This window comes from Ascidia mentula, chromosome 3, assembly GCF_947561715.1.
Source record: "Ascidia mentula chromosome 3, kaAscMent1.1, whole genome shotgun sequence".
Lineage (NCBI taxonomy): Eukaryota > Metazoa > Chordata > Ascidiacea > Phlebobranchia > Ascidiidae > Ascidia > Ascidia mentula.
Window position 1 is genome coordinate 20,451,040 of NC_138568.1, and position 60,948 is coordinate 20,511,987.

General features: G+C 39.8%; 2 protein-coding genes and 1 pseudogene across 2 annotated transcripts; all 3 read right to left on the minus strand.

The window, feature by feature from the left end:
- Positions 1–8,320: 8,320 nt before the first annotated feature.
- LOC145895919 (uncharacterized) lies at positions 8,321–60,430 on the minus strand. The gene is made up of 11 exons (XM_082984696.1): positions 60,398–60,430; positions 60,118–60,350; positions 54,493–54,504; positions 40,424–40,538; positions 11,089–11,220; positions 10,129–10,293; positions 9,761–10,057; positions 9,213–9,393; positions 8,969–9,146; positions 8,698–8,909; positions 8,321–8,640 (listed from the first exon to the last, which is right to left on the minus strand). The coding sequence occupies exons 1-11, from the start codon at positions 60,428–60,430 to the stop codon at positions 8,321–8,323; spliced, it is 1,878 nt and encodes a 625-aa protein (XP_082840822.1).
- Positions 14,894–35,970, minus strand: LOC145894585 (uncharacterized). The gene is made up of 10 exons (XM_082983204.1): positions 35,864–35,970; positions 35,743–35,816; positions 30,903–31,005; positions 29,796–30,314; positions 25,025–25,098; positions 24,772–24,916; positions 16,060–16,404; positions 15,577–15,750; positions 15,143–15,517; positions 14,894–15,065 (listed from the first exon to the last, which is right to left on the minus strand). The coding sequence occupies exons 1-10, from the start codon at positions 35,968–35,970 to the stop codon at positions 14,894–14,896; spliced, it is 2,088 nt and encodes a 695-aa protein (XP_082839330.1).
- On the minus strand, positions 37,535–39,682 carry LOC145894587 (G-protein coupled receptor GRL101-like; annotated as a pseudogene).
- Positions 60,431–60,948: the final 518 nt, after the last annotated feature.

Here is a 60,948-nt window from a genome sequence, read left to right on the forward strand (position 1 = left end):
AATTATGAATCCATGTTGAGGGCAGCCCTCCGCGATATACACATCGATCTTGTGATAGAGATAGCAACTACCTGCACGAACATGTCAGTGCTCCATGCTCGAAAACAATCCACACGCAATCAGGTCAATGTTGGGTATTCAGGTCACCGAAGAATAATTCACCAGATAGTTTCACAAACGCCACACGACCACACAGTGAACTGCGTGTGACCTCGAATTCCTTGGCGCGGACATCTCAAACAAAGTTCACACGCTCAAGATAAAAATAGAATCACGATTGCGACACCGGAAAGAGACAAACAATAGGAGAATCTTATTTTACTCCCAATCAAGACCGGAAGGCTCATGAGTAACTGTGAGTATCTCCCTGACACATGTCCCCCTTTGAAATGCATACGAAAGAGAACGGAAAGAGTACTCTTTCCTGTCTCCCTAACCGGAAAGAGTAGCAGAGAGACAGGAAGGAAGTCTCCCCGTTCTCTACTCTGTCACCCTTTACTACTCAGCATGCTTGGCCAACGCTGTCTTCCTTGCGATTTTTGATGCAACGTCGCGGCGGTGCTCCTTAATTCTGGTTTTCAGGGCTCTTCCGGTATCCCTGTAGTAGACCCCCTCGCACTCTCCACATGGAATTGAGTAAACCACTCATTTTGGTTACGGTGCTTCCGTAGTAATGAGGTGCGACAATAATCTACGGAATGTTGTGTGTGGCCTAATGTAGACCCTAATGCCATAATCGGTCAGCACTCGCTGTAAAATCTCGGTGAGTGTGGAGACATAGGAAAGAACCACCGAACCGAATGTTGGCGTCGGGTCATTTAATGTGACGCCCGACCTTCTACGAGATATCCACGAGGGGTACGAGTTTTCCCGCAGCTCGTGTCGAATGATATTGATCTCTTAGTCATGATCTTCTTCGCTTGAGATCAAAATATCAGCTCTTACTATAAGGGACTTCACAACCGCCTTTTTGTGTTGTAATGGATGCGCCGACTAGAAGGAAAGGTAGCGGTTTGCGTGAGTCGGCTTATGGTAGACGCGAGTGCCGATTTTGCCGTCCACGTTTCGGTACACTTCCACATCGAAGAATACACGATGTCAGAATTACTTCAACAATGCAACAATTTCACGCTGATACTATTGCGTCAAAAATACACAATAAAGAAAACCGACATCATGTATTTGCAGCGGCTTTGGCTTCTGCAAAGTGCGGCAAATTGTATAGAGTAGACTAAATCGCGTACCACTTGAAAAGCTCTCGCGTACCACTAGTGGTACGCGTACCACAGTTTGAGAACCACTGCTCTAGAGTAAACTTTATAGAATCGCCAATGCCGTTCTGGTGGGCAAGGAAGGAATGGAGGACCGATACATCGATAATGCAAAACGTATCATCAACTCAAGGCCTCCAAAAACGAGGAAGATGTGCAAATGTTGCAAGCGCCCTATTTTCAATCGTCTCCATTACCGCGTTGGCAATCACCCATCGCCGTTCAAAATACCTGTTGGTTAGAAATCCCTCAAAAAGAGAAGTAGGTCGCGTTGAAGCATAAATTAAGCCCTTCTGCAATGTCCTCCCGAGACAGTAGCGTTCGCTCTTCAAGATTTTCGTCTTTTTGTAAACGGTCCATGAGTTTTTTTTTAATTTCCAGTGATTTAAAGTTAGAGGCTCTTCAACATATGCAGATATGTTCCCAGCAAACATGGTGGCCTAATGGTTTTAATGTTCTCGTTTGTGGCACACGCTTTTATTGCAACTACCGATTATCTGCTTTTACAGATGATTGCAACAGAAGCAAATCAACTTTTCTCAAAACCAAACTTGTCCACATTCTGCTGCCCACAATAATATTTGAAGTCGGGCCTACATTGATAGCACATGTGATAATAAATAACGGTGACAAGTGTTTGTCAAAATGTTGCAGAACAGACGTGTTTGCGCGCTTTTAGGAATATACTGCAATATTCCACAAAACGTTTTCTGCTTGTATTTTATTAACCCAAGTACTTATTATGAGTCTCCATTTAAATACCTGATAAATATATCATATTTTTGCAAAGTTGTAGAAATGATGTAGTTTATAGCAACCACTTTGCATAAACAGAATTAGTCCATACACACAGGGTTTTTTTACTTCCCAATGCTTTGCAAGTTTTATCATATAGATGACGTAATGAAAAAACGCTGGAATAATGTTCACTCAAAATACAAACACCAGCAAGGTCTTCTTCCAAATGGAAATTGTGAGGTTATACACAAATGGAATCCAAGCTGCGCCATAGGCATCCTATTTCTGTGAATACAGTATTATGTTCTTATTGATTACTTCCCGTACGTCCCTGGTGGTATGTTAACACTCCCTGGTGGTATGTTAACACTCTCTGGTGGTTTGTTAACACTCTCTGGTGGTATGTTAACACTTCCTGGTGGTATGTTAACACTCCCTGGTGGTATGTTAACACTCTCTGGTGGTTTGTTAACACTCCCTGGTGGTATGTTAACACTCTCTGGTGGTTTGTTAACACTCCCTGGTGGTATGTTAACACTCCCTGGTGGTATGTTAACACTCCCTGGTGGTATGTTAACACTCCCTGGTGGTATGTTGACACTCTCTGGTGGTATGTTAACACTCTCTGGTGGTATGTTAACACTCCCTGGTGGTATGTTAACACTCTCTGGTGGTATTGTTAACACTCTCTGGTGGTTTGTTAACCGGATGTTCATTTTTCTGCCAATCTTTCTACGTTGAGTTCTGCGGATAAAAGCAGGAATTGCTTATAAAGAATGCATGTGTTTTGCGTTATCAGCTTATTAACATAGAACTGCTATGAAGCTTTAAATGCAACCTTCTTTGATCTCATCTTCTGTAACATGACCAATGTGTCGACTTTGTCTTCTGAGTCCGGTAGTTAACTGCAGACAAAATCGACTTCTACGGATTTCTGAATATCATGATAAATAATTCTCTCTATATGTAAGCAAGTTTGTATCTAGAAGGTTGCATACGTTGACCACATAATGTTTTGTTAGGTATGAGCACTTTCCAACACATTGGTAGCAAATTGGATGATTTCGTGTGAATTAAGATTGTATTCGAAGATTAAACAACAGTGGACATTGGGAATGGAGTAAATGACTCTGAATAGCCAAAGCTAAAATGCCTATCATCACAAACACCAGTTTTGTTGGTGTTGATGTTGTTAAATTTTCCTTTCTGAAATTGCAGATCATGAATGTTGGGTTGGTGGTCTTTTCGTGCAGAAACCTATGCCGTTCTCACCAGACAAAATTTGTTGTGGAGCTGGCTGGTTTGTGTTTTGGTTTAAGTTAAGAGAGATACTTTGAACTACTAGGTTGAGAACCTTTATTCAAACAGGCAACGTGTACAATGGCATCTGTTCATCTATCCAAACCATTTGTGAGTTTTAATGGTTTATACAGAGAGAACAGAATTGCTGTGATACATTATCAACTTTTTTTGCTAATAGTTGTTCATTTGCTATTAGTTGATTTGTTTATGGTCATTTGTTTGTTTGAATGTCTGCATGCTTGTCTCATTTTATTGCTGTTGATTTTCAGGTTGTAGTTCTGTGTGTTTGTTTGTATTTGTGGCTTTTTATTCCCAGTAGTGACTGTTTTTTTTTTTGTTTTAGTAGACTGGTTATAGGGCTAAATAAAAAAAAACCTTTTCAAATTTTTTTAACACTGTGTTGATTCAAGCATTTTTTGCATTAATTAATAGAGATCAGTAGTTGCTATACATAGCCATCAGAAAATGTGAAACTGACTGGCCATGGCATGGGTGTAATTTAGAACTCTTCGCCATTTGTTTATTACATACATGTTGTTGGAAGTCACAGTTAAGATTGGTGAATCCCAACCTTTTGTGGTCATGTACCCCTGTGTTAAATTTGACGGAAGCTTTTCTAACAAACTAAATTGTATATTTGTTAAAATACCAGAATCACAAATATATTTGTAATTCAACAAAAAAGTAAACAGAAACAAACATAATTGCCGCATTTTTTGTGTGCTTTTGTTCGATTACAGACCGCCCAAAATCCATCCCACATCCTCCTTTGGGGATCATGAGCAACATACAAATTTTAAAGTGTTCCCATTTTTGCAAAAAATATTTAGGTCATCGATAAATTTTCTTCTTCTTAGGTCATTCGTTATTTTCTTGTTCTTTAATGAGTCATGGTGGCATGCTTTAAACTTCCCTGTCATGCAGATATTTCCTAAAGCAACTCATTTGGCACACGAAACTAATAAATTTAAATATGTCCATTGTACTTGAGACCGAAGACAAAAAAGGTTGGAGACAATATTTTTGTTTTGTTTCAGGTGACCAATTGTAGGCAAGAAGTAAATTTTTGTTATACTTTCGCAGCTTAAATAGTAGCAAATATGTTTGCTGGCACGCTAATTTTTTTCCAAATCAACAACACCTAAAAATACAAATGCGTTTTACCTGTGGGAAAGTTCCCATTAGTGGGAAATTGTATGGTGTTTGTGGGTAATTAGTGGGCACCAAGTGTACGAAGGTAGTTGTTATGTTCTGTATCCACCTAAAAATGTCTAAAGTGTATTACAGATATAGCGCAAATGCAATAATTAAATTCTGCGGTAAAATTTAAACACAAGTGGGAAAAAAGGATTCCCTTCACAAAAAAATGGGGAAATGAGAGAAAAAAGGTTAAGAACAACCACATTATAATGCTGATCGCCCAGATGAACCAAATCTTTATTTTATTTGAGAGTGGGCCAATTAGTGTACCTGGTGGAACCATTTTAGTGCCAAAAAACATTGCGAAATGGACAGGACTAATTTGTTCTTTGAAAGTGGCTTCCGACCATAATAAATAAACAAAGAAACACATATTACCAAATATTCCAAAACGTGATTCATATGCGATTGCCAAAGTTACCAGCAAAACGCTAATTTACAATCAACGATTTTCCTTTGTCATTCTGTTTTGTAATGTGACTAAAAATGTGACTTAAACGAGTGAACAACACCGCTGTATTGTTTGCCAAACTTCGGAGAACTAATAACATAACTTTTTTGAACATAGGAGGCGATTGAACAATACCGCCTGTGAGTCATATAGGCGTATTTTATGACGTGTTGATATTTTTTGACTCACTGTGCAATGGACAAACATGATGGCGTATGACACAAATGTACCGCCTACATGTAAAGCCAGACAAGATCAAAGTATGGGTGACAAGGTTCTTAAATCAAAACGTTACTTATTTAACCATGTTAGTCAGCACAAGAGTCAATAATGTTCACATTGCTTATTTTAGGACAAAGTGCGCTATTTCATCAACGTATTCCTTAAACAAGCAACAAGAGTTGCTAACAGGCAGCCACGCTTGGCCGAAACAGACGGAAGTCCAACAAATATCGATACATCAACAATTCTGTCTCAGAAATTAGTCCACTGTGGATTGATGTTTCGCATCTTGAATGGCGTTTGGACAGAAACCGTAGCAAAACTGCAAAAAGAATGAACAAAAAGTTATGAACAAAATGATGATTTCATTATTTATAAAGGAAGGTGATATGGTGTGTGTAGTTCATGTTCTATGTGTCATCGGGTAAATCCTCGCGTCGGTCTTGAGGTTTTGCAGCATTAACAAGATGTCAGAAGGTGGTCCATTGAGGGTTTTTGGTGTCTTTTTTATGAGATTACTACACAACTTTCGATATCGCCAACAACCGTGTTGGATTCGCAACATTGGCGCCGGTTTCAAAGTGATCAAGCCTAACATGAGCAGCAGTAACCACTTGAAAGCTTTGTCGTTGATACACAAATGAAAAGAAATATATAATCAAGTGTAAATAATAGATTTTCATTCCAAGTAATTTTTCTGCATCAAATAACTCCAACCATTACTATATTGTTAGAACGCTATTCTTTATCATGATACATTTTATGTGAGGTTATAAAATACGAATATCTTGATCTGAAGCCCATCTCGTTCGTAATATTTGCATGTTGGGATGCCCGCATTAATTACTGACTCAAATTTAGACATTTAAAGTCAGATGAAGAAAATATCCACGGGAGTTGGTGATAGAATCGCGCGGATTAAACAGTCTGTGAGTATTGTGATGACTTCTTCCCTCCTAAAGGATGTTTGAGAATTTGTGCAAAATTAAATTTTTACGTTGCCAGAGTTCCCGCTTCGTTTTCCCGCAGATTTTTATTTCAACACTCGGCATCCCTCTTCAACGGCTTGACGACTGATTTCCTGCTCAGCGTTCAAATATTTCCATAATTATGGCGATGAAACAATGGTTGCAAGTTGATTGACAGCTTCGTGCGCGGCGCTCCTCGCCTGCCAGTCTGGCAAATTTAATGTTGGCTTCTTGACAGGATAACCCTTATGGTTTTGTCGGTGCCCATGACATTTATATTGATTGTTTATGTTCAAGTACTTTTGTGCAAAATTAACAAGATTCGGTCAACATTCGGGTTTGGATGAATATTAAAACATTCGGCGAATCGCGGACTTCCAGAATACCCGAAAAAATATGTGAGATAGACATGATTACGGACAATTTTGCTGAACGTGGGCAAGTTTTAAAACTGTCAAAAAGTTTTGCTGTGCAGATAAAAGAGCTGTGTGTGCAAGAAAAGGTAATGGTTTCGTTCGATGTGTTTTCCTGTTCACCAACGTACCGGTAATGTTGGCTGCGAACGTTGCAGCAGAAAGATTACGAAACGACTTAACATTGGAACAACGTTGCTCGTTGCTGTCACACATTGTAGATGTCTTCGTTTGGTCCTCGATGCCACCTACCTTTGTCTCAGAGGTGATCCTTCACGGGAATTACGGGAATAGGTAATCCTTATAAAAAGATTTTTGTTTGCGGGAATATGGTCTCCTCTCTCCGTTGCTGTTGCCAACTTCATGATGGTCGGTTGAACATTGGACAACGTTAGCCAGCCCTCCTCAGTTTTGGGGACGTTATGTTGATGACTCATTCGTTGCCATGCAACGGGATGACGTGCAGTCGCTACTCTCGCATCTCTGTTGAACCAAGTCCACAATGGAGTGCTAGCAATGTAGTAGGTTGTCTTGTTTCGATGTTTTTGTTCGAAGAGAAGAGCGGGCAACCTTTCCACAAGAGTATGCAACAAATTAACTCATTCCGACAGATATTTGTCGTTCGGCTCGGCGCACTCGATCGCCCACAGGCGTTTTATTCACTGTACACTGAAGCTGAATCATTCTTAACAAATGGCGTAAAGCGACAACAAGAGATGGATTACATTGATGTAACGCAAACAATTATCTCCGCTTTTTTTCTCGGACGTAACCATGGCTTGTCGAGGAGGTGTGTTGAGGGCGAAACACAGGTGTAGTTGCTTAGCGATCAAAACTCAAACAGGTGAGGAATTCCTCAACAAACTTATGAAGTGTGTGTGAAACTTAAACCTCATCAGAATCCACAAGTTTAAGAATACACACACTTTTACCCTCTCAACACTGTGTTTATTGGTAACAACAACAAGTAGCACAAAATATGCGCAATCAGCAAACATTCAACAAAACGATTGAATTTTCGTGGAAGTTTAAATTAGCCGCGAACGAACCAGTTGATATTGAATGCCAAACAGTAATTGATCGTTAGAAAAATAACTTTAAACAAAAATATTGCTGCTGAACATTTGATGCAATGTTAACGATGGAATGAGAATTATGATGCGATTTACACGGAGAGTTTGTCCTGCCAAGAATTTTACGACATATTTTTTGCATTAAAATATACTTATCAATGATATACAAAAAACACCGGGCGAAGTTTATGTACAAGGCGCGTGAGAGGGGGTTTTGAGGGGGTGTTTTCAAATTTTTTTGGTGATAATTAAATGTGGCAGAATATATTTTCATCTTCCGATAGTTTATATTCCATGAGTTGGTTGCATGGAATGTTTCCAACATCATAACATCATATTTACAAGTAAACGTTGATCCAGAGACAAAATGTAGTAGGGAAGTCACTTGTATCAAGGGGAATCACCCGCATCATTGTAATGTCCAATACACCAACCAAAATTCACGTATTTTTGTTCATTTGTTTGGGTGTGACGTCATAGTTGTTACTTTGTCCTACTTGTGAGATTTTTAAATGGAAAGTTGTAACTTGATATATCAATTTTATGTTGTAATTACTTTTCCATCACAAACTAAATAGGATTCTACACAAAGAAGGTACGCGTGACGTCAAAAAAAGATTCGGTTCTATCTATTCGATGCCAGGAAAATACACATTTTGCACAAACTACATGCAAGGTTTATTTACAGATCGGTTTCTGCTTCAACCACATGTAAGTTTTCTCGGTTAGCAACCACAACCACATTTTCCTGTTGCTCTTCCTGTGGTTGAGGTCTGAAAACGGCACGTAGGCCATCCCGGACTCTATCATAAAGCAGTTTCGGGGCGTTGGAGTAGATGAGGGGATTTAGAAAGCTGTTGATGGGGAGCAGGATAATTGCTGACACAGCGTATATCACTGGTGGCATAGGGACTCCACCGAAGTTTACAAATGCCATAATGGAAATTGGAACCCAGCAGAGAAAATCAGTAATTATCAGTCGAAGGATTTTCTTTTGCGTTTCTGCCGAAACAAACAGCATTAATGGTATAATATGTCAGCAAATACGAATGTGCTTACCTTTGTTTTGTGTTGCCGCCCATTCATCCCTTGGTCTCTCGTTCACTTGCCTGGTACTGGCAGCTGTCTTCTTATAAATCCAAAGGTACATAATTGCCACGAACATGAAGGCCAGGAAGTTGAGAATAATAATAGCGATTGAATATCCCCATGCCTTGTCGTTGGTCGTTACATACAGTTTACTGATGCAAACACTGCTGCTGCTGTAATATCTACACATAAACAATTTTGTGGCGAAAAAATTGAAGATTTTGCGCGAATAAAAACAAACCCCAAATATCCAGAAATATCAAATAACTCAGTGTAATTGTAATCCTCAAGAATATCCATAAAATCCATCCAGGAATTAGCATCATTTACTCGCATGAGGGCAGTGTTGAGTACTTGGGAATCGTTGGTTGTGAAGTTGTATTGGAAAGTTACAAATCGATCCATGAAGTTATTCATGCCTGTATACGCAAAGCTAGTTTAATTCAAAATTGGTTTCAACACCTAAATCTATGACAATATCTTACTAGAGAAGTCGACTGCAACATTGTCAAAAAACGGATTCTCATTCATCCAAGCTTTGGTTTCGAACAAATGTTGAAGTTGAGTTGTGAGTGGAATAAAAGCAATTGTGAACGAGAATGCCCAGGATAGGACAATGGAAAGGATGACAGTTTTCAATTCCGGTTTCAAGGATGCATCGAACGGCTGAAACAAAAGGGGAACATTAACGTGTTTTCATTAAAAACAATAAGTTTGCAAGCTCGGTGGTTATTTCAAATCGAAAGATGGGAAATGTAGTTGTCAGCTAGAATCCCATCGGACTGGAAATTGTTTTCTCTTTCTCTAACTGTAGTTCCCAAATTGGGCAAAACTGCGTCATTTTAATAATATTGGTTTCACTTTCGTTTCGCATGTCAGGCTTTAATTCCAGCGATAGCTGTGAGAGTGATAATAAATAGGTTATAATAGAAAAAAAGTAATAGAAAGTTGTCATGAACTTTTGGAAAGGGACGTCACCTGTTCAACAAAGTTGGCAATAGCTGGCTCAACCAAATAAAATTGTTTAACTTACGGTTTTCACAGTATACAGTCGGAATATGGTCAACAGAACCATTGTAAACACCGATGTTTCGCTTGAAAGCAAAACCAATACCCCCATTGTGGTGCAACTTCCGCTTGATCTCCAAATAAGGTCATTGGCACAATAAGATCCGGTGTATCTGACACCAGCGGCTCCCAGCATGATCAGATAAACTCCCATGAGTAGATCGGAAACGGATAGATTCAAAACGAGCAGATGGTTTGTGCGAAATGCAGCAGATTGTGATTGTGTCGTCGCCAACGTTTTGCCTTCCATCACCATGACAACCTCAAAACAAATTGGAGCAATATGTAAACACGTGTTCTTATTGCGCCTAGACAAAACTTAGTTTAATTTACCAAATTTCCGGCAATGGCGAGCATCCCCATTATCCACACAATGGCTCGTAGAAATGGGTTCGCAATCAACTCGTATCGTGATGAAAATATGTTTTCGTTGATCACTTTTGTATTTGTTGGGCACTCGTCTGACCAATCAGAGCAGTCGCCGACTCCATTGAATTTCTATATGGAGTAAATTAAAGAAAACTTTGTAGTTAAGTTGCTCATATTGGCGTCCGTAAACAACACATTGCGAAATTACTGTCTTGCATATAATTTGCAAACATCGGAACTATGGAAATTTGACAAAAAATATGTACTGCAAGATGCATGTGTAGTTTTGAGTACGTGGAAGGCGTGTGACGCGCTAATTGGCCAGAAAACTGGCGACAAAAAAAAAGAATTGATTTGTAAACTGGCAGTTCTCATCTGGTGGCAAACGTTAAGGTGTGCTTGTGTGGTTAGGTGTAAAGAACATGATTTGTGAAGTGGGTCGTGATTAATGTTGTTTGGTGTTGGTCCTTTTGACATTGGGTGTTTCTATATAATTTTTTACTTTGACGTCAGTTTTTTTAATTATAAAAGTAGCCACCTGTGTAGTTTGGGTCCCAACATTTGTTTTGACGGTGAGCCGTTAGTGCAGGGTGAACTGAGCGTTTACTATGGTTGGGGTTAGAGGCCCGTGTTTTTTGGTGCTAAATTAGAAACCTTAAGTTCGTAAGGCTTTATTTAGACCTATTTTGTGACCGAATCGCACATTTTCATCCCGCGAAGATCAACTTTAAAAGTTTGGCGCCAAAAAAAACGGAGAAAAGATCTTCCTAAATCGGTTCTAAAACTTCCATACCCGCCCTCCCAATAACTTTTGTCCTAATTCGGGATCGCTGAATTAATTTCGGTCACAACAGTAACATGCACGGAATCAAAACATCTTTGCCACAGGACACAAAACTTTAAATATTGTTAACATGTGTTTACCTTCTCCTTCTTAACGAACAATGGATCTTTGTTTTCGCAATAAAACCTTCCGTCATTTGTGCAGTTTATTTCGTCACTTTGATCATCGCAGTTAATTGTGAGGTCACAAATATCCGATTCGTTGACAGAAATCTGTCGCAAAAGTCTGTGAAATACTTAAACCGTCTTTGTGGTTAACTGTGTGCGAAAGATTCAACAAAGGGCATTATGACAAACAATACTGAACAACAGACACCGATACCTATTTGCTTTTTATTGTTAAAATAACGCTTCGAAGAGATTTTTTTCCAAACTCTTGTAATTAAGGTCTTAATTTCTTTGTGGTTTTGTTGACAACAAATAACTTTACTTTGACTCCATTTAACGCTGGACAGTAGAATCTTCCTTCTTTTGAGCACAATTCTTCTGGATATTCGTCACTTTCATCCTTGCAATCGATGAAACCGTTGCATACTTTGGACATAGGAATATTGAGAAGTCCGTGTTTTGTGTCGCAGTGTTTCCGATGTTTGCAAAGTTGAGGATCTTCATCGTGGTCGAATAATCGACGTGTGTCAGAATTAAAGATCCGAAAATCGCAATCCCGCCTCCCATCGCACAGTAGTTTGTTGGTGACATTCCACATCATCGTTTCCTATGTAAAACACATCACGTGGTTCCTGGTATGTTTTTGTGCGAACGATTTGTTGCTCATGCTGGAAGGAATATTTTTGTTATTATTTTAAACGAATCTTTTTTTTAGTTATTGTAAGGCTTGTCGGGATTTCGTGGCTGTTACATTAGGTTTTATCATAAGTATTGAAGCAGGTATCGCCACAAAATCTGTGAATATGGTGGTGACAGACCAGCAGGGACTGTAAACTTTTGTTACAAACTCAATTTGTCAGGTAACACTGCCCATGTGGGACACCTAGAAACGTCCAACGACACATCAACAGCAACAGACGTCATGTCAGCAAACTTGTTTGAGACTTTTATACCTGGGAATGTGATCACCATTCGATTGTCATGCATTAAGATGTTTGTTTTTTAAGTTTTGTTAAAGTTTTTACATCAACCAGGTAAAAAACAAAGAAAATATAAAAATAAGCTTGACGAACAAAAACAATTTGTGACCAAACTCTTAAACGTGTGGAATTAAACGACGAAATTGACTTTTCACGCGACTCCTCTTCTAAACTCTCGTTGGAAAGGTTTCGCAGTTTTCTCAGCATTTTACAATATTCTTTCCGCCGTGGTCGCAGTACTTTGAGTACCCACAAAAGGGATATGTCTGCTGTTATTTTTGTGTCAATTGTTAAAATGTTGGTATTTTACATATTAGTGTACTGTACTATAGTACATGCCGTGTTGGGTGGTTTAGTGCAACCCAAATACCACATAAATTCCTGCCATTTCAACGTTGCACAGAAAACGTCTGGGGAACTCGGTACAAACACGTATTTGTTTAGTAATGTTATAGGATTTAGTAAATAATTATTATCACGTATAATTGAAGTCTTGCACGGCGAAAGCCATATCCACTGCAGAGAAGCCGAATGCCACGCGCTTTGCAGGAATTAGTTGAACCCTGTGTTTTGTAGCAACGAAGTAGGTGTAGTGTGGTTATTGTGCATGATGTCACTGAACGTTCCCCACCAGTATATAACAACTTCTGTACAACGTAATCTTTGCACAAGCACTTAAAGTGCATATGACACGGTCATGGCAACTTTGCGTAAAACTACTACAACCAACTTATATCCAAAGTTTTTCGGTTCTACGTCAACTAAACAATGTTGAAAACTGCACGAAAACTGGCGGCGACCAAAAATCGTAAAACCTTTTGCACTGTGGCGAAATTGACATCATACAAGGCACTCGCTTTGAAAAAATCCATTTTTTAGATAGGAGTAGGCGCCTTGTATTGCAGATATCAAATAGTTTCAAACATAGAACAATCCACAGATTACGTTACGTCAAAGGTCAGGACAGGGTTTTTCATCACACAAAAATATGTCACTGTGACGTTATAAACCAAAGGATTATTTGTCCCTAATTATCTGAAGACCAACGGGTATAGCAGCAACGACATTACTCTGCACTTCGATGAGATGGGGTTGGTGCGTTTCATTGCTCAGTGACATTACATGACGCCATTGTTTGGTAACTTTAACTTTCCTCTTTGCATTGACTTTAATTTGAAAATAATTCCAGCATCATTTCTAGTTTTAGTGGTTTATTGTGGCAAATTAAATGAATCATTTATGACTCGAACTCGTAGGCAACGCTACTGCAACGCAAAAAGTGGTACTATGACAGAATAACTGTGTTGCATAATCAGCTAATTTGGTCGGCCTTTCCTGGCGGTTTTTGCCAGCCTCAAAATTCAATTAACCTACTTCTATATTTTGCTGTGATTGGACAAAACGACAATGCTAAACTGACGGTTTGTCTCTGTCGTGTTTTTTAAAAGTTCATGCATCACGTTAGCGATCATAAATGCCTATAACAACAAGAACACCCAGTCCCAGTAACTGTTTTATTATTACACAACTAAATAAGACATAATAGGTCTAAATAGCGGCCATCTGTCTGCAGCCCAAATTAACATTAAAATCCGTTTGTTGCACTTTAAAGTTATGAACATCTCTTAGTTTAATTATTTACATGTTTGATTTTTCCGTGTCACGTGCACTTTAAACTTCTGCGCAGTGTGACGTTCTGTGATCATATAAGAATGAAGAATTTTATTAAAAAATCTTTCCATTGTGCTTCGTGGATTAGTTCGCTTTGAAACGAACAAGTGAAATTGCAAAACCACAACATTGGTTGTAACTCGCTTCATGTCTCTGATTGTTGGTTTGTTCCACAGTAGTTTAGAAAACTACAGAAACTAAACCATTGAGGTAACAAATATTCACGTTTGGCGAAGTAAGCCAAAATCTTTGTGACTTCGTGTAATAATTACGTTCGACTGCGTAAACATTGTCGCAAACGTTTGTTTAAACTGGAGTTTGTCCAGCAAGTGAGTAAGTAGCCTACATTGTGTTGGTAAGAACCTACAAATGTACGTAAACATCTAAACCGCTTATTTCCGACAAAACTATAGGTTATGTATTCTCACTTACGTAACACTTCCACTCCCCCTGTATGTAGTTGGTTGTTGTGGTTGTTGAGCTGTCGTTCTTCACTTCCTCATCCACACTGAAAATATTTGAATGTTTCGCGTTTATTTTATCATAATTAAAAACTCCAATTGAATGCAGATGAGATTTACTTGCGACTCCTGTAGTAATTAAACAAACGTTTTTAAAACCCATACATAGGAATTCAGCTCAGAACTGACCCAAAATTACGAAAAGACGCTTAACCTCCAAACACGTACTGCAGGGTAGCTGGGGAACAGACAAACATATTGAAACCCCTTCAACCCAACAACTAAAACTGTCAACTTAGTTTTGTGTAAATTCCCTTTGGTTGCCCATTATTGAAACACTGTTGCGTCACAAATGTTGCTCGCTTGTATCGTGCCCAGATATGCGATGACTTGCATTTAAAGTCTTTTTCGACTACAATACTTTGTATTGAAGGTCTATAACGACTTTATGATGTCATGACAGTAAAGGAATGGGTATTTTCCTACAGCAGCGAAATACATCATTTTAAACTGCATTATTCATGAGTCATGCCAATGAAAACAAGTCATGTAGTATTTACAGACACTTAACACACCTTACACTATTGCAAGTCATTGATTTCTGGTGACGCATTGGATGTCAGTGGTTTCAATCCAAAAAAGAATAAACTAATGCTTTATCACTTACTAATGAAACTTGCCACAATCTTTGGTTTTCCCAGGTTGACAAAAACATTCGTCACTTTTATCGGGACAGTCGATGACGTCATCACATACACTTGACCTTGCGATGATCATAGGGTCATTTGTACATTGGAAGCATAAACGGTGATTGAAGGTCCCCAAACTTCGCATGTCTCTGCAAATGACACAAGTCAATTCTGTCTGATCTTAACCTGTAGGAATTTTTAACCAACCACAACAGTTCACAAATACCTGACATCTCCATTCCCTGAGATGTAACACAAATCAGATTTATCATCACAATCAGAAATGCCGTCCCATAGAAACATTTGCGGAAGATTGCAATTCCTGCCATTCCGAACACATTTGAATCCATGTCCATTATTCCAGTGTTGGAAAGCTGGACAGTCATTGCAAGGATCGCCATCACAAACAGTCGAACGTTTCCAACAAGCTGAATTTGGACACTGGAAGTGGGAGGGGCAGAGGTACTCACATGGGGAATTCCCCAGACAATGAGCAAGCTTGTCGCAGATTTCATTTTTTGAGTTACAGGAAAAGTTGGCTGGATAAATTTTGTTGTAACAGATTCCATTATTGTCGAAACAATCACAACGTGGCTTTGAACTAAATAAAATAAATTTGCATCAACGAAATAAAAGGTATTTTCATAACCACAAAAATACCATATATTGTTGTTGCTACACTGCTGAGGGAATTTCCCATTACAACTGGTTTCATCACTCATATCAGGGCAATCTATGACCTCATCACAAACACTTGACCTTGAGATGATCATAGGGTCATTTGTACATTGGAAACACAGTCGTTCGTTCAGAGATGAAGAAGTACGAATATTTCTACAATAACAAATTTGTTTATAGATGCCATACTTTGTCCATAAGCAGGCAATTAAATCAGTTCATTTTATTATCATAACCATTAATATAAACAACAAAGTTCACATGACTAAAATTATATTTAACTCAAAAACGTTTCTTTTATTTCGTTTTCACTGCAATAGGAAGGATGACGTCAGTAGAAACACCGATCCAATGGCGTTAAAAGAAAATATGATATATAGTAAGATAAGGAACACATTGAGAGAGGGAAGTCTGGGGCAGTGCTGGCAAGTATGCATATGCAAAACACAATCAAAAACGAAATACCTAACATCTCCATTCTCCGAGGTGTAACACAAATCAGATTTATCGTCACAGTCAGAAATACCGTCCCGTAAAAACATTTGCGGAAGATTGCAATTCCTGCCATGCCGAACACATTTGAATCCATGTCCATTATTCCAGTGTTGGAAAGCTGGACAGTCATTGCAAGGATCGCCATCACAAACAGTCGAACGTTTCCAACAAGCTGAATTCGGACACTGAAAGTGGGAAGGGCATCCACCGTCACACAGCGTTTTTCCAACACATTGGATATTTCCTTTGCAAAACTCCTTCACTCTTAGGGCGCATACTTTGTTTGAATCGAAGTAGCCAAACTTGTTGTTGCAACTGTAACAAAAGTAAAGTATTACGTCATAAAACAAAAGTTTCGGAAGATTTGTGTTAGTTATTGTTTAAAAATGAAGAGTCGTCATGGCTGATAATCAGTAAATGTTAGGTTTGGTTTTAAATAAACCACATTAATGCCAATTAGTCATGCACGACTGGGTATGCAGATATGTGAATAACAAAACACAACCTACGACTTTACAATAATTTCGCGTAACATCTGCTAAAAAAAACTAATAGAAAGCAAATTGGAGTCAATATTATAATTTATGTGAGCTGTAAACAGTTGATCATTGTTTCGTTCTATAAGGTGTCATCAGTGCAGCTTGGTGCGATTGATGCTGACGATCATGCCGACCATCCGGTCAGGCAAATACTTCTAGTTTGTGGTGACAATACAGCCACCGTCATCCGTTGGGCACCAAAATAGGTGCAACCATACGGAGAACAGGGTGGAGTAAACTATTGGAAACAGGTAATTATTCGTGTAACTCTGTGAAGCAATGCTAAATTTATCAAATCTTTCGCGAAGATTTATATTCCTTCGAAAGGATTTCGACAAATGTCAATGAACGAAAAGCAGCTGCAAACGAGACAGCAGACGCAAAACCACCGCAAACCGTAGATAAGAGCAAGACAGACGCCTGACCCGTATCTTAACCTGGGTTCAAATCCCGGTGACGATACCGCCACAACTCCCGTGGTTCCTACAGAACCACCCACGCAACCAGTTGCCACAAGTCAACCATGCGGGACGACGGCATTACCGAAATGCGGTCCCACAAACGGAAGAAAACATCGTACTGCCACACTACATACGCAACATCAGGCAAGCATCTTGAATGTCTGTGTGACAAAGTACATTCAAAATAACGCTGTGACGATTCTATTTGAATAAGTAAGCATCATACGTCAGTTACCTACTATTTCGACAAGCTATTTTCTCTATTTGATCATTTACAAGTTGTTCAAGGCAGTTATCGGAAGGATTTACCAGTTTTATTTTGGAACTTCTTTTGAAACGTAATTGTCAGCTGTGAATGTGTTTGGAGGAGATTCTTGAGGTCGCTTGTTTATCCAGCCCGGCCCTTTTCAGGGCCACTATTTCGTATTGTTTAGTAGAGGTTAGGCGACAAGCGGCCAGGGTGTGTTCTGTTGTCTTTGACGCACCATATTCTGTTTTACAATATGCAAATGAATTTTGCAAAAGCTGTAGCCGGGCCCAGTGTGGCGGCCCGATCTGTGCCAGTAAGAGATCCGTTTGATACGGACGAAAACTTGGAGGTAGACGCCCGTTTCAACCCAGGGCTGAAGCGTCCAGAGATTTTGGCTTTGTTGCGCCAACATAACATTCGCTGGCGGACTTTCCTTGAAGGTATATTGCAATTCTCGAATGGCAGAGTTAAATTGTACTGCCCATCAAAAGATAAGGCCCATGAATTCGCCATGGCGCTGAGAGCGACAGGAAAGCCTGTGTACGCAACCGCACGTTGCGAGGACGAAGAGTGTGTGACCCTCACAAAGGTTCCCCCGCGCATCCCGATGCAAGCGCTACTCGCCTATTTTGCAAAATACGCCCCTACAATTAGAGGGTGGAAAACAAACGATGACTATGGCCTCTACGGAGGCAAACGCATTATCATTATGAAGGGTTCTGTGTTGAAAGAAAACCCAATTCCAGAGCGGGTGCGCCTCGGCAAAAATATGGTTGAAATAAAATATAACGGCCAGCCCAAGAAGTGCGATTTTTGTATGGAGATGGGCCATGTTAAAAGTGACTATCCAAGCTTTGCCAGGCAAGCCGAAGAGCGAAGGCAGTCAGCCGTGAAAGGAAGTGCCGGCGATAAAGCGCCGAATGTGCAAGAACAAGAAAATCGTCCAGATAAGAAGGCTCCAGAGGCAAACATAAACGTCAAATGCGGCAGCTGATAATGCGCCGGACCATAACAAGCAAGCGACCTTAGACGTCGCAACATCTCGCCAGGTGGAAATCCAAAAACGACACCTGTTGTCGCTGGCGCTGCGCCATCGACTGTGACGGCTGACGTCACACCTGGCGAACCAGCTGTTGACCGTGCGCCCCCGACCGTGACAGCTGACGTCACAAGAAGCGGCGTGAAGTCTCCAGAGGCGCCACTCTCTAGCGCCCCAACGCCCGTTAAAGGAATAACAGACAAGACACCAGAGGCGGTACATCGACGCATCCCGCAGCCCGAGTTGGCTAATACCGCTACTACACGTCACAACAACAACAAGTCTGCAGAGGCGCTACCACCCTCTAGCGCCGCAACGGTCACCGGTGTTCGAGAGAGCAAGACACCAGAGGCGTACATCACCGTATCCCGCGGCCCGAGTTGGCCGATACCGCTACAACCCCAACACACCAATCATTACCTGTGGCCACATCCACACCGAAACCACTAATGCGGGACGACGAGCAATTCACCGAAGTACGTTCGCGCAAACGGAAGCAGAGCGAATCACCACCGATTCCGAAGAAAACGGCATGTTGCCATACCGCGTACACAGGCAAGAATATTGTATGCTTATGCGGAACTCTACATTTAAAATGCCGCTGCGGCAATTGGGCTCCGGATGAGGCTTATACAAGCCCATCCCGCTGCACGAACAAAAAATGCCAACGGCTTTTAATTAGTTGCAACTGCGGCGCCACTTATAATCTATTGCCCGGGGAACAAACTGTGTGTAGTTGTGAAACGGTCATACCGAATGACTTCAACACCACCTGTCTTTAGAATGACCCAAATTAATACCACGTGACTTTGTTTATGTTTTGTTTTCGTTTAAAGTCACAATGGCGCCTACATCTTATTTGCGTATATGTACGTTGAATTTTAACGGCTTAGGCCAGGCAACCAAGAGAAGGGCCCTATTTCGGTACCTTTCCTCTTTGAACTTTGACCTTTTTTGCTTACAATAAACTCACTCTACCCCCCATACCGAATCTCTGTGGAAGTCCGAATGGTCTTCCGGTCCCATCCTCTTAAACTCGGCACCTCTAAAAGGCTCTGCCTGGGGGGGTGTCGCAGTTTTTCTGAATTCCTCCAATCTCCAAATCCTTAATTCCGTTTCTGACTCTGAAGGTCGCATCATTGCGGCCGACATATCAACCCTGACCCACACCTTTCACTTGGTTAATATATACGCACCCTCCGGCACAAAAAATTACATATTCAACAACAAATTCTTCGACTCCCTCTTCCCGTATATCTCCTCTTCCCACCCCATAGTATTCGCCGGTGATTTCAACTGTGTAGTAGACCCCGCCCTGGACAGACACCCCCCAACAGCCAACCGCCAACCAAGTCATTCACTCATTAAATTAATTTCCACTTTTGACCTACAAGACACCTTTCGAATTCTCCACCCAACCCTCCGTCAATACTCACGTCGCGCCCCAGGGACCCAGTCACGCATCGATAGATTATACACATCAAAACAATTAATTCTTAAACACCATTCCTTTTCGCCTTGCCCCTTTTCCGATCACGATGCAGTGCTAACAACTCTAAACCTTATTTCCGCACCCCCAAGAGGCCGTGGATCCTGGAAAAATAATGTGAATACCCTTCACGACCCTCAGTTTTCCCAAAGTCTTAGACAAACCTACCCTCTATGGCAAACCTTGGCTTCCCTTCATTCCAACCCCCTGGACCATTGGCTAACCCTAAAATTTAAATTTAAACAGCTCACACAAACCCATTCAAAACTCCTGGCCCAACAATCACGAAAAGAAACCCAAACCCTACAGCAACAATTTGAAATCTACCGCCAAATCCTCAACGACGACCCATCACCTAAAAATTTCGATAAATTCCAATCCGCCAAAAAATCCCTTAAAGAACTCTACATCTCAAAATCCCGAACCTCTATTTTCCGATCCCTCTCTTCTGACCCTCAATTTAAAAATATAGCTGATAAAACCCTTTATTCTAAGTTAATTCCCACCCGCCGCCACGCCCCTATACTCGAACTCCAGGATAACCACGGTCTCCCTCGATCCACCCCTAAGGAACTCCTCTCACATACCCGACATTTTTTCGAAACCCTCTACGCAGACCAACAGCTACCAGCACCCGGCCCTGATAACGATTTTCTTAGAATTTCTCCCAAACCTATCCCGGAACAGCACCTCGAAGCACTTTCGCGCCCCATCACACAACAGGAAATTAAACAAACCCTTTCCCTCTTTCCCACTGGCAAAACCTCCGGCCCCGACGGTCTCAGCATCGAGTTTTACGCGCACTACTGGGACCTGATCGGGGCCGACCTCACCGACGCGCTTAATTTTTCATACTTTAATTCATATACTCCATCAGAATTCAACCTCGGACATTTGACCCTTATTCATAAAAAAAACGATCCCACCCTGTTAAATAATTACCGCCCTATTTCTTTGTTAAACACAGACCTAAAAATCCTACACAAACTCTTGAACCTCCGCTTGAAACACTTCATACCCGACATTCTCTCAAGTAATCAATTCGCTATCCCCGGCTCCTCAACCTCCAACGCAACTCTACTCTTACGCGATCTCCACCACCACGCATCCTCCATCAATTCGGACACCTTCTTCGTTTCCCTAGATTTTCAGAAAGCTTTTGACTCAGTTTCATTTTCATGGCTACTTCTCCAGTTACATCTCAAACGCTTTCCCACTTGCTTTACTAATTACCTTTCTGCACTTCACTCTAGCGCCAACTCCCGGGCCTTCGTAAACGGCTTTGCCACAAGGGACTTTCCCATCAGGAGAGGAGTCAGACAAGGAGACCCCCTTAGTCTGAACCTCTTCCTGATTGCCCTAGATCCGCTCCTCGTTGCCCTACAAAACAACGCTTCTATTGATTCAACCCCCGTGCCGTGCCGCAACACACCCAAGGCATTCGCTTACGCCGATGACGTCACCCTAGTGGTGGCTCATCGGCATTCCCTCACCAAAGCCCTCGGCCTCATTCACAATTTTGGTAAATTTTCCGGATTAAAACTTAACCCCACCAAAACCAATGCGATTGCCATTCTTCGACCCCCCCATGACGACCCAACCTTATCTCAGATAAAATGGAACCCTAAATCTATAACACCGTTAAATACCCCAATAGGCGCACCATCGGACATTACCGCGGCATGGCACAAGGCAGTCACCTCTTTGCAATCCCGTTTCTCACTTTTGATTCTAAATGCATCCTCACTAAGACTATACTTTTACCCCAAATTTCATACCTCGCTAAAACTTACCCCTTACCAACCCTGCAACGATAACGCATCGACGGCATTGTGGTGAAGTTCGCCGTCGGCCCAAACAATCCAACCTTGCCAATTAACATCCTGGCAGCCCGTCGTGACCATGGCGGTTACGGCGCGGCAAACATTCCCCTCTACGCTGACCTATCACTTCTCTATCCTATCAAACAATATTATAACCACCGCCTTCTAGAAACCCCGACAACCGCACAGCTTTCATTCATCGAATACAACCTTGGCCTCTCCCTTAGCAAACTTTTCCACCTAAGAACCAGAAACTTTCTCCCGCACGCAATCACACCCTCTCCCCACTACAAATTCCTGTTGGACCTTTTGGAAACCTTGAACCTCACAGAAGCCGAGCTGATGTCACGCAAAACAAAACCCCTATACCTCCGTATTATTGACAACGCTACGACACCTCACCAATTCAACGACTGGGTCCAAATCCACCACCCGATATTCCCGAATTACTTAAAATCCTTTAATTACCGGCTTACCCACAAAATTTTACCGCTAAACTGTCAAAAATCCTACCTCCCCCTGGACCAGCAACCTCACTGTTATTTATGCAATTACCCCTTTGAAACTTTTACTCATCTATTCCACGATTGTCCTTCCATTCAGCCTCTTCTCTCCTTGATTCGCAACGCCTTTCAAACTTTATCTGATCTAAACACCTGTCCTTTTGACACACCTTTACACATCGCCTTCCCAACACTTCATAATACAACACCTTACACGAAAACATTAGGAGCACTTTTAAACACCTCACTAACACACACTATCTGGAAAACACGAAACAGAATCAAACATGACACACGACCCATCAATGACATACCCCGGCACTTGATAACATCCTGCAAAACCTCTTTACGCTTAAAACTATCTATACAGCGAAATAGGGACAACCCCCTTCTCGAGGAGGTCCTGGCCGACGTTGTCAACACCCTTTACCAGACAAATACCGACACCCAATAATAGCGCCCACTCGCGGATGACTAAAACATAATGTACGAGACCATCTACGGCAATAGCCAAAATAACTGCAAAACGCCCCACTTTAGCGTCCACTCGTGGACTATGTAGTCTCCACCAAATAACCACTGGATGACACTGCCTTTCTCCGTACGGGTTTGTGATTGCGTTGTTATTCGCATTTGTTGTTTACCGCTCGCCATTAAATTACGCCCACCTGTGGGTAAAAATTACATGATAGACCAACCACTGGGGGTCGGTATATTTCCCCCGAACGTTTTTATTTTTGTGTTATTGTGTTGACTGTTCATTCTTGTTACTTTCGCTCGCCATTTAGATTAGTTGTACATGTGGCACATGTCATAATCTAATGCCCGGAGAGAAGGTTATGTATAACTATAAGGCAATAGTACCAAATGACTTCAACACAAACTGTTTTTAGCAAGCCAATATCTTGTACTTTTGTTATTGTTTTTGACAATGGCGCCCACTTCGTACATACGTGTGTGCATTTCGGACTTCCGGTCCCATCCTCTTAAACTCGGTGCCTCTGCAGGGATTGGTTGTTACGAGATGGTCAACATCCCCCTCTTTGCTGACCTCTCACCTCTCTCTTCTTTTAAAACAATATTACAAACCCCGCATACTGGAAACCCCCACAACACCCCAACTATCCCTCATTGAATACAACCTTGAAATTCCCTAAATTACACGACCTACGAATTAGAAACACGCACTTTTTAATATGAACACCACCTACTTTGACACCGCTGCACACCTAAACTTTCCCAAACTCCCACAACCTAATACACCCTACGCCACAACCCTTACAGCCCTTCTGAACACCTCTACGTTGCCATACCATTTCGAAAAACCGTAACTGAATCCGCAGTGACCCTCGCCCTTTGAACAAGACCCCCCAACACCTCATCCAATCCCTTAAACAGTCCATAAACTTTAAGTTCGTAATCCAGCGGAACAGGGACAACACCTTTCCTGAAGGCGTCCTGGCCGATGTCAAACATTCTATAAATTAATTAACCTTCTCTCCACCCCATTCTTACATCAACAAAACTTAATCCTGTACCATTACTTAATTTGTTTTTTTTTTGTTATTCACGTTTAACATAGCTTACTTTTTTCTGACGTGTTTTTCTCTTATCCTCTTTACTCTTCTCCCACATTTTTCTTTTAATACGTTCTTTTCTTTTTTGCCATCGTTTATAATATTTCTGTTTCTATTGCTTTGTGTAAATTTTTGTGTGATATTCGTTGTGGCGGATTGGTTTTCCAGAATACAAAAATACACAGTGGCCATCTGTCTGCAGCTCACAGCATTCATATTATTGGCTCCACTTTGCTTGTGTATCAGATAAGCAACGCCTGCTAAAAATCTTTAACATGAAACTTGCTAGTGGGAATACACTTTTCGTGCGCTATAATAGTCAATTCCTCAATACGACGTTTCAAAAGTAAATGCATTATGATGGTAACGAATTTATACCACCTACAATATCAAAAATATTTTAACTTTCGTTCTGCGCCAAAAATATTTTACTGAGGAAACCTGATACTGGTAATAAAGGCACAGAGTGTTGCTTCTTTGTATTACCGAACAATTCCACATGTTTGGTAATAATGCCACGTTTTACGTAACATTGCCACGTGTTTGGTAACAATGCTCAATTTAAAAACAATGTGTTAAACAGGCGAACATTATTGAAACTTTTACTTATCACGACTTTTTGACGACAATTTATGCAAAAAGATTGACGATTACGTTTATTTAAAATTTTGTCAAACGCAAACTGTGATGCGATCGACGTGTTGGCCACCCCTGATATAAACCTTTACTTATCTTAGATTCACTCTTTGCGTCACCCACTGGCCACTTCTTACCTCAACAACATTATTGTTACATGTGAGTGTTTCGCAATCAATAATTCCCTTGAAATATTGAAAACACTTCTAAACGCGTGGGGTTTTGAAACTCTCTTATTTGACCCGACTTTATTATGAACCGTTCAAAATTCGTTATTTTAATAAAAGTCAAACCCTGATAACATCGTCTATTGATTGGTCAACACTAATACAACGAATGTAGGGAACATATTTAAGTGCTTTCACCTCATGTAAGGACTGGTGAGGTTTTCAGGATAAGTGGAAAAGTTGGCCAGTTTCTCGTCACTTCCGTCCCTGCAATCGGAACCACGGGGATCATCATCACAAAACCACCTAGTCCACACCTTCCTCCCATTATCACAAGTGAACTCTGCACAAAACACATGAACGTAAATCGATTTGAAATCCATCAAAATTTGTAAAACGAACCAATATATTAAATTAATTTAGAGTTGATGATTTGCAACAAAATACTTACTTGCGCCATATTTATACCCCGCTGCAGCAATTGTGATGAAGGAGAGCAGGATTCCAACCACCTTCAACCAATACCTGATAAAAACACAAAGAGTTTATATCTTGTAATGATATATTTCTCTTATTCAGGGGGATGACGTCATCGTGGATTTTAGTTTTACAAACTTTATGTCTAAGGAACACTGCAACGTTATTTAAGTTAACTGGTAACCGCCAAAATTTCAATGGCTTTTTAGATAAACTGTCGTCACTTTTTTCCTTTTTTCGTTTTATTCTCATCCGCTTGTTGCTCAAACGCTTAGAATAAATATTCAGTAGTTTTCGCCAAATCTCGACAGCTCACGGAACCCTTCATATTTTCTGATGAAACTTATATTCAAAGAGTTTTATTGTCATTTTTGGAAAACGAAGGTTTATTCACCACACTGGTTCAACCATATAACTGATTTAAATACTAAACCACGCTTAGTTTACTCCAGCCGATCCGTCGGGATACCATTGCTTACAAAAAGCGGGCAAATATTGTAAGCGACCGTTTATAACCAGCTGTCAGATTATGACCAGACATAATTTTTGTGCGATATGAACCAAAATTTCGTCCTGCACTCACAATGCGCCTGGAGAAGCGTAAGACACCGTGCAAGTTAATAACACCTGTTAACTTGATCACAGGCCAGACCGAGTTTAACCTCACTCTATAAACCGTAGCCCCAACCATGCTAAGACTTGCATAGAAATAACAAATTAAAATTTGAACGTCCACGCTTAGACATGGTAAATATTTACGTTCATTTTTATCCCGCGCAAAAATTATGCATATTTATTGTTTTTACGAGAAAAATGTGGCTATATTTTACCATGTATAGAATTTAAATAGCTCACAAACCTTGTTCCCATTTTTAGTCTGTCGGACTCTTCTCTGATCCGTCTCAAATCCTCTCTCCGATCAACCTACGACTTCTGCAACACAAAATGTTTTGAGTTGTGTAAGTTACAGTTTAACAAATCCTCGCAAAGTAACCAGTATTCAATAACTTTTTCTGACATAATGTTTGTTGATGTGGATTCGTTTCAACAACCAATCTACACATACCTGTAAATGGTTGAAAAAGTTGTTGGCATATAAGCTAGCCTAGATCACCGTAAAATATTGAACTCCCCTAGGGAAATACCAATATATCAATGTACATTGTCAAGTAGATGCCCAGTCTATATTTATGCAACCTTACTACTGTCATTAGATTTGCTTTCGCACTAAACACAGCCAGCGATTAAATATAGACAGGCATTGTTACGCAAATAATATGGATATTCTGCATTGTTCCTTTTACCTCCATATTCATTATGACGATATTTGTTTTTTCTTTGCACTTCCTATTGTCCCAACACGAGACTGAGGCTAGGGCACAAGGGCCACACGGTCGGGCATTGCGCGGCTTCCATACGATTGTCCTTCTACAAACTAATATCACGTGTCGCAATATTTATTCACGGCGTAATTGTGTTTAGCTTACTTACGAACGCAACTCTGCCTCACAAATAAGAAACTTCTTACTTGACTTCGTCTGGGACAATTTGGATTTATTCCATCAATGGTTTCATCGACTCATGATATTTTGTGTTCATATTTGTTGTTCAACAGCGTAGTTAGCGCGAAAAATAAAAATGATGGGATTTGTGAATATTTAGTGATGCTGCAACTTAGCAACTTATATGATTTAGTTAAAAATGTAATCGTGCAAGATATTGTGTATATTTGATTAAACAAGTGGTTCCCAAAGTGGGCGCAATCGTACGGGGGGCGCAGGAGACCGAATGAGCGATTGGGGGGCGCTAGGAAATAAATGAGCGCTTTGTGACAGGGTAAATTTTCTCTTATAGCGTAAGTCAGTGTTTCCCAACCGGTGGTACGTGTACAACTAGTAGTACGCGACCGCATTCCAGGTGGTACATGAGCATCTATCCGTAATTTGCGGGTATAGTTCAAATTTAATAAGCCGTAACTGATTTCAAAATTTCGGATAGTTCATCCCCTAGGTTACTTTGTAAGATTCAATTAGGTGGTACACGACGAAATTGTTTTACCTCCAAGTGGTACGCAACCACAAAAAGGTTGGGAATCACTGGCCCAAATGATTCAGTCCAATCTTTGTATAATTTATGCTACTGCAAAAAGGGCTTTTCTCGCATGCTGAACTAGAAGTCAGAATGAGGATTTTCGGTGGTATGGTTTACTTGTTGTTAACTAGAGTTTGGTATTCAAATGTCAGAAATCAGACGAAATTGGTGTCATTCCACCAACCTCACCCATCGCATTAATTGACAAGCAACAAATAAATTCGATATGTTTTTTGTCTGTTCTGTTGGGCGTTGTTAAATGACTAAGGTGTTTGAAAGGCGGTACTTTAAAAAAGTTTGAGAAACACTGGATTAAACAAATCGCTTGCAATGTCAATGAACATATGTTTAACTCAGTGCACGCTGGTAAAAACCAATCAAATTATTTGACGATCCAATATTTTGTTTAGCCTAGATCACAGCAAAATATCCAACTCCAACGAAAAAATGTGCCCTAGGGAAATACCAATATATCAATGTATATTGTTAAGTATGATGCCCAGTCTATATTCATGCAACCTTACTATTGTCCTTAGATTTGCCTTCGCACTAAACACAGCCAGCGATTAAATATAGACAGGGATTGTTACGCAAATAATATGGATATTCTGCATTGTTCCTTTTACCTCCATATTCATTATGACGATATTTGTTTTTTCTTTGCACTTCCTATTGTCCCAACACGAGACTGAGGCTAGGGCACAAGGGCCACACGGTCGGGCATTGCGCGGCTTCCATACGATTGTCCTTCTACAAACTAATATCACGTGACGCAATATTTATTCACGGCGTAATTGTGTTTTGCTTACTTACGAACGCAACTCTGACTCACAAATAAGAAACTTCTTACTTCAAGTAAATGGGACTGTACTTGGGGTCACAAGTCATGTTTGTTTCTCTTCGGGCAAAACTTGGACTTCGTCTGAGACAATTTGGATTTATTCCATCAATGGTTTCATCGACCCATGATATTTTGTGTTCATATTTGTTGTTCAACAGCGTAGTTAGCGCGAAAAAAAAATGATGGGATTTGTGAATATTTAATGATGCTGCAACTTTCATGATTCAGTTAAAAATGTAATCGTGCAAGATATTGTGTATATTTGATTAAACAAGTGGTTCCCAAAATGGGCGCAATCGTACGGGGGGCGCTGGAGACCAAATGGGCGATTGGGGGGCGCTAGGAAATAAATGAGCACTTTGTCACAGGGCAAATTTTCTCTTATAGCGTAAGTCAGTGTTTCCCAACCGGTGGTACGTGTACAACTAGTAGTACGCGACCGCATTCCAGGTGGTACGTGAGCACCTTTACGCAATTTGCGGGTATAGTTCGAATTCAATAAATCGTAACTGATTTCAAAATTTCGGATAATTCATCCCCTATGTTACTTTGTAACACTCAACTAGGTGGTATACGACGAAATTGTTTTACCTCCAAGTGGTACGCAACCACAAAAAGGTTGGGAATCACTGGCCCAAATGATTCAGTCCAATCTTTGTATAATTTATGCTACTGCAAAAAGGGCTTTTCTCGCATGCTGAACTAGAAGTAAAAATGAGGATTTTCGGTGGTATGGTTTACTTGTTGTTAACTAGAGTTTGGTATTCAAATATTAGAAATCAGACGAAATTGGTGTCATTTTACTAACCTCACCCATCGCATTAATTGACAAGCAACAATAAATTCGTTATGTTTTTTGTCTGTTCCGTTGGGCGTTGTTAAATGACTAATGTGTTTGGGGGGCGGTACTGAAAAAAAGTTTGAGAAACACTGGATTAAACAAATCGCTTGCAATGTCAATGAACATATGTTTAACTCAATGCACGCTGGTAAAAACCAATCAAATTGTTTGAAGGCCATCGAATCCAATATTCTTTTTTAATGACCACGTGCGGTCAACAACCTGATGGCGTATAACGTCGTTGTGTCAAACGACTGCATATATGTAGGCTGCAAAATAAATAAACACGAACATCTTTATGTGAGGCCCACCTCGCTCGCATACTAGAGCGCTGCAATATTTGCATATTGAGACGCACGGATCAACTACTGACTCAAATTAGACAATTAAACAGATGTTTCAAGTTAATTTGCAATAGAGGCACAGCCAGGAAGTGGTCGAACGGGCCAAATTATTGAAATAACTTGCCATTATTCCTTTGATGATCTAAAACATAAGATTGTTGGATTCAAAACAATGTTTAATTACGGACGACGCTTGGAATATAGTTTCCAAATTTTCGGTCAAAATTAACCTGCGCGCCATTGGCAATAGCGCGCCCTGTGGTGTGAACACCTGTATAAAGTACAAAGATAATGTTGCTGTTCCTGTCAGGCATATTATATTTAAATAGTTCGTTTTTCACATAAAACTGTAACTTATATTCACCGAGGCTTCGCTTGCTATCCAGCTAAGCTTTCATAGGCTAATGGTTCAGCACACAACCAACACCAAGAAAACGTACAAACACGAAAAAATAACGCTAACACCGCTTATGATATCACGCGATGTTATAAAAAGGGCTGGAAACAACAGTTACAGCAAGTTGTTGTAAAGCACCAGGAAATATACGCACTGTTTCCTGTCATTAACACAGCGATTGTTCTTGTGGATATGGATCGCTTCTAGAAAAAGGCGCTTTGTATGATCCACCTCCCTGTCAAAAACCTCCTCCTTGTCGAAGCAATCCGATGACATTTTAAGGCAGCATGCTTGCCCAACGCTGTCTTCCTTGCGACTTTTGATGCAACGTCGCGGCGGTGCTCCTTAATTCTGGTTTTCAGGGCTCTTCCGGTATCTCTGAAGTAGACCCCCTCGCACTCTCCGCATGGAATTAAGTAAACCACTCCTTTTGGTTCCGTTGCTTCCGTAGTAATGAGGTGCGACAATAATCTACGGAATGTTGTGTGGGGCCTAATGTAGACCCTAATGCCATAATCGGTCAGCATCCGCTGTAAAATCTCGGTGAGTGTGGGGACATAGGAAAGAACCACCGAACCGAAGGTTGGCGTCGGGTCATTTGATGTGACGCCCGACCTTCTACGTGATATCCACGAGGGATACGAGTTTTCCCGCAGCTCGTGTCGAATGATATTGATCTCTTCGTCATGATCTTCTTTGCTTGAGACCAAAACACCAGCTCTTACTATAAGGGACTGCACAACCGCCTTTCTGTGTTGTAATGGAGAAGGAAAGGTAGCGGTTTGCATGAGTCGGCTTACGGTAGACGCAAGTGCCGATTTTGCCGTCCACGTTTCGGTACACTTCCACATCCAAGAATAGTAGTTTCTTATCAATTTCTTTCTCTAGAGTAAACTTCATAGAATCGCCAATGCCGTTCAGATGGGCAAGGAAGGAATGGAGGACCGATACATCGATAATACAAAACGTATCATCAACTCAAGGCCTCCAAAAACGAGGAAGATGTGCAAATGTTGCAAGCGCCCTATTTTCAATCGTCTCCATTACCGCATTGGCAATCACCCATCGCCGTTCCAAATACCTGTTGGTTAGAAATCCCTCAAAAAGGGAAGTAGGTCGCGTTTAAGCATAAATTAAGCCCTTCTGCAATGTCCTCGCGAGACAGTAGCGTTCGCTCTTTAAGATTTTCGTCTTTTTGTAAACGATGCATGATGTTTTTTAATTTACAATGATTTAAAGTTAGAGGCTCTTCAACATATGGACATATGTTCCCAGCAAACATGGTGGCCTAATGGTTTTAATTTTCTCGTTTGTGGCACAGGTTTTTGTTGCAAATACCGATTATCTGCTTTTACAGATAATTGCACCAGAAGCAAATCAACTTTTCTCAAAAGCAAACTTGTCCAAATTCTGCTGCCCACAATAATATTTGAAGTCGGGCCTACATTGATAGCACATGTGATAATAAACAACGGTGACAAGTGTTTGTTAAAATGTTGCAGAACAGACGTGTTTGCGCGCTTTTAGGAATATCCTGCAATATTCCACAAAACGTTTTCTGCTTGTATTTTATTAACCCAAGTACTTATTATGGGTCTCCATTTAAGTACCTGATGATAAATATATGATATTTTTGCAAAGTTGTAGAAATGACGTAGTTTATAGCAACCACTTTCCATAAACAGAATTAGTCCATACACACAGGGTTTTTTACTTCCAAATGCTTTGCAAGTTTTATAAAATAGATGACGTAATGAAAAAACGCTGGGATAATGTTCACTCAAAATACAAACACCAAGGTCTTCTTCCAAACGGAAATTGTGGGGTTATACATAAATGGTATCCAAGCTGCGCCATAGGCATCCTATTTCTGTGAATACAGTATTATGTTCTTATTGACTACTTTCCGTACGTCTGGTGAATAAATTACAAATGATTACAGGCATGGCTTTCGTTTGGCAAAATCTGCGAGTTCCAAGCGGAGACAGGCGAGTCGATCTCTCAGGTTTTCAACCATCTTTCTCACGTTGAAAACTGGATTGGCCGCGATGTCCTCGTAGTAAAGAACGAGTTTTGTTTTTTTGCTTAACAACACTCTCTGGTGGTTTGTTAACACTCTTTGGTGGTTTGTTAACCGGATGTTCATTTTTCTGCCAATCTTTCTGCGTTGAGTTCTGCGGATAAAAGCAGGAATTGCTTGTAAAGAATGCATGTGTTTTGCGTCATCAGCTTATTAACATAGAACTGCCATGAAGCTTTGAATGCAACCTTCTTTGATCTCATCTTCTGTAACATGCGTGTCGACTTTGTCTTCTGAGTCCGGTAATTAACTGCAGACAAATTCGACTTGTACGGGTTTCTGAATATCATGATAAATAATTCTTCCTATATGTAAGCGAGTTTGTATCTAGAAGGTTGCGTTCGTTGACCACAAATGTTTTGTTAGGTATGAGCACTTTCCAACACATTGGTAGCAAATTGGATGATTTCATGTGAATTAAGATTGTATTCAAAGATTAACCAACAACGGACATTGGGGATGGAGTAAATGACTCTGAATAACCAAAGCTAATATGCCTTTCATCACAAACACCAGTTTTGTTGGCGTTGATGTTGTTAAATTTCCCTTTCTGAAATTGCAGATCATGAATGTTGGATTGGTTGTCTTTTCGTTCAGAAACCTATGCCGTTCTCACCAGACAATATTTGTTGTGGAGTTGGCTGGTTTGTGTTTTGAACTACTAGGTTTAGAACCTTTATTCAAACAGGCAACGTGTACAATGGCATCTGTTCATCTGTCCAAACCATTTGTGAGTTTTAATGGTTTATATAGAGAGAACAGAACTGCTGTGATATATTATCAACTTTTTTTGCTAATAGTTGTTCATTTGCTATTAGTTGGTTTGTTTAAGGTCATTTGTTTGTTTGAATGTCTGCATACTTGTCTCATTTTATTGTTATTGATTTTCAGGTTGTAGTTCTGTGTGTTTGTTTGTATTTGTGGCTTTTTAATCCTAGTAGTGACTGTTTTTTTTTATTTTAGTAGACTGGTTAGGGCTAAATAAAAAAAAACTTGCTTTGAAACTTCCCTGTTATGCAGATATTTAATAGCAAGGCAGTGACGCATTTAAGTTAAATTTACAGTTGAATGAGCGCACATGTGCGTGCTGTTGTCATGGCGAATTTTTGGGTGTTTGGGGCAGTTTTAGTGGGGTTTTGGGGGTATTTCAATTAGGTAGTTACTTTTTGGTGGGTGGTGCTAAAAATTATGTTGAAAATGGAGCAATAAAAACAGGCTGTATTTGTTGAAAAATGAATCGTTTAAGTGTCCAATCATTTGTGATTTTATGAAAGATCCAACTCATATCTACAAATTTTGATCAAAATTAGTCTCCGAAAAAATGGTTTAGCCACTCCCCTAGGGCCATTTTCCCCCCTGGTTACTCAGTATTTTGGTTAAAAGAGCAACAAAAAATGGAACTGGACTTTGCAGAAAAATGAATCGTTAAACTTCCCACTCATTTGCATTTTTTGTAAGTTCCAACTCTTCTCTATGCAATGGCATCAAATTTAGTTGCTGAAAAAGTGTCAAAGCCCTCCCCCAAGGGCTGTTTATACCCCCCGGTTGCTCATATGATCTTCCAGGAGGCCCAGCAAGTCCTTGCTCTGTACAGTCTCATCCAGGAGCAAAATTTTTTTTTCAACTTTGTAGAATTTTAGGTCCCTATGTAAGTCACAAGACCTATCAATGGTCATTGGGAAACAATCGGAACAGTCGCTATATGCATTACAGCTGAGGGCCTTGAAAACAGGATTTCCCCAATTTAATACCCATATAGGTCCTTAATTCTTTTCATCTACACAACAACTAAAAATACAAATGCGTTTTACCTGTGGAAAAGTTCCCACTAGTGGGAAATTATATGGTTGTGGGTAGGTAATTAGTGGGCACCAAATGTACGAAAGTAGTTGTTATGTTCCGTATCAATTGTGTGTCATGCACCTAAAAATGTCCCAAGCGTACAACAGATATAACCAGATGGATGTTAGTTGGCAAAAATATGGCCAGTTAACAAAACTTTGAACGCGGGTTACTTGGCCGCCCTACGAGGTAGCAGCATGATTCTTTTACACGCGAAAGTTCATAGGCTACAGTGCAAATATAATAATGGATTTCTGCGGTAAAAATTTGAACGCAAGTGGAAAGAAGGATTCCGTTCACACTGAAAGTGGAAAATAAGAGAGAAAAAGGTAAAGAACAACCACTCTATTATGATGTTGATCGCACAGATGAACCAAATCTTTCTTTATTTGAGATTAGGCTAAGTAGTGTAATCATTGTAGTGGCAAAAACCTTTGCGAAATGGACTGGACCAATTTGTTCTTTAGAAGTGGCTTGCGAGCATAATAAATAAACAAACAAACATATATCATCAAATATTGCAAAACGTGATTTCTATGCAAGGGTAAAAGTTACTGGCAAAACGCTAATTTACAATCAACGGTTTTCCTTTGTCATTCTGTTTTTGAATGTGACATAAATGCACGCCTAAAATTTAGACGAGTGAACAACACCGCTGCATTTTGTTTGCTTAACTTCTTCGAGAACTAATATCATAACTTTTTTAAACATAGGAGGCGATTGAACAATACCGCCTGTGAGTCATATAGGCGTATTTTATGACGTGTTGATATTTTTTAACTCACTGTGCAATGGACAAACATGATGGCGTATGACACAAATGTACCGCCTACATGTAAAGCCAGACAAGATCAACGTATGGGTGACAAGGTTCTTAAATCAAAACGTTACTTATTTAACCATGTTCGTTTGCAGAAGATTCAGTAATGTTCACATTGCTTATTTCAGGACAAAGTGCGCTATTTAATCCACGTATTCCTTAAACAAGCAACAAGAGTTGCTAACAGGCAGCCATGCTTGGCCAAAACAGACTGAAGTCCAACAAATATCGATACATCAACAATTCTGTCTCAGAAATTAGTCCACTGTGGATTGATGTTTCGCATCTTGAATGGCGTTGGACAGAAACCGTAGCAAAACTGCAAAAAGAAAAGTTATGAACAAAATGATGATTTCATTATTTATAAAGGAAGGTGCTGATATGGTGTGTAGTTCATGTTCTATGTGTCATAGGGTAAATCCTCGCGTCGGTCTTGAGGTTTTGCAGCATTAACATGATGTCAGAAGGTGGTCCATTGAGGGTTTTTGGTGTCTTTTTTATGAGATTACTACACAACTTTCGATATCGCCAACAACCGTGTTGGATTCGCAACATTGGCACCAGTTTCAAAGTGATGGTTATCAAGCCCAACCTGAGCAGCAATAATTAAAAAGCTCTGTCGTTGAAATACAAATGAAAAGAAATATATAAATATATAAAATCAAGTGTAAATAATACATTTCCATTGCAAGTGATTTTTCTTAAATAACTCCAACCATTACTATATTGTTAGAACACTATTCTTTATCGCACGCATTCATCACTGACTCAAATTTAGACATTTAAAGTCAGATGAAGAAAATATCCACAGGAGTTGGTGGTAGAATCGCGTGGATTAAACAGTCGGTAAGTGTGGTATTGACTTCCCTTAAAAGGATGTAGCGTAATGTTGAAGAATTTGTGCAAAATTAAATTTTAACCTTTGGCGGAGTTCCCGCTCCGCTTTCCCGCAGATTTTTGTTTCAACACTCGGTCTCCCTCTTCAACAGCGTGACGACTGATTTCCTGCTCAGCGTTCAAATATTTCCATAATCATGACGATGAAACAATGGTTGCAAGTTGATTGACAGCTTCGTGCGCGGCGCTCCTCGCCTGCCAGTCTGGCAAATTTAATGTTGGCTTCTTGACTGGATAACCCTCAAGGTTTTATCGGTGCCCATGACATTTATATTGATTGTTTATGTTCAAGTACTTTTGTGCAAAATTAAAATGATTCGGTCAACATTTCGGTTTGGATGAATATTAAAACATTCGGCGAATCCCGGACTTACAGATTACCCGAAAAACTATGTGAGATAAACATGATTACGGACAATCTTGCTGAACGTGGCCAAGTTTTGAAACTGTCAAAAAGTTTTGCTGCGCAGATAAAAGAGCTGTGTGTGCAAGAAGAGGTAATGGTTTCATTCAATGTGATTTCCTGTTCACCAACGTACCGGTAATGTTGGCCGCGAACGTTGCAGCCGAAAGATTACGAAACGACTTAACATTGGAACAACGTTGCTCGTTGCTGTCACACATTGTAGATGTCTTCGTTTGGTACTGGATGCCACCTACCTTTGTTTCAGAGGTAATCCTTGAGAAAAGATTTTTGTTACAGCCATTTGGTCTCCAATTTCCGTTGCTGTCGGGAACTTCATGATGGTCGGTTGAACATTGGACATCGTTAGTCAGTCCTCCTCAGTTATGGAGAGGTTTTGTTAATGACTCATTCGTTGCCATGCAACGGGATGACGTGTAGTCGCTGCTCTTACATCTCTGTTGAACCAACTTCACAACGGAAAGCGAGCAAGGCAGTAGGTTGTATTGTTTCGATGTTTTTGTTCGAAGAAAAGAGCGGGCAACCTTTCCACAAGAGTATGCCACAAATTAACTCATTCCGACAGATATTTGTCGTTCGGCTCGGCGCACTCGATCGCCCACAGGCGTGTTTTTCACAGTACACTGAAGCTGAATCATTCATAACAAATGACGTAAAGCGATAACAAGAGATGGGTTACGTGGATATAACGCAAACAATTATCCCCGCCCTTTTTCTCGAACGTAACCGTGGCTTATCGAGGAGGTGTGTTGAGGGCGTGTAGTTGCTTAGCGATCAAGCACAGGAAAGAACCTGTTTTGTTTTCGTCATGATAACAATTGAAACAAGAACCAACTCAAACAGGTGAGGAATTCCTCAACAAACTTATGAAGTGTGGTTGGAACTCGTTCCCCATCAGAATTCACAAGTTCCAAGAATACACACACTTTTACCCTCTCAACACTGTGTTTATTGATAACAACAACAAGTATCAGTAAATATGCGCAATCAGCAAACATTCAACAAAACGATTGAATTTTCGTGGAAGTTTAAATTAGCCGCGAACGAACCAGTTGATATTGAATGCCAAATAGTAGTTGATCGTTAGAAAAATAACTTTAAACAAAAATCTTGCTGCTGAACATTTGATGCAATGCTAACGATAGAATGTGAATTGTGATGCGATTTACACAGAGAGTTTGTCCTGCCAAGAATTTTACGACATTTTTTTTGCATTAAAATATAATTATCAATGATATACAAAATACACAGGGCGAGGTTTATGTACAAGGCGTGCGAGATGGGGTTTTGAGGGGGTGTTTTAAACATTTTTTTGGTGATATTTGAAGGTAGCAGACTATATTTTCATGAGCCAATGGTTTGTTTCCAACATCATATTTACAAGTAAACGTTGATCCAGAAACAAAACGTAGTAGGGAAGTCAGTGGAAGCAAGGGGAATCACCGCATCATAGTTTTGTCCAAAATGATTCTACCCAAGTTGATGTCAAGCTTTCCAACACTCACTCATGATAAGGGTGTCCATGTGTTGGATGACGTGTGAACGTGGACGACGATTCCGATCAACTCAACACGTGACTCAAACCATGGTACATAAAAGGAAGAACCACCACATACGACCAATAAACAAAACTAAGCAAACGGAGTGCGTACATCAACCAAAATTCACGTAGTTTCGTTCTTTTGTTTGGGTCCGTCGTCAAAGATGTTACTTTGTCCTACTTGTGAGATTTTTAAATGCAAATTTGTAACTTGGAATATCAATTTTGTGTTGTAGTAACTTTGCCATCACAAACTAAATATTATTCTACACATGGAAGGTACGCGTGACGTCAAAAAAATATTCGGTTCTATCCATTCGATGCCAGGAAAAATACACATTTTGCACAAACTGAATGCAAGGTTTATTTACAGATCAGTTTCTGCTTCAACCACATGTAAGTTTTCTCGGTTAGCAACCACAACCACATTTTCCTGTTACTCTTCCTGTGGTTGACGTCTGAAAACGCTACGTAGGCCATCCCGGACTCTATCATAAAGCAGTTTCGGTGCGTTGGAATAGATGAGGGGATTTAGAGAGCTGTTTATGGGAAGCAGGATGATTGCTGACACAGCGTACATCACTGGAGGCATAGGGACTCCACCGATGTTTACAAATGCCATGATGGAAATTGGAACCCAGCAGAGAAAATCGGTAACTATCAGTCGGATGATTTTCTTTTGTATTTCTGCCGAAACAGCATTAATGGTATAATATGTCTGCAACACGAATGTGCTTACCTTTGTTTTGTCTTGCCGCCCTTCCACTTCTTAGTCTCTTGTTCACTTGCCTGGTACTGTCAGTTGGCTTCTTGTAAATCCAAATATACGTCATTGCAACGAACATGAAGGCCAGGAAGTTAAGAGTAATAATAGCGATTGAATATCCCCATGCCTTGTCGTTGGTTGTTACATACAGTTTGCTGATGCAAACACTGCTGCTGCTGTAATATCTACACATAAACAATTTTGTGGATACAAAATTAAAATTTTGCACAATTAAAACACAAACCCTAAATATCCAGAAATATCAAATAGCTCAGTGTAATTGTAATCTTCAAGAATATCCATAAAATCCATCCAGGAATTAGCATCATTTACTCGCATAAGGGCAGTATTGAGTTCTTGGGAATCATTGCTTGTGAAGTTGTGTTGGAAAGTTACAAATCGATCCATGAAGTTATTCATACCTGTATACCCAACGTTATAGTGTGATTCGAAACTGGTATCACCACCAACAATTTCTCACTAGAAAAGTCGACTGCAACATTGTCATAAAACGGATTCTCATTCATCCAAGCTTTGGTTTCAAACAAATGTTGAAGTTGAGTTGTGAGTGGAATAAAAGCAATTGTAAACGAGAATGCCCAGGAGAGGATAATGGAAAGGATGACAGTTTTCAATTCCGGTTTCAAGGATGCATCGTGTGGCTGAAACAAAAGAGAACATTAACGTGTTTTCATTAAAAGCAATAAGTTTGCAAGCTGGGCGTTCCTTTCAATTCGAAGGACGGGGAATGTAGTTTTTCAGTTCGAATTCCATCGGACTGAAATTGCTACCTCTTTCTTTACCCACTTTCCGGAGATAAAAGATTTCCAAAGAGAAAGTTGTCATAAACTTTTGGAACGGCCCGGTACCGGTTCAACGAAGTTGGCAATAGCTGACTTAATCAAATACAATTGTTTCACTTACATTTTTCACAGCATACAGTCGGAATATGGTCAACAGAACCATTGCAAACACCGATGTTTCGCTTGAAAGCAAAACCAATACCCCCATAGTGGTGCAACTTCCGCTTGATCTCCAAATAAGGTCATTGGCACAATAATTTCCAGAGTATCTGACACCAGCGGCTCCCAGCATGATCAGATAAACTCCCATGAGTAGACCGGAAACGGATACATTCAAAACGAGCAGATGGTTTGTGCGAAATGCAGCAGATTGTGATTCTGTCGTCGCCAACGTTTTGCCTTCCATCACCATGACAACCTCAAAACAAATTGGAGGAATATACCACGTGTTCTTATTGCGCAACAAAGACAAAACTTAGTTTAATTTACCAAATTTCCGGCAATGGCGAGCATCCCCATTATCCACACAATGGCTCGTAGAAATGGGTTCGCAATCAACTCGTATCGTGATGAAAATATGTTTTCGTTGATCACTTTTGTATTTGTCGGGCACTCGTCTGACCAATCAGAGCAGTCGCCGACTCCATTGAATTTCTGTGGAGTAAATTAAAGAAAACTTTGCAGTTAAGTTGGTCATATTGGCGTCTGTAAACAACATAATGCGCAATTACTATTTCGTATGTAATTGGTGAACAACGGATCTATGAAAATTGGATAAAAAATGTGTACTGCAATATACATGTGTAGTTTTGTGTACGTGGAAGGCGTGTGACGCGATAATTGACAAGAAAGCTGGTGACAAAAATAAGAATTAATTCGTAAACTGGCAGTTCTCATCTTGTGGCAAACGTTGAGGTGTGCTTGTGTGATTAGGTGTAGAGAACATGATTTGTGAAGTGGGTCGTAATTAAATTAATGTTGTTTGGTGTTGGTCCTTTTAACATTAGGTGTTTCTATATAATTTTTTACTTTGGCGTTAGTTTATTTAATTATAAAAGTAGCCACCTGTGTAGTTTGGGTCCCAACATTTGTTTTGGCGGTGAGCCGTTAGTGCAGGGTGAACTGAGCGTTTACTATAGTTGGGGTTGGAGGACCGCGTTAGTACATGGATCAGATTGGGAGTAAACGGTTGGTTTAGATCAGAGATACTCAAATATTTTTAGTGCTAAATTAGAAACCTTAAGTTCATAAGGCTTTATTCAGACCTGTTTTGTGACCCAATCGCACATTTTAATCCCGCGAAGATCAACTTCAAAAAACTTTAAATATTGTTAAAAAGTGTTTACCTTCTCCTTCTTAACGAACAATGGATCTTTGTTTTCGCAATAAAACCTTCCGTCATTTGTGCAGTTTATTTCGTCACTTTCATCATCGCAGTTAATTGTGAGGTCACAAACATCCGATTTGTTGACAGAAATCTGTCGCAAATGTCTGTTAAACCGTCTTTGTGATTAACTGTGTGTGGAATATTCAACAAAGGGCATTATGACAAACAATACTGAACAACAGACACCGATACCTATTTGCCTTTTATAGTTAAAATACAGCTTTAAAGTGATTTTTTTTCAAACTCTTGTAATTAAGGTCTAAATTTTTTTGTGGTTTTGTTGACAAGAAATAACTTTACTTTGACTCCATTTAACGCTGGACAGTAGAATCTTCCTTCCTTTGTGCAGTTTTCTTCCGGATATTCGTCACTTTCATCCTTGCAATCGATGAAACCGTCGCATACATTGGACATAGGAATATTGAGAAGTCCGTGTTTTGTGTCGCAGTGTTTCCGATGTTTGCAAAGTTGAGGATCTTCATCGTGGTCGAAGAATCGACGTGTGTCAAGATTGCGGATCCGACCACCGCAATCCTGTCTCCCATCGCACAGTAGTTTGTTTTTGAACGACCTCCTCCAACCCCACAACACTCCATCCTGTGTAAAACACATCACGTGGTTCCTGGTATGTTTTTGTGCGAACGATTTGTTGCTCATGCTGGAAGGAATATTTTTGTTATTATTTTAAACGAATCTTTTGTTAGTTATTGTAAGGCTTGTCGGGTTTTCCTGGCTGTTACATTAGGTTTTATCATAAGTTTGGAAGCAGGTATCGCCACAAAATCTGTGAATCAGGTGGCGACAGACCAGCAGGGACCGTAAACTTTTGTTACAAACTCAATTTGTCAGGTAACAGTGCCCATGTGGGACACCTAGAAACGTCCAACGACAGTTCCACAATGGAGGAACGAGACCCTGGGAAAATCGAAGCCTTAATTAAGAACACCCTTTAGCTCAGTGTTTAGATGATCGAGATCTGTGTTACCAAACTCTGGAAGCAGCTGGAGGGAGTTAGCGATAAAGCACACTTTATGCTCGCCTGCGCACCCAAACAGTTAATCTAACACCAGTCACGGAGCTAAGATAAGCATTTTCTGGCAAATAAGACTCCTGCAAAGATAGGAAGTTCCTGTCAAAACCTGCTCGATTGGTCGGACTCGAATTCGCAATTTGAGCGTCGAGTTTGTGCTTCCATTCACCCAATGCCAGATGGACTGTAAATCTAAATTAACCACCATCAACCTTCCAGCGACGGACAACTAGCCTGGAAATATGTACGTTTTATGATTTTGTGTCCACCTTGCATGATGTTTCACAAACTCAATATTACGACACATCGACAGCAACAGACGTCATGGCAGCAAACTTGTTCGAGACTTTTATACAAGGGAATGTGATCACTATGTGATTGTCATACATTACAAGATGTTTAGTTTTTTAAGTTTTCTTAAAGTTTTTACATCAACCAGGTAAAAAACAAAGAAAATAGCAAAATAAACCTGACGATTAATTTGTGACGAAAGCGAGAATTAATTCTTTAACGTGTGGAATGTGACGACGAAATTGACTTTTCATGCGACTCCTCTTCCAAACTCTCGTTGCAAATGTTTCGCAATTTTCTCAGCATTTTGCAATATTCTATCCGCCGTGGTCTCAGTACTTTAAGTATCCACAAAAGGGATATGTCTGCTGTTATTTTTGTGCCAATTGTTAAAAATGTGGGTATTATATATGAGTACGACATGCCATGTTGGGTGGTTTAGTGCAACCCAAATACCACTAAAATTCCAGCCATTTCAACGTTGCACAGGAAACGTCTGGGGAACTCGGTACAAATACGACTTCCAAATGTTAACGACCTTGACAGTATTTCTTTAGTTATGTAATAGGATTTTGTAAATAATTATTATCACGTATAATTGAAGTCTTGCACGGCGAAAGCCATATCCACCCTAGAGAAGCCGAATGCCACGCGCTTTGCAGGAATTAGTTGAACCCTGTGTTTTGTAGCAACAAGGTAGGTGTAGTGTGGTTATTGTGCATGATGTCACTGAATGTTCCCCACCAGTATATAACAACGTCTGTACAACGTAATCTTTGCACAAGCACATAAAGTGCATATGACACGGACATGGCAACTTTGCGTAAAACTACTACAACCAACTTATATCCAAAGTTTTTCGGTTCTACGTCAACTAAACAATGCAGAAAACTGCACGAAAACTGGCGGCGACTGAAAATCGTAAACCTTTTGCACTGTGGCGAAATTGACATCATACAAGGCACTCGCGTCGAAAAAATGTATTGTTTAGATAGGAGAAGGCGGCTTGTATTGCAGATATCAAATAGTTTCAAACATAGAACAATCCACAGATTACGTTACGTCAAAGGTCAGAACAGGGTTTTACATCACACAAAAATATGTCACTGTGACGTTACAAACCAAAGGATTATTTGTCCCTAATTATCTGAAGATCATAGGGTATAGCAGCAACGACATTACCCTGTACTTCGATGAGACGGGGTTGGTGCGTTTCATTGCTCAGTGACATTACATGACGCCATTTTTTGGTAACTTTAACTTTCCTCTTTGCATTGACTTTAATTTGAAAATGATTCCAGCATCATTTCTAGTTTTAGTGGTTGATTGTGGCGAATTAAATGAATCATTTATGACTCGAACTCGTAGGCAACACTACTGGAACGCAAAAAGTGGTACTATGACAGAATAACTGTTTTGCATAATCAGTTAATTTGGTCGGCCTTTCCTGGCGGTTTTTGCCAGCCTCAAAATTCAATTAACCTACTTCTATCTTTTGCTGTGATTGGACAAAACGACAATGCTAAACTGACGGTTTGTCTCTGTCGTGTTTTCAAAAGTTCATGTATCACGTTAACGATCATAAATGCTGTAACAACAAGAACACCCTGTCCCAGTAACTGTTTTGTTATTACACAACTAAAAAAGACATAATAGGTCTAAATAGCGGCCATCTTTCTGCAGCTCAAATTAACATCAAAATCCGTTTGTTGCACTTTAAAGTTATGAACATCTCCTAGTTTAATCATTTACATGTTTGATTTTTCCGTGTCACATGCACTTTAAACTTCTGCGCAGTGTGACGTTCTTTGATCATATAAGAATGAAGAATCGTATTATAAATCTTTCCATTGTGCTTCGTGGATTAGTTCGCTTTGAAACGAACAAGTGAAATTGCAAAACCACAACATTGGTTGTAACTCGTTTCATGTCTCTGAGTGTTTGTTCCACAGTAATTCGGAAAACTACAGAAACCAAACCATTGAGGTAACAAATATTTACGTTTGGCGAAGTAAGTGAAAATCTTTGTAAGTTCGTGTAATAATTACGTTCGACTGCGTAAACATTGTTGCAAACGTTTGCTTAAACTGGAGTTTGTCCAGCAAGTGAGTAAGTACATTGCGTTGGTAAGAACCTACAAATGTACGTAAACATCTAAACCATTTTAATTAAGTCTGGTAAACTTATTTCCCACAAAACACTAAGTTATGTATTCTCACTTACGAAACACCTCCACCTCCCCTGTATGTAGTTTGTTGTGGTTGTTGAGCAGTTGTTCTTCACTTCCTCATCAACACTGAAAATATTTGAATGTTTCGCGTTTATTTTATATTTAAAAACTCCAATTGAATGCAGATGATATTTACTTGCGACTCCTGTAGTAATTAAACAAACGTCTTTAAAACCCATACATGAGAATTCAGCTCAGAACTGACCTAAAATTACGAAAATACGCTTAACCTACAAACACGTACTGCAGGGTAGCTGAGGAACAGACAAACATATTGAAACCACTTTAACCCAACAACTAAGACTGTCAATTTGATAATATGCAAATTTCCTATGGTTGGTCGCCCATTATTGAAACACTGTTGCGTCACCAAGGTTGCCCGCTTGTGGTGCCCAGATATGCGATGACTTGCATTTAAAGTCTTTTTCGACTACAATACTTTGTATTCACGGTCTAAAACGCCTTTATGATGTCATGACAGTAAAGGAATGGGTATTTTCCTACAGCGGCGAAATACATCATTGTAAACTGCATTATTCATGAGTCATGCCAATAAACACAAGTCGTGCCAATGAAAACAAGTCATGTAGTATTTTTTAGACACTTAACACACCTTACACTTTTGCAAGTCATATAATTATGGTGACACATTGGATGTCAGTGGTTTTAATCTTATGAATAAACTAATGCTTTATCACTTACTAATGAAACTTGCCACAATCTTTTGTTTTCGTAATTTGACAAAAACATTCGTCACTTTTGTCGGGACAGTCGATGACGTCATCACATACACGTGACCTTGAGATGATCATAGGGTCATTTGTACATTGGAAGCATGAACGATGATTAAAGGTCCCCAAACTTCGAATGTCTCTGCAAATAACACAAGTCAATTCCGTCTTATCTCCACGAAAGGAATTTTCAACCAGCCACAACACTTCACAAATACCTGACATCTCCATTCTCCGAGGTGTAACACAAATCAGATTTATCATCACAATCTGCAATGCCGTCCCATAGAAACATCTGCGGAAGATCGCAATTCCTTCCATTCCGAACACATTTGAATCCATATCCATTATTCCAGTGTTGGAAAGCTGGAATGTCATTGCAAATATCGCCATCACAAACAGTCGAACGACACTGGGAGTGGAAGGGGCAGATGTCACACAGTGTTTTGCCAACACATTGGATTATTCCTTTGCAAAACTCTTCCACTCTTAGGGCGCATACTTTGTTTGAAGCCCAGTAGTCAAGCTTGTTGTCGCAACTGTAACAAAAGTAAAGTATTACGTCATACAACAAAAGTTTCGGGAGATTTGTGTTAGTTAATGTTTAAACATGGAAGAGTCGTCATGGTTGATAATCAGTAAATGTTATGTTTGGTTTTAATAAACCAGATAAATGCCAATTAGTCATGCACGACTGGGTATGCAGATATGTGAATAACAATACACAACCTACGACTTTACAATAATTTTGCCTTACATCTGCTGAAAAATAACTTTTAGAAAGTAAATTGGAGCCAATATTATAAATTGCAAACAGTTGATCACTGTTTCGTCTCTTTGTAAGGTCTCCACAGTGCAGCTTGGTGCGACTGATGCTGACGATCATGCCGACCATCCGGTCAGGCAAATACTTCTACTTTGTGGTGACTATACAGCCACCGTCATCCGTTGGGCACCAAACACGTAGGTGCATCCATACGGAGAAAACAAGGTGGAGAAAACTATTGGAAACAGGTAATTATTCGTGTAACTCTGTCAAGCAATGCTAAATTTATCAAATCTTTCGCGAAGATTTCTATTTCTTCGAAAGGATTTCGACAAATGTCAATGAACGAAAAGCAGCTGCAAACGAGGCAGCAGACGCAAAACCACCGCAAACCGTAGATAAGAGCAAGACAGACGCCTGACCCGTATCTTAACCTGGGTTCCAATCCCGGTGTGGTAAAAACCGATACCGCCCTGGGGTTCCTACTGAAGCACCCACGCAACCAGTTGCCATAAGTCAACTATGCGGGACGACGGCATTACCGAAATGCGGTCCCACAAACGGAAAAAAACATCTTACGGCCACACTACATACGCAACATCAGGCAAGCAATTTAAATGTCTATGTGGCGAAGTACATTCAAAATACCGCTGCTCCGAATGAAGTCCATGCCGTTGTGACAACACAAACTACCAGTGTTTATAGATTAGTTGTACATGTGGCACATGTTATGATCTTATGCCCGGAGAGAAGGTTATGTATAACTATAAGGCAATAATACCAAATGACTTCAACACAAACTGTTTTTAGCAAGCCAATATCTTGTACTTATGTTATTGTTTTTGACAATGGCGCCTACTTCGTACATACGTGTGTGCATTGAGGACTTCCGGTCCCATCCTCTTAAACTCGGTGCCGCTACAGGGATTGGTTGTTACGGCGCGGTCAACATCCCCCTCTTTTCTGACCTATCACCTCTCTCTCCTTTTAAAACAATATTACAAACCCCGCATATACTGGAAACCCCCGCAACACACCAACTATCCCTCATTGAATACAACCTTGAAATTCCCTAAATTCCTCGACCTTCGAATTAGAAACACGCACTTCTTCATATGGACACCACCTACTTTGACACCGCTGCACACCTAAACTTTCCCAAACTCCCACAACCTACTACACCCTTACTCCACAACCCTTACAGCCCTTTTGAACACCTCTATGTTGCCATACCATTTAAAAATCCGTAACTGAATCCGCAATGACTCTTGCCCTTCGAACAACATCCCCCAACACCTCATCCAATCCCTAAAACAGTCTATAAACTTTAAGCTCGTGATCCAGCGGAACAGGAAATCACCTTTCTTGAAGGCGTCCTGGCCGATGTGTCAAATATTTTATAAATATAAATTAATTAACCTTCTCTCCACCCCATTCTTACATCAACAAAACTTAATCCTGTACCATTGCTTAATTTGTTTTTTTTTTGCAATTCACGTTTAACATAGCTTACTTTTTCTGACGTTTTTTTCTCTTATCCTCTTTACTCTTCTCCCACATTTTTCTTTTAATACGATTTTTTCTTTTTTTGCCATCGTTTATATTATTTCTGTTTCCATTGCTTTGTGTAAATTTTTGTGTGATATTCGTTGTGGCAGATTAGTTTTCCAGAATACAAAAATACACAGTGGCCATCTGTCTGCAGCTCACAGCATTCATATTATTGGCTCCACTTTGCTTGTGTATAAGATAAGCAACGCCTGCTAAAAATCTTTAACATGAAACTTGCTAGTGGGTATACACTTTTCGTGCGCTATAATAGTCAATTCCTCAATACGACGTTTCAAAAGTAAATGTATTATGATTGTAACGTATTTACACGTGTTTGGTAACAATGCTCAATTTAAAAACAATGTGTTAAACAGGCGAACATTAATGAAACTTTTACTTATCACGGCAAATTATGCAAAAAGATTAACGATTACGTTTATTTAAAATTTTCAACAACATTATTGTTACGTTTGAGTGTTTCGCATTCAATAAATCCCTTGAAATATTGAATACACTTCTAAACGCGTGGGGTTTTGAAACTATCTTATTTAACCCTCTTTATTATAAACTGTTCAAAATTCGTTATTTTAATAAAAGTCAAACCCTGATAACATCGTCTATTGGTTGGTCAACACTAATACAATGAATGTAGGAAACATATTTAAGTGCTTTCACCTGATGTAAGAACTGGTTGGGTTTTCAGGATAAGTGAAAAAATTGGCCAGTTTCTCATCACTTCCGCCCCTGCAATCGGGACCACCATCACAAAACGATTGAGCCCACATCTCCATCCCATCATCGCAAGTGAACTCTGTACAAAACACATGAACGTAAATCGATTTGAAATCCATTAAAATCTGTATAACGAAGCAATATATTAAATTAATTGAAAGTTTATGTTTTGTAAAAAAATACTTACTTTCGCTAGGTTTATACAGTGCTGAAGCAATTGTGATGAATGAGAGCAGGATTCCAACCACCTTCATCCAATACCTGATAAAAACACAAAGAGTTTATATCTTGTAATAATATGTTTCTCTAACTCTGGGGAATGACATCATCATGGATTTTAGTTTTACAAACTTTAAGTCCAAGGAACACTGCAATGTTATTTAAGTTAACTGGTAATCTTCAAAATTTCAATGGCTTTTTATATAAACTGTCGTCACTTTTTTCTGTTTGTTTTTATTCTCATCCGCTTGTTGCCCAAACGCTTAGAATAAATATTCAGTAGTTTTCGCCAAATCTCGACAGCTCACGGAACCCTTCATATTTTTTGATAAAGCTTATTCAAAGGGTTGTATTGTCATTTTTGGAAAACAAAAGTTTAACCTCCACACTGGTTCAACTATGTGTCTGATTTAAATACTTTAAACCACGTTTAGTTTACTCCAGCCGATCCGTCGGGTTTCCATCGCTTACAAAAAGCGGGCAAATATTGTAAGCGACCGTTTATAACCAGCTGTCAGATTATGACCAGGTATAATTTTTGAGCGATATTAAGGAACCAACATTTCGTCCCGGGCTCACAATGCGCCTGGAGAAGCGTGAGACACCGTGTAAGTTAATAACACCTGTTAACTAGATCACAGACCAGACCAAGTTTAACCTCACTCTATAAACCGTAGCCCCAACCATGCTAAGATTTGCATAGAAATAACAAATTAAAATTTAAACGTCCTCGCTTAGACGGGGTTGATATTTATGTTCATTTTTATCCCGCGCAAAAATTATGCATATTTATTGTTTTTGCGACAAAAATGTGGCTATATTTCACCATGTTAAGAATTTAAATAGCTCACAAACCTTGCTCCCATTTTTAGTCTGTCGGACCCTGCCCTGATCCGTCTCAAATCCTCCCTCTGATCAACCAACGACTTCTCCAGCAACACAAAATGTTTTGAGTTGTTACAAGGTTGAAAAAGTTGTTGGCAAATAATCTAGCCTAGATCACAGCAAAATATCCAACTCCGCAACGAAAAAATTTTCCCTAGGGAAATACCAATATAAGTAGATGCCCAGTCTTATATTCATGCAACCTTTCTATTGTCCTTAAGTTTGCCTTCGCACTAAACATCGCCAGAGATTATATATAGACAGGCATTGTTACGCAAATAATATGGATATTCTGCATTGTTCCTTTTACCGTCCCTATTCATTATGACGACATTTGTTTTTTCTTTGCACTTCCTATTGTCCCAACACGAGACTGAGGCTAGGGCACAAGGGACACACGGTCGGGCATTGCGCGGCTTCCATACGATTGTCCTTCTACAACCTAATATCACGTGACGCAATATTTATTCACGGCGTAATTGTGTTTTGCTTACTTACGAACGCATCTCTGCCTCACAAATAAGAAACTTCTTACTTCAAGTAAATGGGACTGAACTTGGGGTCACAAGTCATGTTTGTTACCCTTCGGGCTAAACTTGGACTTCGTCTGGGACAATTTGGATTTATTCCATCAATGGTTTCATCGACCCATGATATTTTGTGTTCATGTTCAACTTTTTTTTTATTTTGTGTTCATATTTGTTGTTCAACAGCGTAGTTTGCGTGAAAAATAAAAATGATGGGATTTGTGAATATTTAGTGATGCTGCAACTTTCATGATTAGGTAAAAAATGTAATCGTGCAAGATATTGTGTATATTTGATCAACAAGTGGTTCCCAAAATAGGCGCAATCGTACGGGGGCGCTGGAGACCAAATGAGCGATTGGGGGGCGCTAGGAAATAAATGAGCGCTTTGTGACAGGGCAAGCGTAAGTCAGTGTTTCCCAACCGGTGGTACGTGTACAACTAGTAGTACGCGACCGCATTCCAGGTGGTACGTGAGCATATTTCCGTAATTTGCGGGTATAGTTCGAATTTATTAAATCGTAACTGATTTCAAAATTTCGGATTGTTCATCCCCAATGTTACTTTGTAACACTCAACTAGGTGGTACACGACGAAATTGTTTTACCTCCAAGTGGTACGCAACCACAAAAAGGTTGGGAATCACTGGCCCAAATGATTCAGTCCAATCTTTGTATAATTTATGCTACTGCAAAAAGGGCCTTTCTCGCATGCTGAACTAGAAGTAAAAATGAGGATTTTCGGTGGTATGGTTTACTTGTTGTTAACTAGAGTTTGGTATTCAAATATTAGAAATCAGACGAAATTGGTGTCATTCCACCAACGTCACCCATCGCATTAATTGACAAGCAACAAATAAATTCGTTGTGTTTTTTGTCTGTTCTGTTGGGCGTTGTTAAATGACTAATGTGTTTGAAGGGCGATACTTAAAAAAAGTTTGAGAAACACTGGATTAAACAAATCGCTTGCAATGTCAATGAACATATGTTTAACTCAATGCACGCTGGTAAAAACCAATCAAATTATTTGACGGCCATCGAATCCAATATTTCTTTTTAATGACCACGTGCGGTCAACAACCCGATGGCACAATAAAACGTCGTTGTGTCAAACGACTGCATATATGTAAGCTGCATTAAATAACTCCAACCATTACTATATTGTTAGAACGCTATTCTTCATCATAATACGTTTTATATGTCGTCATGTTAAAAATACGAATATCTTTATGTGAGGCCCACCTCGTTCGTATAGTAGAGTGCTGTAATATTTGCATATTGAGACGCACGCATCAACTACTGACTCAAATTAGACAATTAAACGGATGTTTCAAGTTAATTTGCAATAAAGGAACAGCCAGGAAGTGGTCGAACGGGCCAAATTATTGAAATAACTTTCCAATATTCATTTGATGATCTAAAACATAACATTGTTGGATTCGAAACAATGTTTAATTACGGACGACGCTTGGAATATAGTTTCCAAATTTTCAGTCAAAATTGACCTGCGCGCCATTTTCAAGGCAATAGCGCGCCCTGTGGTGTGAATACCTGTATCAAGTACAAAGATAATGTTGCTGTTCCTGCCAGGCATATTATATTTGAATAGTTTGTTTTTCACATAAAACCGTAACTCATATTCAACGAGGCTTCGCTTGCTATCCAGCTAAGCTCTCATAGGCTAATGGTTCAGCACACAACCAACACCAAGAAAACGTACCAACACGAAAAAATAACGCTAACACCGCTTATGATATCACGTGATGTTATAAAAAGGGCTGGAAACAACAGTTACAGCAAGTTGTTGTAAAGCACCAGGAAATATACGCACTGTTTCCTATCATTAACACAGCGATTGTTCTTGTGGATATGGATCGCTTCTAGAAAAAGGCGCTTTGTATGATCCACCTCCCTTTCAAGAACCTCGTCCTTGTCGAAGGCAATCCGATGACCTTTTAAGGCAGCATGCCTGGCCAACGCTGTCTTCCTTGCGACTTTTGATGCAACGTCGCGGCGGTGCTCCTTAATTCTGGTTTTCAGGGCTCTTCCGGTATCCCTGAAGTAGACCCCCTCGCACTCTCCACATGGAATTGAGTAAACCACTCATTTTGGTTCCGCTGCTTCCGTAGTAATGAGGTGCGACAATAATCTACGGAATGTTGTGTGGGGCCTAATGTAGACCCTAATGTCATAATCGGTCAGCATCCGCTGTAAAATCTCGGTGAGTGTGGGGACATAGGAAAGAACCACCGAACCGAAGGTTGGCGTCGGGTCATTTGATGTGACGCCCGACCTTCTACGTGATATCCACGAGGGGTACGAGTTTTCCCGCAGCTCGTGTCGAATGATATTGATCTCTTCGTCATGATCTTCTTCGCTTGAGTTCAAAATATCAGCTCTTGCTATAAGGGACTTCAGAACCGCCTTTTTGTGTTGTAATGGATGCGCCGACTAGAAGGAAAGGTAGCGGTTTGCGTGAGTCGGCTTACGGTAGACGCGAGTGCCGATTTTGCCACCCACGTTTCGGTACACTTCCACATCCAAGAATGGTAGTTTCTTATCAATTTCTTCCTCCAAAGTAAACTTTATAGATTCCTAAATGCCGTTCAGGTGGGCAAGGAAGGACTTCAGGACCGAAATATCGATAATGCAATGCGTATCATCAACTCAAGGCCTCCAAAAACGAGGAAGATGTGCAAATGTTGCAAGCGCCCTATTTTCAATCGTCTCCATTACCGCATTGGCAATCACCCATCGCCGTTCCAAATACCGGTTGGTTAGAAATCCCTCAAAAAGAGAAGTAGGTCGCGTTTAAGCATAAATTAAGCCCTTCTGCAATGTCCTCGCGAGACAATAGCTTTCGCTCTTCAAGATTTTCGTCTTTTTGTAAACAGTCCATGAGGTTTTTTTTAATTTACAATGATTTAAAGTTAGAGGCTCTTTAACATATGCAGATATGTTCCCAGCAAAATTGGTGGTCTAATGGTTTTGATGTTGTCGTTTGTGGTACACGCTTTTATTGCAACTACCTATTATCTGCTTTTACAGATGATTGCAACAGAAGCAAATCAACCTTTCTTGTCCAGATTTTACTGCCCACAGTAATATTTTTGTGAGAAGTGGAGCCTACATTGATAGCACATGTGATAATAAATAACGGTGACAAGTGTTTGTTAAAATGTTGCAGAACAGACGTGTTTGCGCGCTTTTAGGAATATACTGCAATATTCCACAAAACGTTTTCTGCTTGTATTTTATTAACCTAAGTACTTATTATGAGTCTCCATTTAAATACCTGATAAATATATCATATTTTGCAAAGTTGTAGAAATGACGTAGTTTATAGCAACCACTTTGCATAAGCAGAATTAGTCCATACACACAGGGTTTTTTATTTCCAAATGCTTTGCAAGTTTTATTATATAGATGACGTAATGAAAAAACGCTGGAATAATGTTCACTCAAAATACAAACAGCAAGGTCTTCTTCCAAATGGAAATTGTGAGGTTATACACAAATGGTATCCAAACTGCGCCATAGGCATCCTATTTATGTGAATACAGTATTATGTTCTTATTGATTACTTCCCGTACGTCTGGTGAATAAATTTCAAATGATTACAGGCATGGCTTTCGTTCGGCAAAACCTGCGAATTCCAAGCGGAGACAGGCGAGTCGATCTTCCAGGTTTTTCGGGTAAATTGCGGCATTTGGAAGGAATTCAACCATCTTTCTCACGTTGAAGATTGCATTGACCACGATGTCCTCGTAGTAAAGAACGAGTTTTGTTTTTTTGCTTCACAACATTCTCTGGTGGTATGTTACCACTCCCTGGTGGCATGCTTTGAAAACTCCCTGGTATGCAGATATTTCCTAAAGGAATTCATTTGGAACACAAAACTAATAAGTTTAAATATATCTATTGTACTTGTGACTGTAGACAAAAAAGGTTGGAGACAATATTTTTGTTTGTTTTAGGTGACCAACTGTATGCGAAGAAGTAACTTTTTGTTATACTTCTGCAGCTTAAATTGTAGCAAATATGTTTGCTTGCAAGCTAATCTTTTTCCAAATCTACAACACCCAAAAATACAAATGCGTTTTACCTGTGGGAAAGTTCCCATTAGTGGGAAATTATATGGTTGTTGGTGGGTAATTAGTGGGCACCAAATGTACGAAGGTAGTTGTTATGTTCTGTATCCACCTAAAAATGTCTAAAGTGCATAACAGATATAGCGCAAATGCAATAATTAAATTCTACGGTAAAATTTTAAACACAAGTGGGAAAAAGGTTTCCCTTCACAAAACATGGGGAAATGAGAGAAAAAAAGTTAAGAACAACCACATTTTAATGTTGATCGCCCAGATGAACCAAATCTTTATTTTATTTGAGAGTGGGCTAATTAGTGTACCTGGTGAAATTATTTTAGTGGCAAAAACCATTGCGAAATGGACAGGACTAATTTGTTCTTTGAAAGTGGCTTGCGACCATAATAAATGAACAAAGAAACACATATTATCAAATATTGCAAAACGTGATTCAAATGCGATTGCCAAAGTTACCGGCAAAACGCTAATTTACAATCAACGGTTTTCCTTAGTCATTGATGTTTTGTATTGTTGCTGTTTTGTATATTTTCCTGTTTTGTAATGTGACTTAAACGAGTGAACAACAACGCTGTATTGTTTGCCAAACTTCGGAGAACTAATAACATAACTTTTTTAAACATTGGAGGCGATTGAACAATACCGCCTGTGAGTAATATAGGCGTATTTTATGACGTGTTGATATTTTTTGACTCACTGTGCAATGGACAAACATGATGGCGTATTACACAAATGTACCGCCTACATGTAAAGCCAGACAAGATCAACGTATGGGTGACAAGGTTCTTAAATCAAAACGTTACTTATTTAACCATGTTCGTTTGCACAAGAGTCAATAATTTTCACATTGCTTATTTCAGGACAAAGTGCGCTATTTAATCCACGTATTCCTTAAACAAGCAACAAGAGTTGCTAACAGGCAGCCACGCTTGGCCGAAACAGACGGAAGTCCAACAAATATCGATACATCAACAATTCTGTCTCAGAAATTAGTCCACTGTGGATTGATGTTTCGCATCTTGAATGGCGTTGGACAGAAACCGTAGCAAAACTGCAAAAAGAAAAGTTATGAACAAAATGATGATTTCATTATTTATAAAGGAAGGTGCTGATATGGTGTGTGTAGTTCATGTTCTATGTCTCATCGGGTAAATCCTCGCGTCGGTCTTGAGGTTTTGCAGCATTAACATGGTGTCAGAAGGTGGCCCATTGAGGGTTTTTGGTGTCTTTTTTATGAGATTACTACACAACTTTCGATATCGCCAACAACCGTATTAGATTCGCAACATTGGCGCCGGTTTCAAAGTGATCAAGCCTAACATGAGCAGCAGTAACCACTTGAAAGCTTTGTCGTTGATACACAAATGAAAAGAAATATATAATCAAGTGTAAATAATAGATTTTCATTCCAAGTAATTTTTCTGCATCAAATAACGCCTACCATTACTATATTGTTAGAACGCTATTCTTTATCATAATACATTTTATATGAGGTTATAAAATACGAATATCTTGATCTGAAGCCCATCTCGTTCGTAATATTTGCATATTGGGATGCCCGCATTAATTACTGACTCAAATTTCGACATTTAAAGTCAGATGAAGAAAATATCCACGGGAGTTTGTGATAGAATGGCGCGGATTAAACAGTCTGTGAGTATTGTGTTGACTTCTTCCCTCCTAAAGGATGTTTGAGAATTTGTGCAAAATTAAATTTTTACCTTGCCGGAGTTCCCGCTTCGTTTTCCCGCAGATTTTTTTTTCAACACTCGGCCTCCCTCTTCAACGGCTTGACGACTGATTTCCTGATCAGCGTTCAAATATTTCCATAATTATGACGATGAAACAATGGTTGCAAGTTGATTGACAGCTTCGTGCACGGCGCTCCTCGCCTGCCAGTCTGGCAAATTTAATGTTGGCTTCTTGACAGGATAACCCTTATGGTTTTATCGGTGCCCATGACATTTATATTTATTGTTTATGTTCAAGTACTTTTGTACAAAATTAACAAGATTCGGTCAACATTCGGGTTTGGATGAATATTAAAACATTCGGCGAATCCCGGACTTACAGAATACCCGAAAAACTATGTGAGATAGACATGATTACGGACAATTTTGCTGAACGTGGGCAAGTTTTGAAACTGTCAAAAAGTTTTGCTGCGCAGATAAAGGAGCTGTGTGTGCAAGAAGAGATAATGGTTTCGTTCGATGTGTTTTCCTGTTCACCAACGTACTGGTAATGTTGGCCGCGAACGTAGCAGCAGAAAGATTACGAAACGACTTAACATTGGAACAAAGTTGCTCGTTGCTGTCACACATTGTAGATGTCTTCGTTTGGTCCTCGATGCCACCTACCTTTGTTTCAGAGGTGATCCTTTACGGGAATATGGTCTCCTCTCTCCGTTGCTGTTGCCAACTTCATGATGGTCGGTTGAACATTGGACAACGTTAGCCAGCCCTCCTCAGTTTTGGGGACGTTATGTTGATGACTCATTCGTTGCCATGCAACGGGATGACGTGCAGTCGCTACTCTCGCATCTCTGTTGAACCAAGTCCACAATGGAGTGCGAGCAAGGCAGTAGGTTGTCTTCTTTCGATGTTTTTGTTCAAAGAGAAGAGCGAGCAACCTTTCCACAAGAGTATGCAACAAATTAACTCATTCCGACAGATATTTGTCGTTCGTCTTGGCGCACTCGATCGCCCATAGGCGTTTTTTTCACTGTACATGGAAGCTGAATCATTCATAACAAATGACGCGCAAACAATTATCCCCATTTTTTTTTCTAGAACGTAACCTGTGCTTGTAGAGGAGGTGTGTTGAGGGCAAAATACGGGTGCAGTTGCTTAGCGATCTAGCACAGGAAAGAACCTGTTTTATTTTCGTCATGACGACAATTCAAACAAGAACCAACTCAAACAGGTGAGGAATTCCTCAACAAACTCATGAAGTGTGGTTGGAACTTGTACCTCATCACAATTCACAAGTTTAAGAATACACACACTTTTACCCTCTCAACACTGTGTTTATTGATAACAACAACAAGTAGCACAAAATATGCGCAATCAGCAAACATTCAACACAACGATTAAATTTTCGTGAAAGTTTAAATTAGCAGCGAAAGAACCAGTTGATATTGAATACAAAGTAATTGATTGTGAGAAAAAAAAACGTTCAACGAAAAATCTTGCTGCTGGACATTTGATGCAATGTTAACGATGGAATGTGAATTATGATGCGATTTACACAGAGAGTTTATCCTGCCATGAATTTTACGACATCTTGTTTGCAGTAAAACATATTTATCAATGATATACAAAATACACAGGGCGAGGTTTATGTACAAGGCGTGTGAGAGGGGGTTTTGAGGGGGTGTTTTCAACTTTTTTTGGTGATATTTGAAGGTAGCAGATTATATTTTCATCTGTCGATAGTTTGTATTCCATGAGCTGGCTGCATGGAATGTTTCCAACATCATAACATCATATTTGCAAGTAAACGTTGATTCAGAAACAAAATGTAATAGGGAAGTCACTTGTATCAACGGGAATCACCCGCATCATTGTAATGTCCAAAATGATTCTACCCAAGTTGATGTCAAGCGTCCCAACACTCACTCATGATAAGAGTGTCCATGTGTTGGATGACATGTGAACGTGGGCGACGAGTCCGATCAACTCATCACGTGACTCATACCATGGTACATAAAATGAAGACCCACAAAATGCAACCAAAAAGCAAATCTTAGCAAACGGAGTGCACACCAACCAAAATTCAAGTTTTTTTGTTCCGTTGGTTGGGTCTGACGTCAAAGACGTTACTTTGCCCCATTTGTGAGATTTTTCAATGGAAAGATGTCTCTTGAAATATCAATTTCATGTTGAAATTACTTTGCCATCACAGACTAAAGCGTGACGTCAGAAACAAGATTCGGTTCTATCCATTCGATGCCAGGAAAAAACACATTTTCCACAAACTGAATGCAAGGTTTATTTACAGAGCGGTTTCTGCTTCAACCACATGTAAGTTTTCGTGGTTAGCAACCACAACCACATTTTCCTGTTGCTCTTCCTGTGGTTGACGCCTGAAAACGGCACGTAGGCCATCCCGGACTCTATCATAAAGTAGTTTCGGTGCGTTGGAGTAGATGAGGGGATTTAGTGAGCTGTTGATGGGGAGCAGGATGATTGCTGACACAGCGTATATCACTGGTGGCATAGGGACTCCACCGAAGTTTACAAATGCCATGATGGAAATTGGAACCCAGCAGAGAAAATCGGTAATTATCAGTTGCAGGATTTTCTTTTGCATTTCTGCCGAAACAAACAGCATTAATGGAACAATATGTCTGCAAATATAAATGTTCTTACCTTTGTTTTGTGTTGCAGTCCTTCCATCCCTTGGTCTCTCGTTCACTTGCCTGGCACTGGCAGTAGACTTCTTGTAAATCCAAAAATACGTAATTGCCACAAACATGAAGGCCAGGAAGTTAAGAGTAATGATGGTGATTGAATATCCCCATGCCTTGTCGTTGATCGTTACATACAGTTTGCTTATGCAAACACTGCTGCTGCTGTAATATCTACACACAAACAATTTTGTAGCGATAAAATTTCGCGCGAAGAAAAACAAACCCCAAATATCCAGAAATATCAAATAGCTCAGTGAAATTGTAATCCTCAAGAATATCCATAAAATCCATCCAGGAATTAGCATCATTCACTCGCATGAGGGCAGTGTTGAGTACTTGGGAATCGTTGCTTGTAAAGTTGTGTTGGAAAGTTACAAATCGATCCATGAAGTTATTCATGCCTGTATACGCAACACTAGTGTCATTTGAAACTGATTTCACCGCCAACATCTACGACAATATCTTACTAGTGAAGTCGACTGCAACATTGTCAAAAAACGGATTCTCATTCATCCAAGCTTTGGTTTCAAACAAATGTTGTAGTTGAGTTGTGAGTGGAATAAAAGCAATTGTAAACGAGAATGCCCAGGAGAGAATAATGGAAACGACAACAGTTTTCATTTCCGGTTTCAAGGATGCATCGAATGGCTGAAACACAAGAGAACATAAAAGTTTTTGAATTTAACAGCAAAACGTTTGCAAGATGGGCGGTCTTTCAATTCGTGAAACGGGGAATGTAGATTTCAGTACGAATCACGTCGGACTGGAAATTGTTTCCGTTTTCTCCACCCTGTAGTTCCAAAATTGGGTCATTTTAACAATATTCGTTTTAGATTCGTTTCTCATGTCAGGCTAAGAATCTAGCGATAAACTATTGGAAAGGGCCGTCACCGGTTGAACGAAGTTGGCAATAGCTGACTTAACCAACTACAATTGTTTCACTTACGTTTTTCACAGCATACAGTCGGAATATGGTCAACAGAACCATTGTAAACACCGATGTTTCGCTTGAAAGCAAAACCAATACCCCCATTGTGGTACAACTTCCGCTTGATCTCCAAATAAGGTCATTGGCACAATAATTTCCGGAGTATCTGACACCAGCGGCACCCAGCATCATCAGATAAACTCCCATGAGTAGATCGGAAACGGACAGATTCAAAACGAGCAGATGGTTTGTGCGAAATGCAGCAGATTGTGATTGTGTGGTCGCCAACGTTTTGCCTTCCATCACCATGACAACCTCAAAACAAATTGAAAGAATATAACACGTGTTCTTATTGTGCAACAAAGACAAAACAAACTTAGTTTAATTTACCAAATTTCCGGCAATGGCGAGCATCCCCATTATCCACACAATGACTCGTAGAAATGGATTTGCAATCAAATAGTATGGTGATGAAAATACTGCATTTATTTGGCACTCGTCTGACCAATCAGAGCAGTCGCCGACTCCATTGAATTTCTATGAGGAGTAAATTAAAGAAAACTTTGTTGTTAAGTCGGTCATATTTGCGTCATTCGAAATTACTGTCTTGCATATAATTTGCGAACAACGGAACTATGGAAATTGGACAAACAAATGTGTACTGCAATATGCATGTGTAGTTTTGGGTACGTGGAAGGCGTGTGACGCGCTAATTGACCAGAAATCTGGCGACAAAAATAAGAATTAATTTGTAAACTGGCAGTTCTCATCTGGTGGCAAACGTTGAGGTGTGCTTGTGTGATTAGGTGTAAAGAACCTGATTTGTGCAGTGGGTCGCACTTTATTCTTTGATCTTCGTCCTTTTGACATTAGACGCTTCTAAATTTTATTCATGTTGACGTCATTTTATTTAATTATGAAAATATCCGCCTCTGTAGTTCGGCTCCCAACTTTTGTTTTGACGGTGAGCCGTTAGTGCAGGGTGAACTGAGCATTTACCATAGTTGGGGTTGGGAAATTAAGCGCTAAAAAAAGGGGAAAATGTCTTCCTAAATCGGTTCTAAAACTTCCATACCCGCCCTCCCAATAACTTTAGTCCGAAATCGGGTTCGCTGAATTAATTTCAGTCACAATAGTGACATGCACGTAATCAAAACATCTTTGCCACAGGACACAAAACTTTAAATATTGTTAACATGTGTTTACCTTCTCCTTCTTAACGAACAATGGTTGTTTGTTTTCGCAATAAAACCTTCCGTCCTTTGTGCAGTTTAATTCGTCACTTTGGTCATCGCAGTTAATTGTGAAGTCACAAACCTCCGATTCGTTGACAGAAATCTGTGGCCAAAGTCGGTAAAATACTTAAACCGTCTTTGTGGTTAACTGTGTGCGAAAGATTCAACAAAGGGCATTATGACAAACAATACTGAACAACAGACACCGATACCTATCTGCTTTTATAGTTAAAATGCAGCTTTGAAGTTATTTTACTCTAACTTTCGGTGTCTTTGATTTTTAGTGGTTTAAGAAATAACTTTACTTTGGCTCCATTTAACGCTGGACAGTAGAAACTTCCTTCCTTTGTGCACAATTCTTCTGGATATTCGTCACTTTCATCCCAGCAATCGATGAAACCGTCGCATACTTTGGACATAGGAATATTGACAAGTCCGTCTTTTGTGACGCAGTGTTTCCGATGTTTGCAAAGTTGAGGATCTTCATCGTGGTCGAAGTATCGACGTGTGTTAGGAGTGTAGATCCAACCAATGCAATCCCACCTCCCATCGCACAGTTGTTTGTTGTCGAACTCTAACACTCCATCCTGTGTAAAACACATCACGTGGTTCCGGGTATAGGACAGGTACAAACGTCCAACGACACATCGACTGCAACAGACGTCATGACAGCAAACTTTCGAGACTTTTATACCTGGGATTGTGATCACCATGTGATTGTCATGCATTACAAGATGTTTATTTTTAAAGTTTTGTTAAAGTTTTTACATCAACCAGGTAAAAAACAAAGAAAATAAGCAAAATAAGCTTCACGAACAAATACAATTTGTGACGAAAGCGAGAATTAACTCTTAAACGTGTGGAATGTGACGACGAAATTGACTTTTCAGGCTACTCCTCTTCTAAACTCTTGTTGCAAAGGTTTCGTATTTATGGCCGCATTTTACAATATTCTATCCGCCGTGGTCGCCGCACTTTGAGCACACACAACAGGGATATATCTTCTGTTAGTTTTTGTGCCAATTTTTAAAAATGTAGGTATCACAAATCAGTACTACATGACATATTGTGTGGTTTAGTGCATCCCAAATACTACATAAATTCCACGCATGTCAACGTTGCACAGGAATTGTCTGGGGAACGTATTTTTTTTTCGTTAAGTTTTAGGATTTCTAAATAAGTATT

Excerpts from the sequence above, each read along its gene's own strand:
- LOC145894585 (XM_082983204.1), bottom strand. The coding sequence starts at position 35,970 with ATGTCCAATGTTCAACCGACCATCATGAAGTTCCCGACAGCAACGGAA. Across the intron at positions 25,099-29,795 it reads AGGAGGTTTTTGACAGGGAG|GTATTGGTTGAAGGTGGTTG; the intron begins GTGGATCATACA and ends TGTTTTTATCAG. Across the intron at positions 15,518-15,576 it reads TGTAGCAACAACAATATATG|TTCAAAGCCACGTTGTGATT; the intron begins GTATTTTTGTGG and ends TATTTTATTTAG.
- LOC145895919 (XM_082984696.1), bottom strand. The coding sequence starts at position 60,430 with ATGACGTCTGTTGCAGTCGATGTGTCGTTGGAC. Across the intron at positions 11,221-40,423 it reads CAGCGTTAAATGGAGTCAAA|ATTTCTGTCAACGAATCGGA; the intron begins GTAAAGTTATTT and ends CTTTTGCGACAG. Across the intron at positions 8,910-8,968 it reads GATATTTCTGGATATTTGGG|ATATTACAGCAGCAGCAGTG; the intron begins GTTTGTTTTTAT and ends GTTTATGTGTAG.